The sequence below is a fragment of the Pogona vitticeps genome, chromosome 2 (assembly GCF_051106095.1).
Source record: "Pogona vitticeps strain Pit_001003342236 chromosome 2, PviZW2.1, whole genome shotgun sequence".
Taxonomy (NCBI): Eukaryota; Metazoa; Chordata; class Lepidosauria; order Squamata; family Agamidae; genus Pogona; species Pogona vitticeps.
The window spans coordinates 305,192,574-305,264,662 of NC_135784.1; positions in this window are offsets into that span (position 1 = coordinate 305,192,574).

A 72,089-nucleotide genomic window follows, 5' to 3' on the forward strand; every position below is an offset into this window, starting at 1 on the left:
CCCCCAGGGATCATGAGATAGGGCTAGGATGAAACTCTATAGGGCTCCTTCCCCTTGAGAGTTGACAGTATGGAAACACAGATACCAACAGTACTTAGGGCTGCTCAACGAACATGAATACCAGTAGCAGAACAAAATAAGGCAAAAGAAGGAGGAAATGAAGCTAGGAGTTACCCTCTGTGAGTCTGCTCTGACACAGAGTCATCCCTTTGCAATTGGAACATACAAAATATGATGACTCCTCCCTTTTCTGATGAGTCTTTCTGTCCTTTTCTTCACTTCTAAGGAAAAGGAATTGGAAAATATTAATATGAACAGCATCGGGGGAGATTCAAGTGTTGAACACAGCTCTGAATCATTCTGTTTTCAAAAGTTTTCTGAATAAAAGGAGGGGAGGGTCCTGTTGTACCTGTATTGGTCACTGGGGGCCAGCATGTTTAAATATGGGCCATATATGGTTTTTTTTTAAAATTTGCTTGTATGTTTCTGGGGTGACCATGAGGTGGAGCAGACAGTCCAGAGGAACCTCATGGATCAGCATCTCCCATGAATCTGTTATGTAGCATCTAGCAATTGTGATGTTAAAAATACTAAAAAAAAAAAAATAAAAAAAAAATTCAATACACTGCAATTAAAAGTAAAATGTTGCAGCAGAGGAAATCCCTGCCCCAGGTAAAGGAAATGTTTATTTCTCATTCCACAGAAGGTCACACAACCTATCAGGAAAATTGGATTCCAGTTGAAAATCATCATAGATTTTCGGGGGCTACATTAAGCAAACAGTGTGTTTTCTGAATAAAAGCTAAACAGCCCACTCTGTTATTCTTGCAACTTTCTGGCAACTTTCATTACTATTAATCAGGCTTAGACCTGTCTATTCCCATAGGATGACAGAAGAGAGAGCTTTTAAGTAATAAGGCTGTCCTAAATTGAAACATTGTGCACATGTGTGATAAAAAAGGCCTGCTACTACCCCCTCTGATTTAAATCTGCAGTCACTGCCTAAATTAGAAGTATTCTTTTTTTTCTTCGCAGATATGCAGTTAAATGCTACTGATGTTGACGTAAGAGATTGAAGCTAATGCCAGTAGGGTTTAAACACAGGTAATATGGCACATATGTATGGCTGCTTCCTGGTGTTAGATCTGTAGCAGAGTTTTGAATTTCTGGGTTAAATGCCTCTCTAGCTGCACAGTAGACGTGGAGGGATTTGCAGAGCAGACTTTTCCATCAACTGACACTTACAGTCTCAGTGACTCACTCTAAGACATTAGGAGAAGAAACAATAAAATGTTTCATTACTTATAATGGGACAGATCAAACAGCAACTGTCAAATGTGATGGCTTTCCAAGACAGCCTCCAACAGACTTACAACCTGCCATCAAAGAAAGAGCTGCTGAGCAGAGTCAAGAAATACAAGGTCTGAAAACATGTGCAGCCTTGCAGAAGTATGAGAAAAGTCTGGCCAAGGATCAGAACTGAAAAGGCAGCAGAAGGGAAGTAGCAATATCACACAAGACAAGAACTAGGTCAGAATGCCATTCACACAACATCAATAGTAACAAGTGAAAGATGTGTGGTTGAATTTACAGTGTGCCTCAAAAGGGCTACAACTGTCTAAATATGAGCAGGGCAGTGTCAAAGCCCTCTTCTGGGGCCTTTTTCAATGACTTCAGTGGGCATAACTTTAGGCTACATTGGGCAAGGATGCTTACAGAAAACCCTGAACATGCCATCCTGAGTTGACAAGTTACATCCCGGGTAAGCATCACTTTGTTGTTGTTGTTTAGTCATTAAGTCGTGTCCAACTCTTCGTGACCCCATGGACCAGAGCACGCCAGGCCCTCCTGTCTTCCACCGCCTCCCGGAGTTGGGTCAAAGTCATGTTGGTCCCTTGGATGACACTGTCCAACCATCTCATTCTTTGTCGTCCCCTTCTCCTCCTGCTTTCACACTTTCCCAACATCAGGGCCTTTTCCAGGGAGTCTTCTCTTCTCATGGCCAAAGGATTGGAGGCTCAGCTTCAGGACATGTCCTTCCAGGGTTGATTTCCTTAAGAATGGATAGATTTGTTCTCCTTGCAGTCCAGGGACTCTCAAGAGCCTCCTCCATCACCACAATTTAAAAGCATCAATTCTTTGGCGGTCAGTATCACTTACCCCGTTGTTTTGATTAAAAAGCTCTATAAAGTAGGTATGGATTTCTGTAACCTTTGAGCTGCTTGTACTAGTCATTGTCCACTAGCACTCTTTCTTTCAAGACCCCTCTCATTCTTTATTTTGTTCTTGTCCAATAAACCTCTTACTTATATTTAGAAATTACTTGTGTGCATGGGTTCTCTCCATTTTTCTCCTTTTTAGGACCTAGCTGGAAGAACCAAGAACCTTAAAATTATTTTCTGTTTATTTCCTTTTACAACACTAACATACCCAGTTTAAGGACAAAAAAAGGAACCCTCTCTTTTGTGTGTGTATGTTACGTGGCCAATCTAACCTGTTTTTCATCCAGAAAGGTACAAAAGATTGCAAATCCTTTACAAGATCCAAATTCAAGACCCTGCTGGTAAAAGCGAGGGTTGATTTCACGCCTTGCACTGTGGAATGCGGGAATGTCTGTCACACTGTGGTATCAATATCCAACAGACAGAATGATTGCGTCTCCATCAATCATCCTAAGTGCAAGAGAGAGACAAAGTTGTGGCATTATCGCAAAATAAATGTCTCCCACTTTGGAGAGAGATGCCTTAGAGATTCCAGAGAGCATCCATTTTTGATTATGCCAGAGGCTCTTGACGTACAGCGCAGTGGCGAACGCTCTTCAAAAGCAGCTAGGAAAAAAGCACAGGAGATACAGTCTCACCTGAGACAGATTCTGCTTCTCCAGGAACTGGTGGAAAGGAAAGGAAGCCTACATTATCTTAGGTTATTATTAGCTTTCAGGCAACATCAGAAATGACTATGATTGTTTTTTTTTTCCATTAGCAATAAGATTGCAAATATGCTTCAAAACGGCACTGAAATTTGGCTGGGAAAAAATTCCTAATGCCACATTCCCTAGACCAGGTTTTTCTGAAGCACATGGAGCTTGCAAACAGAGGATGTGGACAGGGTGGCTGTATGAAGGGACCTGTACTTCCCATTCTGATTAATAAAGCTACATCTGTGTAGGATGAATCATGCCCTTGTTTGTGTAGCCCATGGACAATTTCACCATTCAAGGATTATTCCCAATGGTTGTTGTGGGTTTTTCGGGATTCTTGGCCATGTTCTGAAAGTGGTTCTTCCTAACGTTTCGCCAGTCTCTGTGGCTGGCATCTTAAGAGGACAGCAAACTGAGCACAGAGTGCTGTCCTCTGAAGATGCCAGCCACAGAGACTGGCAAAACATTAGGAAGAACCACTTTCAGAACACGGCCAAGAAGCCCGAAAAACCCACAACAACCATTAGATCCCGGCCATGAAAGCTTTCGTGAATACATTATTCCCAATATTCAAGACTTTTAAAAATATTCGCTATCATCCAGGAATGTGTTGGCTTTATCGCTCCATGAACCATGCATCTGGATGCAGAGCCCGAGGTTGGGAGCTTGATTCCCCACTATGCCTCCTGGGAGTAGAGCCAGCTGCACAGTCCCAGGGTACTCCAGGAAGAATGAAAATGGCAAACCACTTCAGTATACTATCGTCCTAGAAAACCCTGGAAAAAGATCATCATAAGTCAGAATCGACTTGAAGGCACATAATTATTATTGTTGACTAGGAAAGCCTGGCAACCCAGTGGAGATCACTGGCTAGCTTCCCCCCCCCATATACACCTAAAATATAGAACAATCAACATTAATTCAAATTCAGAGCAGCAAGAAGACAAAAGACTAGCAAAGGAAAAACAGCCACAAATGTATCTCCACATTCAAACCTTCCAACTTCATTCCAAGTTTTAGACATGCCAATAAAAGTCTATAACCCACCTGATTTGGTTTGACTTCAGAAGCAAAGCAAGGTCTGATCTCATTATTATCTGGATAAGAAAATAACAGGGAATACCTGGAATTTCCAGACAGGGTCAACAAAGAATCCTACTTAAATCATACAGAGCTACTGTTAGTCTGAGTTGATAATAATGTATTATATGGACCAATGATCTTTCTGAGGTAAAGGCATCTTTCTGTCTTCCTATGTCCTTTGGCTGGTTGTTGTCACAGTGCTTCTCAACTTTGGATCCCGAGATGTTCTTGGACTACAACTCCCAGAAATCTTGGCCAGTGCAGCTAGTAGTGAAGGCATCTGAGAGTTACAGTCCAAGAACATCTGGGGATTGAAGGTTGGGAACCACTGCTCTAGTGACAGTAGGTCCCTTCTAGACACCAGCAGAAGGCTCTGACAACTCATTCAAAAGAATATAAATCTGGCTTGTAAAATGAAACCCACTCCTTAGTAACAACTTGGATGGGCTGGAACCCTAACTAATATAGTTTCATACAGATCTAGATTTTTGGGATGGCCTCATGTCTCCTCTACTGGTGGCAGTCAAGCCTCGTGTTTTTGAGTTCTGCATTCCTGAAGAAGGTGGACCAAGCAGACAAACAAATCACTAACTCACCATTAGGTAAAGGTAAAAGTTCCCCTTGACATTTAGTCCAGTCGTGTCCTACTCTAGGGCATGGTGCTCATCCCTGTCTCCAAGCTGTAGAGCTAGTGTTTGTCTGAAGACAATCTTCTGTGGTCATGTGGCCAGTGCGACTAGACACAGAACACCACTACCTTCCCACCGAGGTGGTACCTATTTATCTACTTGCATTTTTACATGCTTTTAAACGGCTAGGTTGGCAGGAGCTGAGACAAGCAAAAGGGGCTCACTCCGTCACGTGGATTCGATCTTACAACTGCAGGTCTTCTGACCTTGCAGCACAGAGGCTTCTGCGGTTTAACCCACAGGACCACCACACCCCTCTTAACTCACCATTAGAGATGGGGATATTTGTATTCATAAACAAATACGAATATTCGCATCTGAGCTGCAAGTCATGCAGGTTAGGCTCTCAGGACTGGCCTGCCCACTCACACATCTTGGCACCGTAAAGGTCCGACTCTTCCCACCAATTGCTCCAGGAGCTCTGCTGTCTCCTTGCTTGCTTGGCCACAGCAATCATGTGGGGGGACTCGTCCTCCTGCCCCCTGCCTGGAGTTGGCCAGCTGAGCAGGGCGATGGCGGAGCTGCTGCTGCAATTGGTGGGAAGACGGGGACCTTCATGGTGAGTGGACTGAGGGCTGGACCCGCATTAGGTACAGCTGGGATGGAGATTTTCGTATCCATTTACAAATATGAATATCCCCCTCTCTAATCACCATCATTGGCTAGTATCCTATTGAGAGTTCCAGCTGCTGATTCAACCCACTGAATTTGCTACTAAATGGTAAGTCAACATATAAATCCCATTGGATACTCTAGTTCTTAACCTTGGGTTACTCAGGAGTTTTGGACTGCAACTCCCAGAAGCCTTCACCACCAGCTGTCCTGACTGAGGTTTCTGGCAGTTGCAGTTCAAAAGCATCTGAGTAACAAAGGTTAAGAACCACTGGTATAGTTGGTATTAACGACAGGATACCGGCTACTGCATTTCATACATTTTCAGGGATAGAAGCTGCACCTTTTCTTAAAATGAACATGGTTTGACAAAATACATTTCATAGTAGGATGTAGTGGTTTAGATCACTAACTGGAATTAATACATACTGATGGATTTCACCTTTAGAATAAATCGAACTACTATGTCAGAAGGGGCAGATAGTTCAGAGAAGTTGCTTCTTGAGGATGGAGGGGGATATTAAACTGGAAATGTGAATGGAGCTTCCACACAAATGGGATTATTTCTTAGCCACAAGTATGTTTATCCCTGACTTTAAAGAAACCTTTCTCACAGGGATTCAAGAGGGCTTCCAGTTAAGTGATGCCTTATCATGATGGATCACAATGCTGCTGATGAGCCTTGTCTGTTCTGAAATAGTGCTTCTGACGGTTGATGGATCATCTTTGTATCTTCTCTTTCATTCTCCTTCTCTTCCAGGATCACCCTAAAATTGTTTCTCTTCTAAGTCTCTTTCCAGCGACACACTCACAAAAACCTTTCTTGTCAAAAGCATTATACATTATTCTTTTTGTATCACATATACTTTTTGTTTGTGTAAAAAACACTTATACTTTCCCCCTTTAAAAAAAAGGTCCCAACATTTTAACAAAAACACTTGTTGTACAGCAGAAATTCAACTCTTGAGGGTTTTCCATTCTCACATGCAGGAGCAAATTAAGGAAATGATTGCTTTCCCTTGGATAGGACTCTATCCGAGTCCTAGGAAGGCCAACCCTGATCAGCTTCCAAAATCAGGTTGGGTGTCTCTTGGTCTGAGCCCTTCCTTCATCTAAGCTGATCTGATTTAGGAAATATAAGAAATCTTTCCCAAGCGAACATCTTTCTTGTGAACAGTTCCTGCTAGATCCAGCTGTACCTCTTCCCATCATGTGATTACATGGAAATCAGAGAATCCCCACCATCTTGGAGGGAAAACATACAAATTTAGAAAGAAGAAATAGCTGCAACAAATTGGGAGCTCAAAATTGTGGGGTAATTCAGGAGTGGTAGCACAAGGGAAGACTCAATCTCTGAAAATTGGCAGCCACAGCAGGAAGAGGTCTTCCCCGAGCATGACTGGAGAGGGGTAATCTTCCTTGAGATGAACGTCCTGCACCTCTGCCTACAGCAATGGTTCTCAAATCTGGGTCCCCAGATGTTCTTGAACTGCAATTCCCAGAAGCCTTCACCACTTGCTGTGCTGGCCAGGTTTTCTGGGAGTTGCAGTTCAAGAATATCTCAGGACCCAGATTTGAGAACCACTGGTCTACACAACCATGCTTTGCAAGACTGTGGAACCATTCCTTTAAAAAAAAAAAAACTTCCCAGAAGGCCCCAGCTGGCACAGTGTTGTGGGATGAGGAATTCTGGGCATTGAAGTCCAGGCTATTGACAGCCTTAAAAAGAAGGGCTACTTGCATCCGTGAAATGGAGTTCCTCACACATAAAATAGGTCAATGACAGAAAGGACCGCAGATTAGAGAGAAAGGTGGTAGCTGGAGGACGGTGGGAATAAAGATTAGAGGGGGACATAAAGAGAAAGAGCTAAACGCCAAGAGAAATGTTAAAAGCAAAATGGAAGATAAACACCGAGAGGGAATTATGCATTGATTCTTCCTGACATGTCATCAAAGCATGCACAGGTTTAGAACTGCACACACACACCACCTCCCAAATTTCACTCTAAACAAAATGTAGTGGAAATTTGGAACTTCAGCTTTGGGGAAACCATCTGAAGTTCCCCTGCCTCCCACCAGAAGGGTTTTTAGGAGCGAGCAACACTTCTGAGAAGGTTTCAGCCCCTGAATAAGAGGTTGTGTGTGTTTTTGTGTGTGTGTGTGTGTGTGTTTAAAGAAAAGAAAGTTGTGCACGGCACCTCTTTAGAGCAGGATTCCAGGAAAAAGCTACATCTTCCAGATCCGGCGCTTGCTATTTCCAAATCCTGTCCTCATTCTCTAATAGTTTCTCCCTGCTCTGATGCTGTGACACAGTCTTAATTTTCTAAGAACTGGAATCAGAAAACTGTCAGAGAGGCTCAGCGTTTAGGATACCAAGGGAAATGGTTGCCCTGGCAACCGCAAGCACATTAAAAAAAGTATTCAGAACAGACCCTGTTTCGCCTCTGTTTTAAGCTTCTGCTGATAGGAGAATCAAATCTAATTCAGGCCTTTTTTATTGTTATTTTATTTAAGGTGAACAGGGGGGCAAGGCTTCGCAGTCCCGCCTGTGGTCTCCTGCCATCTAGAGGATCCAGCCTGCAACTGCAGCCAAAAAAGGATGCTTCCAGCTGGCGTCTAAGAACATCTGGAGTACTCTGCGGAATCCAAATGATCCCATTACATGAGGAAGCCCACAGCCTGGAAGGTTAATAGAAGCAATAGCACTCTGCCCCATTGCCTCTCCTGCCACTCCGGCAATAGGTCTAACACTATATGCATTAAATCTGAACATAGAGGTCCTATCATGGATTAAGAGTCATGGATTGAGTTCTTCTCTTCTAAGACTCATAAAATCGGAAAATTAGAAGCCTAGAAAATACCCTAACAATCATCTGATCCGATGGCCTACCAATGTTGGAAATCCTAAGCCAAAGCATAGTTGATAGACGGTTATCCAAACGCCGTTTAAAGCGGTACAGTGCATAAAAACCCATCGACCTCTGAAGTTCCTAGCCAAAGAGTTATTTTCAATTGCATTTTTAAAGAAAACCTGAATGCTATATGACACTGCAATAGTGAAGTTACAGTCCCCATTACTGTAAAAGTAACTTTAACAGTTGTACCAATAAAGAGTATAGTTAACACTATTTAAATTAATTATACAAAAAGGAATTAATTACAAATAATTCGTTATTCCTAGCTGTTTACTTCTAAGCAATGCTCCTAGCCCTGGACTTTGGTGGATGAACTTATCACTTTCACTTTTCCTTACTTTAGATTACATTTAAAGCCTCCAGTTCTTTCTACCTCAAATATAAAGAAATGTGCCTATTTGAGAAGTTGCTGCTTTTTTTAATCTGGAGAAGTGTGAAATCTGATCTGAAAAATACCTACATACTAATCCCTACCTATGTTTTTGAACAGTATGGATCGGGTGAATTTTCTGTTGGAATCTGCAACAACAGGATTCTTTTAGTATCTCTGTATTTTGAAGCCTTTATATTTATCACAAACTTTCCCTCTACCTATATAACTGAGCGGGGGAGGGGGGGGCTACCGTTTCCTTGCCAAAAGCTTGCTTTGATGTCCTTGATGGTTCAGGTCTGGTTCCTTGCTTGGTGGTTAAAGAAGCCTTAGGATAAAGCCTGCCGCTGCATCCTAATGTGAATTTGATAAGACAAGTGGGATTCTCCTTGAAAACTGAGGCATTTTTCATAATCTTAATTGATCTGGAACAAAGGAACAGCAGGAGTCTGCACTTAATGTTTGGTAAAAACCACCTGGGTCTGCCTTTCTGTATTTACAAAGCAAAACTGAACTGACAAATGAACCACCTCTCTCTTATTCACCACAAAACCGGTGGCCCTGTTGACTTATAAAAGGAGAGGTAGATTCTGTCCTTGACAAGTTGCCTTAAGCCCATAGATGAATATGGTGGAGGGACAGGACATCAAATAAAAGACATAATAGTGAAGGTCAGCAGAAGACCTTCTTCCTTCCACTCTGCTTCTGGATGGCATGAGGGGACTCGCTCCCCAACATCCCCTTGCTGGTGGTTACTTTACAGGATATTGCATGTGGAGCATAAAGATCACGTTGGCTTCTCTATACAGACTGTAAACCTGTATCTATCTTGCCCTGCCTGGCTGAGGCATCTTCAGGAGGATGAAGCTGAAGATGATCTGCCTCAGCAGGAGGAAGATCATTATGTCCTAGCTGGATGTCCTCTCCCAGAAGAGCAGGACATCAAGCACCTGCTGGGCTCTCTGGGAGAGGACTTACTCTCTAGTAAGTCCTGTCCCAGAGAGTATGCAGTCCCTTCAGTAAATGGTGACGGCTTGATGCACCAAGAACTTCTTGACCTTGGAGAACATCCAGAACGCTGAGGGTTTGAACAGAGAAACCAACAAAGACAAAGTCAAAGTCTTGCAGAAGGACAGGTGTACCTCGGTTTTTCAATGTCTTGGTGAATGTACGTAATTTTTGGTTTATGAAGGAAAACCCATTGAAAATAATGGCTCAGTTTACGATTTTTTTTCACAATACGAAGCAAGTTTCCCCCAGGATGCATTGAGCCTGGGAGATTTATAGTGCTGCCCCGTGCATGGGTTCCTATGGGAAACAGCATTTTCGGTTCACGAGTTTTTCGCAATACGAAACATCCCAGAGACATGTTTAATTTGTAAACTGAGGTATGCCTGTATGTAACCAGAGCCAGTGAGGCAAAGGTAGGAAAAATAGGTACCACCCTCCCAGACAAACTCAGGCTGCTGCAAGCACTGTTTTGAATCACATTCTGCTATGGCCCTCCTTGCGTCTTGTTAGCCTGGCTGCCTGATGCAGACAGTCGTAGACTGGCTTGGCTTTGCTCCCTGGGGGCACCATCAGGTGGATTGACTGTTGGAGCATTGCCTGTGACTGGCCTCTGGTTTAAGAGATGGGCCACCAGTAGCAAACTGCTAGCCGAAGAAGACCTGGAAACCAACACGCCTGCTGCAGCTGCTTCCATCTAAGAAGCTCGCCTGGCCTCTACACCATCAGCCATGTGAGTTGGGCACATTAAAACCAGTATGTAAGTTTGGAATCGCCCACAAGAACTTGAGGCACAGCCTTGAAGAAGATGATTGATCATAGGACACATGCTATTTGCTGTGCGTTTTTCGTTTTGCTTTGTATTCTTAAGGGTGCCATCTGCTCCCGCAGTTGGAGCATAGATTCCGGTCTTTGCCTTTGCTCTTCCATGCTCCTTGAAATCCAGCTGTGGCTTCTCGGTGCTTGACCTGAGCTGGCTATTGACTCCTTCCCGTTCCTGTTTACGGACACTTGCTGCTTTAGAAGACAACGTTCCCGATCAATGCAACGACAGAACTCCTCTGATCGTCAGCCTTGATAAAGAAGCCCGGAGAAGCTGAGCATTTCCATAAGCCTCTATACCATAGTGGGAAACGTCCAGACATGTGGGGGGGAACACCCGTGTCTACCCCAGGATCTTGAACGAGGGGGGACATGTACTTCTGTGCTCAATCCCATCATCCCCCAATATTTTTATTACAATGTTAAAATTGAGCCCCGGCTGTTGTGCCTTCTAATGGCAATTAAAGACAATTATGGGTGGTGGTGGTCCTGGGGTCCCTTGAAATATTGCATATCCCCCCCATGCTCCCCAGAAGACATATGAAGACCTGTTGAGGTGTTTTCCCCTGGGTTTTCTGCCCACCTTCTCCAAAGGACAATAGTCATTCACTTGCACTGCAAGTCTTTGATGCTTCCTCTGCCCAGGGTTTTGGTGAATTTCATTTCGGTAATGGAGGAGGTGGAAACATTGTGCAGCTCTGACATCTTAACGGGCTTTGTGCTCAAGTGCAAAGATCGGTGTGGTGGCCAATGAAGCAGGTTGTTTTTAGCCGGCTGTGTCCCTCTGCACACAGCCCCATCTCCACTGGAGCCTTCTCTGTGTTGCTATCAATGCTTGCCAATTCTTTCTTAAAACAATTTATTCCAGTTACTTTCTCTCCGGGTGCCGTCACAGGCTGCAAAGAGAGTGGACGTTTGCTGTAATTTGATTCGCAGCCTGTATTGCATTTGAAATTGCAATCAGGGTCTACACAGGGGCTGTGGATCGATTCAGGAGTTAACTGTTTCGGAGCCTTGTGGTGTAGTGCTTAAACTGCAGTACTGCAGTCAAAACTCTGCTCACAACTCAGGTTCAATCCTAGGGAGCTGGCTCAAGGTTCATTCAGCCTTCCATCCTTCTGAGGTCAGTAAATTGTGAGTATCCAGCTTGCTGGGGGGGGGGCAATGTGTAGCTTGCATAATTAAATTCTAAAGCACCCAGAGAGTGCTTTAAGTACTATGGGGTGGTATATAAGCAGCACAATCTACTGTTTGTACTGAATCTGATGCAATTTGCATTTCCTTCCTTCCTTCTATCCATCATCAGCATTTCCTTCCTTCCTTCCTCTGGTCTGCCAATCCTTTTATGAGGGCATAAATATAGGAAATAATAATAAGGGCTCTTCAGTAAGGGGATAGGGTGAACTGGCACTAGAGTCCTATACATAAGGACTTTTTTGGGGGAAAAAGGAGGATGGCTTGGGAACAATGTGAAGATATGTCCCCTCTGTTATGAACAGGGCTTGGAAATTTTTAGAATGTCTCCCCAGTCAGTCAAAAATTTCACCAATCAGCATGACTGGACTATAGCCTTGCAATTTATGTTAACAAATGTAAACTAGGCACTTGTTCACTTTTATTTCTACATAACAATGAGTACAAACCCAAAATGAATTGTATTATGTACACAGTATTCACTTATGTCTTCTTAGTAGAAAATGGACTATTATAGAAGTGTTGCACTTGTGTCCTTGAACATGCCTGGTAGTTTTAACACTGAAGTACCATTTATCAATGGCTTTAGTAGGGTTAAACTGTGGTAGTGGAGGTCCATTTAGATTCACCATCATAAGGTCATCTAAGATTTCAGTTTCTAAACATGATCTGAATTTCTTTTTTATCAGATTCATTATAACTTCAGATTTGGGTTGCTTTATTACCTGCATGCCTGTGGGGTCATAAAGCTTGTATTTTGAATTCCTTTCTTTTGAATGTCTCCAGCAAAAATAAAACTGAAAGCAAAAGCACCCAGCCTCTTATGGAGCCATGGTTCCCTCTGGATGTGTAATCGTTCAGTTGAAATTTGGAGCAGGGAATCTCCATATTCTCCAACATGGGACTACTCTACGTTCTCCTGCAGAGCTATATCTCTATGCGTCACTCGAACTCTCTTCTCACGAAAAGAGGTCAGTTTTCCTTTTGCAATGGGAGGGGGGAGGAGAGGACTGCAGGATTAGAAAGTGAGACAGGTGGAGGGGAAGGAGGCAGGCAGGGAGGGAGCTGTGACTCATTGAGCAGCATTTTTCACTCATCACAGACGAGTGGACAAGTGCATTTTTCAACCCCTTGTTATGAACATCATGCCTCCAACTGCCCATGTCACAGAGACACCAACTACAGTGTGCCTCCCTTCTTTACAAGAATGCATCACAACTAACTACATAGAAGAAAGTCCAGCAGAGGGAGAGGAAAAAAGCTACTTTGGGTGGGAAAAGGGCTGGACCGATTTGAACTAGCCTTTGTGTTGTGCAGTGAATAAAAAAAAAAAACTTCAAAATCTTCCTTTTATAAATGGGCAAATTCCATGGTGTCTGACTATGTCATCACAGCCTTGGTTGCTAAGGTTGATGATAGAGATGGGCATAAACCACTTCTTTGGCAGCTCGTGCTGGTTCATTTATCAGCTGAACAGGTGTTCTGTGCTCGAAAGCCCCTCCTCCTCCAGCAGGTGTCCACTCAGAGGCTGAGGCGCTGCTCCGCCTCCTCTGGGCACTGTCTCTGAGTGGGTGCCTGCTGGAGGGGGAGGGGCTTTGAAGCACAGAACACCTGTTCGGCCAATAAACTAACTGGTACGAATCACTGAATACAAAGCTTGTGCCCATCTCAAGTTGGTGATCATTATGGCGCATCTTCACCTGTTCATTGCTCTGTGGGTTACTTGTTTGTTATTAAGGACCAGTCAGTCTCTGATCCTCCAAGAAACCAGTCTTTTACCTTCTCCATCTTTTTTCCTTGATCTTTCTTTCCAATAATGTCCTACAGTATATCATATACCCAAGACATGAGACCGTCTGCTTCCCCCCAACAATCAATTCTACTTCTGCTTATTTTCCTACCAAATTAAGTACCTCTTCATTTTTAACCCTATCACTAACTATCAGTTAATGGGCTGCAGAGGGTTCTTCTGTATGTCATTTCAAAATGCGTATCACTGCATATCCCTTTCTCAATAATCCATATCCCCACATCCATACAGGAGGCTTGACCGTATGTAACAGTTTAACACCCCTGGCCTCAAAAATATATTGAGCTTTTTGTTACACAACACTTTATTCAGCTTCATAGAGGTTGTTTTAGCTGTATCAATTCTTTGCTTTAATTCTACCTTGCAGTTTAGGTAGTTGTTAACTATGCATCCCAAATACACAAATTTGTTTACTTGGTCTACATAATGTTAATGTCAATGTTATCCTTACTCCTCACTAAGGAGACCTTGAGACCAAGGTTTTATTGACTGACCATCCCATAGGGTTGCTTTCTTCTACTAAATGACCTAACAGTATTTGAAGGCCATCTAAGCTTCCAGATATCAGGACCATGTCTTTAGCATATCTCACAGTACAGTATCTACTTCAATTTTCACAGTCTTTTAAGAGCATCTTGGTGTGTCATTCAAAACATTAGTCATCACTTTTTGATTGCTTTTACTTGTTTCTTTTTTTAAAAAATCTTCACATACCCTTGATAAAAGAATAGCACAAAGTTTGACCTAATCAGAGTATCTCTAAAAGCAGAGATGCACTTTAAAGGGAGTGTGAGGACAGTGTAGCCTGTGAGACGCACCTGGCCTCCCAAAGGTTATACCAGAGCTCTCCAAGTTGGAAATAAAACCCCTTTTAGCAAAAATAGCCTGGTTGGGCCAACATAAAGACCTAGGAGCACCAGTTTTCTCCCCCTGAAGATGGCAAGGTTCCTCTGAGACTCCCTCAACATCTCAAAACCAAGAAAACCCCACCCAAATCTTAAATTTTAAATTGTCGTTTCAGGCCATTCTTGGTGCTGATGTGGCCTAGAAGGGATAAAGGGTTTGAATTTGGCTTGGAAGCCCTCAGATTTTGTTTAAATGGTAATAAATGGTAATAATAATCTTAGACTTGCAGAGCTAGAAGGGACCCTATGGATCATCAAGTCCCTGTCAAGGAGGCATGGGGGGGGATCGAACCCCCAACCTCTGGGTCCACAGCCAGATGCCTAAACCACTGAGTTATCCAGCAAGGTAACTGGAAGATATTTTTCCTTGCATTGTTCTTTACACTGTTCCTAGCGATGGGGATATTCGTATTCATAGATGAATATAAATATCCCCACATGGCTGGGCCTAATGTTAGCCTCAATCAAGTTTAACACTAATGAGGGTTCTGCTCCCAAGACTGGACCGTCCACTCATGTGTCCTGCTACAGTGCCAGTCCTGCTTGTCCTGTCAATGACACTTGGAGCGCCACTCTCTTCCTGCTCGGCTGGCCATTCCAGGCAGGGGGTGGGAGAATGAGTCTCCCCACACGACTGCCGAGAGACCGGCCAAGCAGGAAGAGAGCAAAGCTCGAGGTGCCATTGGCAGAACAAGTGGGACCAGCGCCCCAGCAGGAGGTGTGAGTGGACGTTCCAGTCCTGGGGGCTGGACCCTCGTTTGGTCCAGCCGCGCGGGGATATTGGTACTCGTATATGAATATCTCCATCTCCAGTTGTTCCTAACAGTTGGGTGCTATTCCTCCCCTTCAGGCCTAACCTTTTTGGGATTTGCATAGCACATTTGCACTGGTGTCCTGTTCCATGCAGTCTGTGGCTCACAGTGGCATGTGGTGGAAATCTTAAGCAATGGGACTTTCCACTAGAATAAGCAGATATTGAATACTCACTTGATATGAACAGTGGGAGATAGGAATCATATATGAAATCAACCATTTACCAGCAAGCTTAAAAGAACCAAGATTACAGCCATTTTGTTACATCTGAGAAGTAACTTCATTATGCTCTTGTTAAAGGTACTAGTTACTTTTAGCAACTGCCTGCTAGCACAAGGATATAGTTACAAACAGAATGCTGGAACAGTTACATTGCTTATGCAGAAATTCAGAATGGCAATACATTGTTCTTGATGGGGAAACCCATCCCCTCCAGCACATGAGAGTACTGCCATAAATCTTAGGAGAAACAGAGGAGCCTAAGGGGTGATGGTAGCAGTCAGTGACGCTAGAGGGTTGACCCAGCTCCATTAAACCCCTGCTTTCTCTTCCAAGCTTACCCTCTGCTGGTGTTTTGAGGTAAAGAGCATGAAATAAAGGGTAACCACGTGGCCCAAACAAAAGAAAACACACATATAAAAGTAGACAATCTCTATAAAGACCATTGAAAAACCATACATGAACTTTTGGACTTCAAGTTTTTCACACTGATCCACACCTGATGAAGTGCTGTTTTGATCAACAGAAGCTTGTGCATTGTACTAGCAGTCTTTAAAGGTATCTGAAAACTGCACAATGACGGATACCTCCCGGAACGAGGTTGGCCTTGAAAAACTGGGAATCAAACACTCAAGGAAACAATTAATATTCCTCGTGACGATGCTGAAAACATTGCAAACAATCAAGTTTGTTGAAGAACACTTCCTTCCCACTGTTCTCTGCACAGGACCTAATGGTGATGATGATGGTGATAAAGGTATTACTTTTTGTAAAGGTATTACTGTAATGAACAGCTCTGCCCTCACCTGTCCGTCACAGCTGAACCGTGAAGAGGGAGCCAATGAGAGGGCAGAAGGTGGAGCCAAGGGGGGAGGGGGCTGGATATAAAGGCTGGTGTATGGAGTATGAAGGGAGATTCTGGTAGTGAGAGACAGTGTGAAACTTAAAAGTGAACTAAGAGTGAGTTAGAGATCTGTAAGAACGATGAATGGAATAGAGAGTTAAAAGAGGTTTAGAGTTATAGTAGTTTTGATTCAAATGCTAGTGATTATCAACCTGTGATTTACCTATTGAATATTAATCTGATGTTAACTTCCCAGATCTAATAAATGAGTTAAGTTTTAAAAGCACACATGTCTCCATGATTAAATGGTATTAAAGCAGTAATACCTGGTGCCAGTGAAGAAGGAAGAAGGGCAAGAACCTTATGAAGACCTGGGGGGAATAGGGGCTTCAGAGGAGATCGCCACTACTATTTTTGTATTTTATCTGAGGAATGTGGGAGCTCCCCTTAGGAATGGATAAAGCAGAGAAAAACACAGAAGCATGAGATGTCAGCCCTGTCTCATCTGTAGTCCCTTGGGACATGCAATCTAGGCCATTCTGTAGTAAAAAATGATGCATCTTTAGAAGAAATTATTATTATTATTTATTTAATTTATATCCCGCCTATCTAGTCGTGGTGGACTAGAAAGAAGTGACGTTTACTCACAATGATCAGCTGCAGTTACAATCAGACCAAAAGGTGTAAAATGGCATCCGCAGGATGGAGCTTTTTCTGTTTTTGCTTCTTGAAAGGTGATCAGAGGAGGAGACAGAGCCAACACCAAACAAATGAGACAAATAAATATCCCCTCCCCCCAAAAAACAGGGACTAGCTCAAAGCCAGAGGTAGTGAAATACTCTCTATCGAATTAGTTAACAAAGTAGCATAACAATAGGGCTCACTGATACCGAATGGTTTAGGCATGCAAGGTTGCAAATGTTCCCAACACCAAATTCCCAGCTGGTGACCCTCTGGGGCTGACAGGTATAGGGAACCACATAACTCATGTAGCAGCTCTTACATTAATTCTGGGCATAGCCATGCAGATGCTTAAAACATGGGGATATCCTGATTCTTTAACCAGAAGGAGGAAAATAAAAGGAAAAAACAGACACACATACACACAATAAGTCCAGGAGCAGCGTTCCATTTGAGTAGCTCTGTTTACACTGCTTGTATATAGCCACCTTATGAGATTTCATAAACAGAGTCAACAATGGAAATCATCAGAGATGGGCACATAGAAAGAGATGGGATCTAACAGTAATTCTTCAATATATTTGTCTAAATATTCCCTAGCTGGCATTATACCTTAGCTTATTGCATTCCAGGATCTCAGCGGAAACAAGTTTTGAATGCCAATGGGTATTAGCAATAGCTTGAGTTGTTTGAGTTGTCTGAAGCAGAAAATCCAAATGATCTTCTCTGCGAAGTCAAAAACTAATCATAATAAAGAAGAGACACAAATTCATTCATTCATTCATTCATTCATTCATTCATTCATTCATTCGTTCGTTCGTTCGTTCGTTCATTTGTTTGTTTGATTGTTTGTTTGTTTGTTCGTTCATTTGTTTGTTTATTTATTTATTTATTTATTCATTTATTTGTTTATTTATTTATACCCCACCCATCTGGTCTTCCGATCATTCTAGGTGGCTTCCAGTACATAGATAAAAACGTACAAATATACACAAAAATTATAATATGAGTTAATAAATTAGAAATTACTCAAGATGGCAAAAAGAAAGGAAAAGTATAAAGAAAAGAAGAGTGATCAAGGGTTAACTGGAGGGAAGGCCTGCACGAACATCCATGTTGGTGTTTTCTCACTCCGCTAAGGAGTCTGGTCGCCGCATTCTGCACCACTTGGAGTTTCCGCATCAGCCTCAAAGGCAGCCCCTCGTAGAGCGTGTTACAGTGATCTAATCTTGAGATTAGAAGCACATGCACCAAGGTAATGAGCGCCCCCACATCAAGATAGGGTCACAGCCGGGCCATCCGCCAAACGTAGAAGAAGGCAGTACGGACCACCGACGCCACTTGCATTTCCATCATGAGAACCGGGTCCAGGCTGCGAACCCCATTCTTTGTGGTCAGGGCCACCACCCCAAATGTGAGAGAGCCACCCAGGCCACCAACCCCAAGGGCGTCCACCCTCAGAACCTTCGTCTTGTCCGGGTTCAGCCTCAGTCTGTTTTCCTGCATCCATTGCAGTATGGTCCCCAGGCAGCGCTGTAGGGACAGGACGGCATCACCTGCAGTTGGCAAAAAGGAGATGTAGAGCCTTCTGAGGTTATACACACACACACACACACACACACACACACACACACACACACACACACACACACACACACACACACACACACACACACACACACACACACACACACACACGTTAACCAGCTGGCAATCCTATCACACATTCAGAAGCTCTGTGACTGCTATTGAGAAGATTTTTTTGCCTTTCGATAGAGAGACCCCAGGCATTACATCAGTGACTCTCCCTTTTTGAATAACATAGTTATAGAGTCAGTGAATCATAGAATAATTGAGCTGGAAGGGACTTAAAAGACCATTGTCTCCAATCCCCTGCTCAGTTCAGGAATCCAAATCAAAGCAGATCTGACCGACGGTTGTCTAGCTTCCTCTTGAATTTCTCCAGCATTGGAAAACTCACCACTTCCCAAAGTCATGGGTCCCATTGTTCTAATAATTAGGAGATTTTTCTTGACATTCAGCCTAAATCTGGCTTCCTGTAACTTGAGCCCATTATTACACATCCTGCACTCTGGGATGATCAAGAACAGATCTTGCCCCTCATCCAAATGACTTATCTTTCAAGTATCTGAAAACTCTTCTTATACCTTCTCTTCTTCTTCTTCTTATTTTCTCAAGGCTAAAACATGGCCAGTTCGTTCAGTCTTTCCTCCCAGGGCTTGGCCTCATAGGCCCATGAGTCTGTATTAGACAATGGCATTGCATGATGAAATTTTTATCTGTCCAAAGTCTAGTAGGAAGAACAGAAAGTGAAATAATAGATATTTATACTTTGAGGAGTCCTGGCCAGTATAAACCCTCTCTCAAAGACATTTTACATTGGGACCCCCAAGAAGATCTTTAGGACCGAATTCTTGTGATAAATGATCTCTGGGAATCCTTCTCTGGTGTGTAGCAGATCTTGGAACTAATTTGGCTATATAGAGAGAAATAATTTTAAACAGGTGGAGGTTTAGAGAACTACTTCATGTTCCTAGTAAAGCTAAAAAAAATGTGGTGTAAAAGAAATGAGTTCTAATTTATGAGGGCTACAAAGCAAAGATGTAGCACCTCTGGCCATGATGCCAGTTGTGGACCACAGAAAGTTCTGGTCCACCCTGGAAGTTACTTCTCCTTTTCTCTCCCATTTGTGAACAGAAGTAAAAGATGATTTAAAGACAGGAAAGTTGATGCATAGAATTGAGTTGAGGTTTGCTGCCTAGAAAACATTGCTTAGGGACTAAGGAAGCTGTTGCACTGGGACATACTCCTGAGCAGACGTGAATAGATTTGAACTTGTTCCTGGGTAGGAAAATGTCCAAATCGGTAAAAGATACTGATTCCTACCAACTGTTGGAATGTGGTCCTGGGTCTCCTTCCCAAATGGATTATTTATTTATTTGTTTATCTATTTATTTATTTATTTGCCATTTTTCTCACCACAGGGGACCCAAGACGGCTCACAACAATTAGAACTATACAATGATCACAGTGATATTGTTATTCAAACACCATTGTTGATTGCTGGTGTTGTTCAGTACTTCTGTGTTTTGAAATAGAATTTCATGTCTTGCTTGTTTCAGGGCATATTCCGCTACTGCCATTTTTTTGTTGTTGTTTTAGTCTGGAGTGTCTCTCATGTTCTTTCATTCTGGTGTGGATGCTGCGTTTTGTGGTTCCAATATATACCTGGCCACAACTGCAAGGTGTCTGGTATACCCCTGCAGTGGTGAGGGGGGTCCCTTTTGTCCTTTGCTGACCGTAACATTTGTTGTATTTTTGTGGCACAAGTTGTCGACCTCACAATGACCAAGTTGTTGTGGTGGGCCTGAATACTGTTTGTACGTTGTGTTGTTTTTTTCAAATGTTTCCCCATGCGGTCTGTGACCCCTTTGATGCATGGCATAAATACTTTATTTGTGGGTGGCTGTTTTTCCTCTTAAGTTTGGCGTTGTTTTCTTAGTTTGATGGCTGTTGTGATCTCATTCTTTGAATAGCCATTTGCCTGTAGGGCCCAATTCAGATGGTTGAGTTCAGTGCTGAGAAACTGAGCTTCACAGTTCCGATTTGCACAGTCTACCAGTGTTTGGATTATGCCTCTTTTTTGTCGTGGGTGGTGGTTGGAATTTTTGTGTAGGTACCGGTCTGTGTCGGTAGGTTTTCTGTAGACCTTGTGTCCCAATAGGAAGTCAGGTTTGGATATGACAGAAGTACTGGACAACACCAGCACTCATTAAGTTAGACTGCACAGGGAAGCCATTGAAATCCAAAAACACCAGCAGAGCTTCAAAAAAAGAGAAAAAAGTCTAAAATTCAACAAAGCCTGGCTTCCAGCACTGAAAAATACAGCCTGCAAAAGGTCAATGAACTCTACCCAGCCACAAGGACCAGTGATCACTGCACACAAAAGACTAGCTAACAACACCAATCAATCACAGTGACAGATCATCTCCCCCCTCATCACAATACATCCATAACAAAAAGTACACTGATCACCATAATCACCCAATCTCCTGAAAAGGACAAAAGCTGATCCCACAACTATAAATACTCAACTATCCAACAAACTGCACCAGAGCACAGAGAGTTCTGACTCCTGTCCTCTGAAGATGCCGGCCACAGAGACTGGTGAAACATTAGGAGGAAAAACCTCAAAAACATGGCCAAACAGCCCCAAAAACATACAACAACCATCAAGAGCCTCGTGGCGCAGTGGTTAAAACGCTGTACTGCAGCTAAAACTGTGCTCACGACCTGGGGTTCAAATCCCAGGTAGCCGGCTCAAGGTTGACTCAGCCTTCCATCCTTCCGAGGTCAGTAAAATGAGTACCCAGCTTGCTGGGGGGGGGCAATGTGTAGCCTGTATAATTAAAATTGTAAACCGCCCAGAGAGTGCTTGTAGCGCTATGGGGCGGTATATAAGTCCAATAAATAAATAAATAAATAAATAAATAAAATCCCGGCCGTGAAAGCCTTCAAGAATACAAGATCTTCTATCATTATTTTCACTAATGGGACTCCCTTCCATTCACCAGGAGCTGTAAAGAACAATTTCCAGTTCCCAAATGCAGAAACATCCCTGCCTTTCACATTTATTATTCAATAAAACTGGCTTCTTAACTATATAGGTCTCCCTTAAAAAAAAAAAAACCCTCATCTCTGTTTTCTCTTCCTTTATCCAGCTAATTAATTTAGCCTTTCTCGCTTAATCCTTTTCTTAATCATTCACAATTGCTCTTGCTTTATTTCACTGGGGTCTTCCCTCTTTTTCCTCTTATTTTTTAAACAATGTTTTAATTCCTCATCTCTGAGATCACAAAATCTTTGACTTGCTAAACTTTTCTAAGGAAATCCCTTCCTCCAGAAAACCACTTAAACCCTCAAATAAATATTTGCATTCAGAACTGCTGGATAGCTCCATGTTTTAGGTATCTGGCAACAGAGCCAGAGGTTGGGAGATTGATTCCTCACTGAGCTTCCTTGGCAGGGGCTGGATGGAACAGTGATCCATCAGGTCCATTCCACCTCTGAAGTTCTAGAGTTATTATTATTTTCAGGCCAAGATAGGGCAACAAACTTGCATAAGAATGAGGTAAGCCATAAGGTAATGTGAAAGTTGTGTATATTTTAACTTTTTTTTGTAGTGTTGTCCAGTTTTACCTTGGGGAAGAGCACCTCATTTCGTTGCACCCACTTGTGAGCGCAATGACAAATAAATTTCTTATGTCTTATGTCTTATGTAAGCTAGGTGAGGAATAGCATCATTTATAACATTACACTCCATTTGGAATATATCTGTGAATCCAGGTGAATCAGTCATCCAGGTGAGGTTATCTGGAAGCTGAGTCATGGCAACTGGACTTCTTTCTTATTAGGTTGAAGCATTTTGCTGCTCATCTGGATGGGTTGTGAAACATTTCAACCAAATAAGAAAGAAGTCCAGTTGCCACAACTCAACTTCCAGACTCCATCTGGAAATTTGTGTATAGTTGCTTGGTTTGGTGGCTCATCGTTAAAATGTTCTGGACTTAGCAGTGGACAAAACTGAAGAGGAAGGGAATGAACAATATGATGTTAGAATCCTTCAAGGTCCAAAATGTAAGATCATTTATTAATTAATTCTGAACATTGATCCATCTAGTTCAGGGCTGGGCAACATGATGTTCAGGGGCTCAGAAACGGCATCCCAGCACTCTTACTCCAGCCACATTCTTTAAAAATTAAAACAAAAAGCAAAAAAAGTCCCCTTGTGCTCTTTAGGAGACACGGAGAAATGTTACCCTTCATGGCATCCTAGGGAGACTCCCTCCAACACTAATTTACTTAAAATATATATTTTTTACCACTAGAGGGTGGAAGGGGGCTGTTTCAAGGTGTTTTTTTTTAAAAAAATGCTTTTTTTTTTTACAAAGGTTGTTTTGGGAGGTGAGGATCACAGGACAAGTGTGGAGGTGGCCCTTCTAGGTAGAGGGATGGGCACGTACAGTCCCTGGACCTCTGGAAGTTGTACACTCTCACCTTCTTGGCAAATGAGAGTGACGGTTCTTCAATCTTCCTCCCTGGACATGTCAGAGATTAAGCCTGGGGACCTTCTGCAATGAAAGCACATATCTGCTGGCTACCATGCTTCTCTTCATGTTGGATTGGGAGAAGAAAGATCACACAAGAGGAGGTGACCAAACAGTGATGCCATTTAGAGAGGGTGGGACATTTATTTTCAGATCCCATATATCGTCTTTTTCGCTCCATAAGACACACATCCCTCCTTTAAAAAAGTGGGGGAAAGTGTGTGGGTCTTATGGAGTGAATACTGGCTTCCCGCCACTGCCATCGCCACCACATCACCCTTCTCCACCCCTTCTCCACCCCTTCTTCCAGATGATGAGCTGGCTGGGGCAAAGTTTTATTTATTTTTTAAGGTGTGTCTTATCGTCAGATGCGTCTTATGGAGCAAAAAATACAGTACTAGAGCAGCCATTCTCAACTTTTTTGGGGGGGGCACAGCCATAAACACAATATGAAATATAGGCTAAATCAAGGTTGTATAAGTTCCACAATGAAGGTGGCTTGTGAAGAATTATTTCCAGACTGTAGCCTTCTTCAAAGACGCTCGGTTTCTCCAGGGCTCCAGATGGCGCCATTGAGAATCGCTGCCCTGGAGTATGTACTTTTTAAGTTTATTTAGAGCAGTGGTTCTTAACGTGGGCGATAATGCCCCCCAGGGGGCGATTTCATTTTTCAGGGGGGCGGTAGAACAAAAAGGGGCGGTGTGGGGGCGCTGGAGCAGAAGGGGGGCGGTAGGGGGGCGCTGGAGCAAGCCAAACCTGTGAAGATGGCTGCAGCCTTTTTACAATGTGCATGAATATATATTTTCCTCCAATCTTAATTTAGTTTCAGAGTTTTTGTCTTGAAATTTTTAGTTCCTGCATTGCAGTTTGCTTTTATGCCCTTTTTATATTTCTTTTTGCATCTTAAAATTCGCTTGAAACTAAATCATTAAATGTTACTTTTGGGGGGCATTTCATTTTCTTGGAATTGAATTTTGTTTTCAGGGGTCATTGCATTTAAGTGTCTTAAACAAACAAACAAACAAACAAACAAATAAATATCACCGTGGGGAGGGGGGCGATGATAACTTCCTCAATGGCTCAAGGGGGTGTTTCTTTCAAAAAGGTTAAGAACCACTGATTTAGAGGATCAATACATCATGCAATCACAAAAATCCTACTCTACTAGACTAAATGCCAGTCTAGTCCAATGTGTTCCTTCTCAAAGTGAGAGATCCATAAATATATTGACAGTCCTTCCCCAATATATGTTCACACACACTTATAAGACAGCCTGTTGAGAGGTTTTTCACCCTGTGTGACTTCTCTGATCAGAAGAAAGTGGCGAAAAGGTGCCTTTGACTAAAATCAGTGCATTGGTCTATCTAGACTTCCACTGCCAGCTTTGACTGGGATCAATTATACCTTGGAACTGTTATTTTTCCCCTAGGTCTAGTCCTACCTAGAGATTCCTTGTATTCAGTGGTGGTCTCCCATCTTAGTACCAACCCAGCTTCACTCTGCTTAGCTTCCAAACCAGACATGATCAGCTGTATTTGGAATGGTAAGGATATCTGTCTTCATGTGCAACCCAAGAAATAACAGTGGCCGTTTTGTTATTCTTCAGATGATGGTGGTTTTATAACAACGTATACCCGATAATAACAAGACGTGTCAGGAGTCCACGCTACCCTGAATAATAATAATATGATTCCTCTCCCCCATCTTTGGGGCTCTGGCCTTTTCTTTTTAAAAGAAATTTGGAACATCATTCATCTCTTTCTGTTTTGAACAACGCAATAACTAGAACTTCCATATTGATGGATAAATAATCCATCTGACTTTGGCTGCCATCGTTCCATTTTGTCAAAACGCTCTTGGAATGTAATTGGTTCTCAAGGTAGCCTTCCTCGTAATATCTGGAGATCTGAGATGAAATGTTGGTGGGGTCAGATTCATTTTCCCTCGACGTCGCTCTGTTCCTGAGAACTCATTGATTTCTATAATTAAATGAGTTGGAAGTAAATCCAAGCCCTTTGCGGCGTGTTACCAATCAGAGCTAATGCCTGAATTTTAATAAGCTGTTTAGTGTGATCCGGTGCCAGAGCTGGTAGGTGTTAACAGTTTCCTTTGCTCTAGAATTCCATGTAGCAATCTGTGGTTATAATTGACTCGGCTAGGACAAAAGAAAAGAGGAGGCGGAAAGGCTTTAGATTAAAATGAAGCAGCAAAAGCGCCGAGAGTGGCTAGTTCAATGAATACAAAAATCTCTCCCCCTTTTTTGTATATATGTGTTGAACTCCATGGCTACAATTTACTTGTTCCTTTCAAAGCCCTTGCTCCCTATCTGGTTTCCAGCCTGCTTTGGGGAATGAGAGAGATCTAAGGATTCATTAAAAATAAATGATGAACTTTGAAATGCAGTCACTCAGATGCTTAATAAATTAGGAAGGACAATAGTGGCAACACGGGTAGCTGCTCCTATGCTTGGCGAAGCTCTGAGGGCAGCAGTCTGTACTGAAGGCATGCAATGAAGAGAGATCTCCCACTAAAACATGATCAAACAGGCAGGCCACAGGAGGGGGCAGGGCTATCCATGGCTCCAGATAGTGACTGACACGTATCCATCCATGTTCAGTTGCAACAGGCAAGGTGAGAAAGATCAACAGTGCCATACAAAGGTTGGTTTCATGCTCTGCCGGTCGGCTTCCTAGGGAAATCCCATTGGCTACGGTGGGATCCAAACTTTGGGGTACATGGATGATTTGATTAATTTAGCAGGGCTCTTGCTATCCTCTAAGGCAATGTAGGAGTATTAAGTATTAATGTCATGACAAGATTCTGTTGGAGTTTTTACAACTTCACATACTGCCTCCACTAGGTGAGGATAAGAGGGACCTTTCTGGGCTGGGGTGATGGTCAAACTATACAGCACTAACTAATGGCTCCTTCCCTGCCTCTGATTCAAATGAAAGCTTAGTGCTTTTTCCCTCACTAGACTCTGTCGAAGTCTGTTGTTGAAAGCAGTCATGTTTGTTGGTTTGCTGTCTGATCTGTTTGACTGTAAGTAAATGAAACATTTTTATTCTTTCTCCTATTAATGTCAATAAGTAGGAGTTATTGAGACTGTAAGTGCTAGTTAATGAGAAAAGGAGTGACCTACTCTGCAGAGCCTCAAAGTATTCTGCTCTGTGAATCCCTGCAATTCTGCTGCACAACTAGAAGAATGTAACTGAAGATTTGAACTCTGCAACAGATTCCACCATAGGAAATGTGGTACAGTGGTGCCCCGCTAGATGCTTACGCCGCATGACGTCGAAATCACTTGACGATGACATTTTTGCGATTGCAAAACGATGGTTCCAATGGTTTTTTTTCGCATTACGTTGATTAGGAGCCTGCTTCGCGAACCGTTTGTTTGCTAAACGATGATTTTTCTGGTTCCGCAAAATGGCTTCCCTCCCTTCACAAAATGGCTGCTTTCTGGACCCCTGCTTTGGAAGACAGCGATTTTAAACAGCTGATCGATGGTTCTCTATGGGCAATCTTTGCTGGACAATGAGGTATTTCCCCATTGGAATGCATTAACCAGTTTTCAATGCATTCCAATGTTTTTTTTTTTTCCGCTTGATGACGATTTCGCTTAACAGTGATTTTCCTGGAATGGATTATCATTGTCACTGTACTCTGATGCATATTGTCCAGAAGAACAGAAAAGAAAGACAGTTGCGTAGTCTAAAATGAAATCCGAAAGAAGAACTGGGTGATTATTGGATAACCCTAAAATATAACTTAAAAGGCAAGCTTTTGAGGTTTCTAAGATTTCTCATCAGGCTGAGCCTTACAGAGTTTGGGATAAGGTAGTGGAGAAAAAGAAAAGCTAGATTTTGAGTCACAGATCTCTGATTAAATCATTTCTTTTGGATGAAGCACAAAAATTTACAGAGTTTTGAACTTCAAATTTATATGTTGTCGTTGTGACATGCTGTCAAGTTGGAACCAATGTATAGTGACCCTAACAGAGTTTTCAAGGTAACTGAAATATTTAAGGAGTTCTGTTTCCCCCCCCCCATTCAGTTCCATGGCTGAATGGGGATTTGAATCCTATTCTCCAAATTCCTAGTCTAGAACTTCATCCACTACACCACACTGTAAATAAATAGCCCAATAAGTGTTCAATGTGTCTTGGGAAATTCTTGGTGATTGGTTAATATCTATATTATTGTTCGGCATTTTTGCTGTGCCAGTTTTCAACCACTGATCCATATCTGATAATACACAAACTGAAACATGAATTAAAAACTTAAAAGGATGATAAAGAGAAGAGATGTAGAGAAGACCTAGAAGAAGTCATTCATTGAACACCACTCACAAGACTGACTGAGGTGTCCACTTATATATGCACTGGTACCAGTGTGACAGCACTCAAAAGTTTGCAAGGCAGAGAAAGTGGAAGCGGAAACCGGGGCGGGGGATATCACTGAGCATGCACACTGTAGGGGCATGTTCACAACATATTGTTCAGGGAGAGAATCTCCACCAAAATAGCAAAATGAGAACACTGTGTTTTTCTCAAGGTTACATAACAAAGAAAACTGACTCAGTGACTCATCATTTATTTTTTTCATTAATTTGGCGTCTTGTCTTACACTATTTGACCTATGTCCCTTTCCCCTGGATGATGATGATGATGATGATGATGATGATGATGATGATGATGATGTACGCTTAAATGTCCTGTTTCATACACCCCAGGTTCGGAATCATTGTTTTACAGGTTAAGAAACTGACCTTAAAAAAAAAAGCCAAGGAGATAATTGCATTAACAAAATTGAAATAAGAAGTCTTGCACTGCTTGTGAGGCAGTTCTTTGCAAGGGAGCCACCTACAGGGCTATATGCAGAACTGCAAGCAAACAGCAAAACTGTTTCCTATGTGGCCACTTGTACCCCACAGACCTGAATTCCCTGCTGTGACTTCACAACAAGTTCATGTGGGTGAATCTGCTGACCTTGTTCTGAGTCCTAAAAAGCAAACAAACAAACAAAAAAACCCCCACCATGGTAGGACTGGCCAGGGAAGATCTTGAGATACAGATTTATTTCTGCTGATACGTAACCTCCTTCTATGACACTTTCTTATGCCTACTGTTTTAGCCCTGATCCTGCTGGAGCAAACCTGTGCGGTTTGCACAAATACCATGTAGGTGTTGTCATTTTGCAACTTTAATCCAAAGACAGGCAGTACATAGGTCCTGCCTAATTCCTGCCCCTAGGAGAAAGGAATTGGGACCTCTTGCCATTGCTGTCAAGTCGCCTCTGATTTCAGGCTAAACAGAAAGGGCTTTGCCTGGCACCAAGAAGCCAAAAGTGTCAGAGCCAGGTGGATCTCTATAGAGAGGGTGCTCCAAAGTTGGGGGGGGGGGCAACAGCTGAGAAGGCTCTTTTTCGGCATGCCATTGCCCCATCACCTCTTTCAGGGATGGCACCTTCAGAAGGGCCCCGTGGCCCTGATCTTAGAGGACAGGCAGGATCGTATGGAAGAAGGTTGGGGCTGATGGTTCCACATCTAGAGGGCTACATGATCCCCTCACTGAATGATACAGTGGTGCCCCGCAAGAGGGGCGCTCCATTTAACAACGAAACTGCTTGACGTCGATGTTTTTTCGATCGCAAAAGCGATCGCAAAACGATGTTCCCTATGGGGGAATTTTGCTTTGCGATGATCAGTTCCCTGCTTTGGGAACCGATTCTCGCAAAGCGATAATTTTTTAACAGCTGATCGGCGGTTTCAAAATGACCACCGGGTAAACAAAATGGCCACCTGCTGTTTTCTGGGACTGATTCCTTGTTGCACAGGCAGTGAAAATGGGCGCGCTATGGAGAATCTTCGCTGGACGGTGAGTTTCCAGCCCATAGGAATGCATTAGCCGGGTTTTAATGCGTTTCTATGGCCTTTTAAAAATTGCTTTACGATGTTTTCCTTCTACAGCGATTTCGCTGGAACGAATTAACATCGTAATGCGAGGCACCACTGTATGGACTCTGGAGAGACTTGTTCCATTTCAATCAAACCAGTATTTCTTCGTATGACTCATAAGCAGAATTTCAGCAAATGACTGCCTTCGCTTCCAGGAGAAAAACAAAATGGCTTAATTCAATCGGGCGAGAAGGCAGCTTATCTGGACTGGAGCATGAAATATGATTTATAAAATAATTTAGGACGAAAATAAAAAATCAATAACGCTGAATATGTTGCGATAAATCAAAATGTGCCTACTTAATGCAGATTTTTAAGTAAGAGTATTGATTGTAGATCCTAATCAGCAGATTGCAGAAAGGTTAATTCAGAAATGCACCAGGACATGGTTCAGAATAAATGAATTCAGATTAAATGTATCACTGAAATTATTTTTTGAGCTAATGGAGTGATAATTGAATTCTCTCTCTAATCTGAAGCTTGGGATACAGTAACACCACAACATAATTACTTGTCTGGTTAAATACATTGTCTTTGTGTGTGCGTGCGTATGTGTGCGTATGTAAGTTGCTTTCAGATTCATGCTGAGAATCCCCTCCTCTTTATCGTAATGTAATTTTACAAAACGTAGCCTTCTTTCTTCATCAGATTAAATCAATTTGAAAAATTGAAGAGGCTTTGGCTTTAGCTTTCAAATTATCTTTTATTTTTTTACAGCTCACAAATGCGGGAAGGGCTGAGAGTTGTAGTAAATGCACACAATTCAAAGAACATCCCCTTCTCAGCACTTTGAGGGTTGTGTGACTGTTGTCAACAATCCTCTTGGTGCTACTTGATGCAGGAAAAGCTTTGCTCAGTGTTCGGTTTACATTTTAACTTGAGTTTATCTTATCTCTAATAATAATAATAATAATAACCGTGTGACATCAAGTCAATTCTGACTCATAGTGACCCTATCCAGTTTTTTCTAGGTCTGAGCATTGCAGGTCTTATGCTGGCGTATAAGACTACTTTTTTGCCCTGAAAAACATGCCTCCAAGTAGGGGGGGTCATCTTATACGCCGGGTGCACTTCAGTTGGGATAGACATAGCTGTATATATAAATATATACAAAATCTATATTTTGAGTGGAAATGTTGGGGTCGTCTTATACGCCCAGTCGTCTTATATGCCAGCAAATATGGTAATAATAACCTTGTGTTGTCAAGTCAATTCTGACTTCTGATTACCTTCTCCAGAGTTTTCCAGGTAGAGAATATTCAGAAGGGTTTTGCTAATCCATTCTTGCCCAAGGCTACCCAGGCTGGCTCTTCTCGCAGGAGGCCCAGTGGGGGAAATCGAACTCCCAACCTCTGGCTCGGCAGCCAGAGATCTAAACATCTGAGCTATCCAGCCAGCGCCTTATCTGTGCATATATCCCTACTGATAAATGAAATCAAATTTTATTACCTTGAATATTAATATTTTTTTCCAAAGTTTCCAAAGCAGTGGCCTTATGAAGAAAATATATTTTTTCTATCCCCTCCTCCCCGCTGGAGTGCACAGAACTGTCTGTTTTAGTAAAAAATAACATGTAAGCACAAGTGCAAGGGAAATTGTTTGAGACGGGTATATACGTAGGAAGGCACCTAGAATGTACAAAGATACATATATCAGGACAACTATAAATGAAAAAACACTGTACAGTACATGTTTTTATGGGGGCATTTATTAGACCCAGATTTGAATTCTGATACAGAAACAGGATGAAACAAACTTAAGGGTGGAAGAACAAGGAACTCAGTGAATTTGAAATTTCCTCCCTCCTTTCTAAGTAATTGCACTAAACGGCTTTGATTATTTTCCAAGGACAGCCCTGTACAGAGCATGTTACAGTAACTGAAAAGGGATATAACTAGGATACGTGTCTCTGTGGCCTCAAGTGCAAAGGTTATTGGGACAGTGATTTTAATTATTGAGAATCATAGAATCATGGAGTTAGAAGGGGCCTGTGAGAACATTGAGTCCAACGCCCTGCTCAGTGCAGGAATCCAGACCCAAGCAGATCTGACAGATGGCTGTCCTATTTTCCTCTGAATGCCTCCAACATTGGGGCATCCACTCACCATCTCTCAAGGTAATTGATTCCATTGTTGTACTGCTCTAACAGTTAAGAGGTTTTTCCTGATATTCAGCCTAAATCTTCCTGTCGTTTGAGCCCATTGTTGTGTGTCCTGCACTCTGGGATGATTGAGAACAGATCCTGCCCCTCCTCTGTAGGACAGCCTTTCAAGTATTTGAAAAGTGCTCTCCTATCTCCCCCCAGTCTTCTTTTCTCAAGGGTAATCATGCCCAGTTTTTTCAGTCTTCTCTCTCAGGGTTCGGTTTCCATTTCCCTGATCACCCTTGTTGCCATCCTTTAAACTTGCTCCAGTTTGTTGGCCTTCAAGTGCACTCCTGGCCACTGCCAAGATTTGGGGATCCAGGCTCAGGGATTAATCTAGAAACATACCCTAGGTATGAAATTGAGTTTTGAGGCAGCATGAATCTCCACCCAGTCGTGAATGGATCCCTGTTCCCTGATCTAGCCTTAGACTGACCTGGATTAAACTTCATTATATCTGACCACATCCAGTCCTTGACCAACACCAGATACCACTTTAGAACTGAAGCAGTATCCCTGGAGTAGGACAGAAAGGAGACAGAGTTTGGTGTTATCTACATAGATGTGGTACCAAACTCTCAAACTCTGGATAGCCTCTTTTGTTATTTTCTTATACAATGTATGTTAAATAGCATGAAGAACAGAGGGATCTCCAGGTGCAATGGCCAAAGTGTGAAGCAGCATTCCTCCAGTGCCATCTTCTGAGTTTGACCCTCCAGGAAGGCCTTGGGCCATGTCAAGCTAGTGTCTCCAAGTTCCATCCTGGAGAGGTGGCTCAGAAGGATACCATGGTTGATGGTATCCAAAGTTGCTAAGAGGCCCAGCAGAATTCACAGGGACGCAGTACCTCATTGAGTTCCTGGCACAGATCGTCCACCAAACTGACCAAAGCCATCTCTTCCATGAACAGACATGAAGCCAGATGGAAATGGAACTAGATCATCTGTGTGTAATTCAGGAACTCCAGGAGATGAGAAGCCACCTCAAAGTTAAGCACATTGCCCAAGAATTAGATGTTTGGAAATGATCTGGTACAGTGAGTTTCAGTAAGAATGGTGTCTTCGCTCCTGGTAAGTATCTTCTCACTGCTGTTTTTAGGGATCTGGGACCCTTGTTTTTCTAGGGAAGAGTTCAGTACTCTACCATTCAACCACCACTTTCTGGGTGGTGGTTGAATCAGCAGATACAGGAAGACTACAAAACACACATGGTGCTTCCCCCTATCCTGTCTACACACTCAGGATGCACAGACTGGAATGCATCTGTTCAGCACGGGACCCACAGAGGCATACGTTGCATCCTTGGAAACAGTTTCAACTACATCCTTCACCTCGGAGCAGATCCAAGTGATTTTATCTGCATAATGTCAAGAAAATTCTCCACACTGGGTTGATGCGTGGTCCACATCCTCCTCTTCTGGGCCACAGTGTAATGGGCCCAGTGCAAATGAAATGGCAGAAGGAAATAATGATTTCTTTACCACTCTCACTACTATTACCACAGAGAAGGCCTTCCGGTGGGCTCGTGCATGTGTTTCGTTGGAATCAGGCTGTTTTCTGCCATTGTTGTAGTAGTTTCTGTGACACTCATTTCATTATTGCCAGATCCCTAGTAAACTGGGGAACCTCTTGGCTTCATTTCATGAGCCAGGACCCTTAGGTTCGATCACTTCTACAGCCTTGGCCACTTCCCCATTCCAGAAGTCAGCCAGGAATTTAACATGCAAGCTTGTTGAGGCGGCACACAATTCCCAGGAGCCACCAGGAATCTGTTTCTATCCTTCAGGTTCCTGAGGTGGATCATCCTCATTGGGCCCATGCAATGACAGAGACTCTGAGTTACAGGGAGCCTAAACACCCCCAGATAATGACATGTCCATGATGATGAAAATATAGAGACTTCTTCCACTTCCAAATAACCATAATCCTACCCAGTAAAAAAAAACAACAACACACACACAAACAGACACAGAGTATGTCCTGAAGTATGAGTAGGGTCAGATACTGTTTGGGACAGGTCCTTGATTGTCATGGAACACTTTAAGTCCTGACATGACCATCTTGGCATGGATGTTGAAGTTCAACACAACAAGCTGAAGGGACTCAAATGCCATCCTCAAGAAAGGAGATGGTCGTGCAGAGGGATTGACCATACCCCTATTATTTCCTAAGCACCAACTTTGGATGCACCCACTCAAACTCAGCAACTGGGGGATGGTGGCTGGTAAGGGGCACGGAATCACAATAGACCGCTGCAACCCCATCTCCTCATCTCTGTCTGTGGCTTTCTGCTGGACAGAGAACCTGAGGGCAGAGCTAAGAAAGATTACCCCTCCCTGCTTCATCCCGCCAGGACTCTATTACATAAGCCAGAATTAGGCCCCGGGTGTGTGTTGCTTTCCTGTTTCCTGGCCCGGTGTCAAGTGGTGGTTCAGTCTCATGACTATTGACTTACAAGAAGGCCCAGTGAGTTCAGTGATGAGCGTGCTGAAAGGATGCCTGCTGAATTAAAAGAATTGCAGCATTCCAGTGGTAGCTGAGTGCCTGGCTGCGGAGTCAGAAATTGGGAGTTGGATTCCCCGTTGTGCCTCCTGGGGGAGGAGCCAGCCTAGGTGGCCTTGGTCAAGCTGTGCAGTCCCAGGATATCCCCAGAAGAAGAGAATGCTAAACCACTGCTCAGTACTCTATACCTAGTAAACCACGGGAAGAGTCAATATACATAGGAGTTGACTTAGTGGCATGTAATTATTGTATTCATTATTAATGGTACAGTGGTGCCTCGCAAGACGATGTTCATTCTGTGAAAATCGCTGTCTTACGAAAACATCTTCTTGCGAAATGAAAAAGCCAATTGAAATGCATTGAAACGGGTTCAGTGCATTCCATTGGGCTGAAAACTCACCGTCCAGCAAAGATCCTCCATAGAGCGGCCGTTTTCGCTGCCTGTAAAGTGGGGAATCCATCCCTAAACACAGCGGGGAGCCATTTTAATTACCTGGTGGCCATTTTGAAACCGCCAATCAGCTGTTTAAAAAAACCCATCGTTTTGCGAAGAATTGGTTCCCGAAGCAGGGAACCGATCACTGCAAAGTGAAAAAACCCTATTTAGATCATCGTTTTGCAATCGCAAAGCGATTGCAAAAACGTCGGCGTGAAGCCGATTCGTTGTTTAACGAGGCAATCGTTAAGCAAGGCACCACTGTATTAGTAAGGCAGACATGTTTTCAGGTTCCTGAAAGTCCTGGACTCTGTGCAGCAAAATACAGGGATATATTGCTCACTTTGAGCAGGAGTGAGCACGTCTTCCTTGCTTTCTATTCTACTTCCTTCTTCTCTGCAGTTTCTCAGATGTATCATCGTGCGGTGTCTACCTACCCAGAGCTGGGAATCATTATGTAGAGCAGTTAATGTCTTAGCATAAGTCCTTGTTCTAATGTTCTTATAATGCGTGAGCATTAAAGTTAATGCATGAGCATTAAAGGGAATGGGGTGACACAGTGGAAATATTTAAGTATTATTTAAACTATTTTTTTACATCTTAAAAGTCTGTTAAAATGGGGAAAAATGACCCACTCCTACCTCTAGCTGTCCTATAAAAGAACAAGCTAACACTACCTCCTTCTTCCCCCAGTTATAACATGTTAGTGTTAGCGTTATGAACAATGAATTATCTTTATCCTCCTTCCAAAACAATGTGTTACCTAAAGCATGTTTGTGTGTAATGAGTTACATCCAAGCTCTGTCTGTCTCACCATTTTTTTCTCAGTGTTCCAGATGGTTTGGGTTTGGTGGGTGGGGAAAAAAGTCTGCTAGAATATATGAAAAAAAATGCATCTGGAATGTTCTATGGTTAGGAAAGTGGTGGCCGATGGTTTGCACAAAAGGAAGTAGTACTCATGGTAGTACAGAGCTTAAAACAGTTATTCTTGAACTCCTGCTCCTAGAATCCCTACATGCTGGTTCTGGAAATTTAGGGAGTTGCTCCAAAAAGTAACATTTTGAAGTTCGAGTTGTGACTACCATCTGTAGCTTGGGGGGGGGGGGGGAGAGAAAAAAAGAGAAGGATAAAACAGGGAAGATCTAAAGCGGAGGAATGATAATAATAATCACGTGCTGTCAAATGGATTCTGACTTATGGAGACCCTTTTCAAGGTTTTCTAGGTAGAGAATACTCAGAAGTGGTTTTCCATTCCCTTTTACTATGTACAGTGGTGCCTCGCTTAACGACGTTAATTTGCTCCAGTGAAATCGCTGTAGAGAGAAAACATCATAAAGCGAAATTAAAAAACCCATTGAAACGCATTAAAGCCCCCATACGGCAGCCATTTTCGGTGTCTGTATAGCCAGGAATCCGTCCCTAAGCACAGTGGGGAGCCAATTTGAGCACTCAGTGGCCATTTTTAAAACCCAACAATCAGCTGTTTTGATTGTCGTAATGCGAAGAATCGGTTCCTGAAGCAGGGAACCGATCTTCGCAAAGCAAAAAAACACAAAACATTTAGACCATCGTTTTGCGATCACAAAAGCGATCACTAAAACATCGTCGTGAATGCGGGGTAATAGTTAAGCGGGGCATGACTGTACACTTCCGGGACTGTGCAGCTTGCCCAAGGTGACACAGGCTGGTTCTTCTCCTTGAATACTGGGGCATTGAAAGCCCAACCTCTGGCTCCACAGCCAGAACACCTAAACCACTGAGCTCTCCAGCTAGCCAAATCTGAGGAACATCTTCTCAGATGTTACCATTTCCAAACTGTGCAAGGACAGAACTCAGTTCTCTGTTTCCACCCAGATAGTCATCATTACTAGTTCAGCATCCCCACTCTAAATTAGTGGTAGGGCTAAGTGATAAAAGGAAGAAATGAAAACATGTTCAAGTAAGATCAAGAGAGACGCATTAATGGAACTATAATGAAATCTGGATCATGCAGTTTACTGGTCAAAAATATTAACAAGTTCCTTAAGTGCAGGTGGAAATCAAAGCAGATCTGGATAAAGGGTTTATCGCTAGCATTTGGGGCCCGAGAATCGTTATGTGCAGCTTGCCTTCTTGTTTTTGGAAACAGATGGATGGAATTGTTCAGCGCTCTCCGAGCGCCCATTACATTTTATGAAGTGCTTTAAAGGTCTTTGTAAAAAAAATGGCAAGGGCATAATCATCTGCTATCTTCCTTTAAAGGCAATCAGAAGATGAATGCAAAAAAGAGAGAAGGTGGCAGAAATCAGTTGGGAGAAAGCAAGTGTGACAAAATGAACACTTGTACTTCTCTGTGGCTTCGTGAGAGAAAAAGGAATTGTCAGATGAGAAAAAGGATGAACTTCCTGCTTGTCATATCAAAAGCTCTTCGCTTTAATCGGAAGATAATGGATACGTCGCTAGCTGAACAATGATTAGAGCTGGAACAAATTCGCTCTCCCAATTCCCCTCTGTGAATTGTGACGTTGGATGTTCTCTTGATTGTCTTTGAATACTGAATGGAATTGAAATACAAGGATAAGCAATACCTTTACAGACCACTGATAAACCATCATAAAATATGCAAACTTTCGTGGATCAAGGCTCCTATGTCAGGCTTGCACCAGTGTGAAGATCTTATAGTCCAAAAGTTCGTGGCAAGATGAATTTCGACAGACACGTCTTTCTTAGATGTAAATCAGGAGGTGCAGGCAGAAGTTATTACTGTTTTAAGGTTACAGCAGAATAAGCTGTGGATTGGGTGTCACACTCCAGTTTCTGAATACTGAGTTATTTCCAGAATATTTACTGAATATTGGAGATATCTGATAGCCAAGGGTTTTATTTTAATCGCAGATGGCTGGTCATACTCCATAGTAGATTTTGCAGTTGACTCCATAATGGATTTTGCATTTGGCCCCTGCCAAAGGTTCAAAAGCAACTGGAGTTTAAATGCAAAAGGAATGGGTTCAATTTAGAATGATAATTTGAATGGTTTTGAAATTGAAATTTCACATTCAAAATGTTTGGAATATTTATGAGCACGCCTTTCAGCGGTTGAAAAGTTAAGTTGGAAAGGCCACCTCAAAACCAAGGGGAACTTCACGAGTCATTCTAAACTCCGAGGAAGGAATTAAAATCTGAGCTGCAGAATAATCCTTTCCTGTCACAGTTAAGGTATCCATCCTCAGTAGCCATATCAATCCCCATGATATACTTCCCACAGATTTGTTAATGCAGGTAAGGAATATCTAGCAGAGATTGGAGCTAGAGGGTCTGTGTTTGGTCAGAGTCTGAAAATACAACGTGGGAATAGGGATCAGGAAGTTAAATTAGGGTCTATTTGTTGAACGTTTCAAGTGACACCTAGAATTCTCCTGGGCTCAAGGAACATCCAGGGCTTGATTTCCTATTTTCGAACATTTTAGAGAATTATTATTATTTAATTAATTAATTTATTTAAAATATTATTAACCCACCTTTCTTCCTAAAAAGGGCCCAGGCAACATTCAAAGCAACAACAGTGAGCAAACAAATAGAAAAAAGACTAAACAAATAATGTGCTAAAAAAAACATAAGCACCACCAAAACATTCAAAGCAGTGAGGTACTTTTCAAACTCCACTCAGGCTGCCAGTCACTCAAAGAAGGCTTGCCTCGAGGGAAAAGTCTTTGCTTGCTTGAAGAAGGACAGTAAAGATGGGGGCAGTCTGGCCCCCAGTGGGAGGGAGTTCCAGAGTCTGAGAGCAGCAACAGAGAAGGCCCTCTCCTGTGTCCCCACTAAACGCACCTGTTAAGGTGGTGGGACTGAGAGAATGGCCTCCCCTGACGATCTTAACACCCAGGCAGGCTCATAAAGGAAGACACCGTCCCTGAAATAGCCTGGGCTGAAGCCATTTAGGGCTTTATGGGTTAGAACTAGAGATGGGCAGAAATCAGAGAAATAGTGATTCGTTTTGATTTATGTTTTATCAAGATCAGTGAATCATGAATTACGAATTTACATTCCCCCCAAGTTTAAAACTCTGTAAAACAGCCTCCCAGGCACATTGTTGTTGTTTAGTCGTTAAGTCGTGTCCGACTGTTCGTGACCCCATGGACCAGAGCACGCCAGGCCTTCCTGTCTTCCACTGCCTCCCGGAATTGGGTCAAAATTCATGCTGGTCGCTTCGATGACCCTGTCCAACCGTCTCGTCCTCTGTCATCCCCTTCTCCTCTTGCCTTCACACTTTCCCAGGTACCTAGGGATGCCAAAATGCTAGAGAAGCTTCTACATACTCTGCTCTAGGACACCTCCAGGTTGGTGAAGATTCAGTATCAGACATTCACGTTATACACCCACAATGTGGGCCACTCCAGGAAAATGCTATTTAGCAGCTGGCTTGGGGAAGTCCAATCTTCACCAAACTGGAAAATATTGTAGAGGACAATCATGGGAAGTTTCTCTGTGGTTTTGGTGTTTCTAGATGCCTGGGGAAAACATTCCTGGCGGGTGCCTTTTTGTGTGTGCATAACTTGGAAATTCAAAACCCAATCTTCACCAAACTTGGAGATAGATAAAACTTTATTCCGGTCAAAAGACCAGCCACCAATAAAACATCTAAAATATATAAATATACAGAAATATACAAAAATATTGGGATTGGATGCAAGGCAATAGTTAGTTCTGAGGTAAACAACAACAGTGTCAATACATCTCCCCTGAGGCAATGCCAAACTTGGAGAGATTGTAGAGGAGAGTCATGGGGAACTGGCTGTGTAATTTTGGTGTCTCTAGGTGCCTGGGGGGCATTTTATAGCCCAACAAATCAACAAATCAAAAAACATTAAACATTCATTGATTCATATTCACCGGGGGCATTGATTTGTACAAATACATATAGATGAATCAGCAATTTTTGGACAAATTTGGTGATTCATTTAAAAAAAAAAAAAAACATGCCCATCTCTACTTAGAAGCAGTACTTTGAATTAAGGCCAGAAATGGATCAGCAGTTAGTAGAGCTGCTTAACAATGGGATCCCTGTAACCAGCACCAGTCAGCAGTCTGCTTGCTATGTTTCGGGCCACTTGAAGTTTCCTGACACTTTCCGTAGGCACCCCACGAAGAGTGTGTTATAACAATCCAGCTGGGATGTAAATAAGGCGTGTGGCAGCATGGCCAGAATAGACCTCTCCATGAAAGGATGCCACTGGTGCGCAAGTTTTAACTCTGAAAGGTTTCTGACCACTGCCAAAATCTGCGCATGCAGACTCAGAAACTAATCCAGGAGCACCCACAAGCTGTGGATTTGTATATTCAGAATGGCACAGTGTATTTGCTAGCAGGGCAGGTTCCTACTGATATTTCTTGTAGTTCTCGCACTGAAATTGCCTGGACTTTGAGGTAAGGATGTGTTTCTTACAGCTTCTCGGTCTTCTCACAATGAGATTTGTTGCAAAGTTTTGAATTTCTAGTAAAATTTTCTTTTTTTGCTACACAGTAAAAGTACAGAGACCCATAGAGGAGAATAGTTACAAATTCTCCAATGTCAACCCCTTTCTCACTAACTCACTCTGAGACATTTGTAAGAAGGAAATGTTTCTTTACTTACAATTGCTTGAAAGTATGGAGTTGTGTATTCTTCTCTCTTTACTGCACACATACTAGCAAACAACTGAACAGATCAACTGCCACAGATGCTGCCAACTGAGGAAAGAGAGGGATAGAACAATCAGTAATGAGGCAGGACTTATTTGAATTTCAAAAGCTGGAAAGAACGATTAATCAGTCCTGGGTAGATAGATGATAACCCCAGCCTGGAACAGTCCCTCCCAGTCACTGAAACTACAGACAGCATGTGAAGTTGTGTGTGTGTTGCTCTCTCTGTGTGTTTTATTTTGTTTTCAAGAAAGAGTGCAAGATTTCTGACATGTTTTATGGTCATATTTTCTGGAAGAAAGAACATTCTGCGGAATTATTCGGGTTAGTTCTCAAAATGGTCTCTTTCTTGCACAAGACTGTCAATGAAGGGCTTTGGGTCACAAAGAATTGGGCTGCTTCTCACACAAAAAGTGGGGAGAAACCCCAAGACCAGAGAATGAGAGTTTTCTCTTTTAAAAAAAAGCATTAAAATGCTTCAATCCTCTACTTCACAGTACCAAGGAGAAGCTGGTTTGTGAAATCCTCAGTGCCTCACCCTCTTTTCCCGGTGGACAGTATTCTGTGTGGCTTACACCCTATGCAACCTTGCGGTGGAGTGCCCTTGAGATTTAAAAAAGGTGTTTAGATGTGATGCCTTTGTCACAGGAAATAGCTGCTGCCCTGTGGCAAATATCTTCATTTCTTCCTGCACACCGATGGCCAAAAACATAAGAAGAAAGAATGAGGTGCTTGGAAGTGCAATCATCCAATGTTCAAACCAATGATAATTCTCCGTTATCTCTTCCTCTAATCTGATGTCTTCCTTTAATGGGAGGGCTCCCTCCGAATCACAAAATAATTAGAACTCCCTGCTGCCCCTTTCAACCCACTGATTGTTATGCTGACTGTTACATTGAGTAAAAGTGGCTAAAATATGTGATTTTAAGTGCCGCTGGTGAGAAGCGGGAGATACTCAAAGAGATTAGGCTATTAATCAGGTATTATGACATGCATTCATCTTGATAGTCTCTTGTTAGAGCACAGGGCAGCAATATCGTTTTAAGCGATAGTTATCAGTTCTGGCAGCTAATTTCACTCTAAAATGTTTTGTATAAAAAGCTCTTTGGAATGAGTGTATTTAATAAGTAGGTCGAACTGACAAGAGGAGGAAACAAACAAACATCCAGAGCTAGTTAACGAGACCTCTGAACTGGTTGCCCGGATAATTTCTGGAGGAATCCTACTGCATTGGAAAGCCTGTTTTTTGTGTGTGAAGGATTTTTGGACTAATGCCAGCATTTAGGTTCAGCACATACAGGTACTAGCATGGTGTAGCCCAAGTGTTCATAACCTTGGGCCACCCAAGCATTCTTGGACTGCAGCTCCCAGAAACCCCACCCAGCACAGCTGGTGGTGAAGGCTTCTGGGAACTGAAGTCCAGGAACACCCTAGGTTACCCAAGGTTGGGAACCACTGATGTAGGCCATGCATATGAACTAGGACACCAGAGAGTTGATCACCACAGAACCATTTTGTATATGATTGCAGGTGACATGGGCATACATGTTGGTATGGTTCTTCCAGTGACTCCATGAACTCTGTGAAGTTGGGAGAGACAGGGGGAGCTGGAAAAACCAACCAACCAACCAGAGAAACTGATGTGAGGTGACCACACATCAGAGATAAACCACGTGGACAGGCTTGGGGGTCCACGTTTTTCTATCCAGAACCTGTGGTAAGCTGAACCAAGCCCAGTAACATTCATTTTCTCCCCTTAAAAATAAAATTTATTTTAAAAAAAGAGTATGAAAGAACTTCAATGAAAAACTAAAATAAAAATAAAATAAAATGCTCTTGGAAACCTTGAGGAGTAGAAAGAGGCCTTTTTAAAATTGTCCCAATTCATTTTTACCTTGCTGTTTGGACAGATTTTAAGATGCCGTCAGAACCACAAACCTACCCCTGAAGGGGTGGGTGCACATGCTGTGGAAGATATAGAAATGGTTGATCTGCGTAGACCTTCGGTCCCCAGATGTCCTTGGACTAAAACTCCCAGAGGTCCTCACCACTAGTTGTGTTGGCCAGGATTTCTGGGAGTTGTAGTTCAGGGCCACCAAGGAGCCCAAAGGTGGTGAACCACCAGTGTAGATCATCTGCCTCTCGCCGGAGTTGCAGTTCAGCTATACAGCACCTCTTCCACATGAACAAAGTCCCAGATTCAAGTGCTGCAAACAGGGGGTAGAAACTCGTGTTGCGGGATTCGCTGTCAAGTCACATCAGAGATTTAACTCAGTCTCAACTTTTTTTTTTTCCATGATGCAAAATCAACTTGTGACTTGGAACCCACCCATCCCCTTCTCTTTTTTTCCCCTGGGGGAAAAATCTTGAGGCTTGGGACTTGAGACTTGATACCAAAGACTTGGACTTGGGACTCAAACGAAAAGACTTGCCAATATCCTTGGTAATAAACCATTCTCTCTTCTGTCAGATAACTCTCTGTGGATACAAGGATAGTGAACAATGGATTCTTCTTCTTCTTCTTCTTCTTCTTCTTCTTCTTCTTCTTCTTCTTCTTCTTCATTGGTGGTCTAATAAAGGTATCACCTGCTCCTGTATTTGTACTGAAAAACTAGGATGTCTCTAGTCAACCTTTTCTTCCCAGAGATCATCCACTTCATCTTGTGTCTGGTGAATTTAAGCCTGCCTTGCCCACCATTTTGCTCTCACTGGCAACCCTCCGGCCTATCTGAGCTATCTGAAAAAACTAGAGAACCCTCTGGATGCTATCGGAAGAAAGAAGAGACTCAGGAACCACTGTAGCAAAAATGTATGCATTGGAGGCAGTGCGGTACTCTAGTTGTGTCCTAATTCTTTCCAGCACATCCGTGAGAACGAGTAACCCAGTATAAAGTCCTTTACATCTAGACTCTAACCAGTCAGTTATAGTTTGTATTCTGTTGAGAAGAATTTTTGTCCTCTTCTCCTTCCTCTCGGATAATTGGCAGCCTACATAATTTTCCATACTGGAGGTGTGAGGTGAATTTCATCTCTCACCACATTTCACAGCTTTTGTTTCTTCCGTATTACTATTCATAAGACTCCTTTAAATGGAGAATTAATAGGAAAATAATACACTACATTCCCTCTGTCAGGAAGATGAGCGGGGGCTGGTGGGTGGGTGGAACACCTCCAGTGCTCGTCTGCAAAAGCTTCGCAATTTAATGTGCTTTTATTTTAGCACCAACGCTCCCCAGAAATGTTCTTGGCAATTAATTCACGCTATTTAAATTTAAAGCATACTAATTAGGCAGCCTTGAAAAATGAGTCTTTCCAGGAATCCAGAGCTTCTTTAAAATTGCACAGACATTACAACTCTTCTGGCATTTTAATGTCTCAAGAGGAAAGCTTTACGCATGCTGGAAGCACTCCTAAATCACTTGCTCTGGAGCAATCCCACAAAATTACAGTGGGCCTCTTTCCCATTCATTATCTATTCAGCCTTTCCGTTTATAATTAAGGAGACAGTGCTTCCATCTGTTGGATTCCTGTGATGTAAGAGAGGGATTCATGCTGTACCGTCTGTCCTGGAATCTAATTCATACCCACTCGTCCACCGCAAAGCCACTCTCTTGATGATAGTCCATCCTGTAATGACAACCCCGGCCCCCACCATGTTAATTGGAGCCACACGATCAAGACATAGTGGCATAGGGTTGTACGTATTGTGACACTGTCACAGAAGCATGGGAAGGAGACTTAGGTTGTGGTCATATCAGAAAAATGTTTTTAAGTTGTTGTTGTTTAGTCTTTAAGTCGTGTCCGACTCTTCGTGACCCCATGGACCAGAGCACGCCAGGCCCTCCTGTCTTCCACTGCCTCCCAGAGTTGGGTCAAATTCATGTTGGTTTCTTCGATGACTCTGTGTAGCCATCTCATCCTCTGTCGTCCCCTTCTCCTCTTGCCTTCACACTTTCCCACCATCAGGGTCCTTTCCAGAGAGTCTTCTCTTCTCATGAGATGGCCAAAGTCTTGGAGCCTCAGCTTCAGGATCTGTCCTTCCAGGGAGCACTCAGGGTTGATTTCCTTCAGAATGGATTGGTTTGTTCTCCTTGCAGTCCAGGGGACTCTCAAGAGTCTCCTCCAGCACCACAATTCAAAAGCATCAATTCTTTGGCGGTCAGCCTTCTTTATGATCCAGCTCTCACTTTTCAAGTTACTCCTCATGTATTTTGACCCTATTGGGGGGTTCGGATGATGCAAGGCCATTATCAATTCTCTGTGCTATCTCCACATCATGTCCAGCCTGCTGGGAGGCTGCTATAATATCTGTTCTGAGTTTCATCACGCAGCATAGCTGACATCCCACTGCGTGTGTACTCCAAACCCGATTCATTTCCTGTGCATCTGGTGTGTGGTCCCATCCCCCTCACCTACCTGTATTTCCTAAAAATTTTTTTTTTCAATTGGGAATGTAGGTGTGTTGGTATGCATCTGCCAAATACGGGGCATCAGTCTCCCTTCTGTTTTTGAACTGCCACTCCTCTGCACTGTGGGTTCTCCTCCATACAGGGTAACAAAGTATGGAAATAGGAAGAAATGGCCCAGAGCTGCCGACATATCAATGTACCCACACTTCTTTAAGGGAAGGGGGGGAAGAGAAAGGCACAAGGAAAGGAAGGGAACATGCCCTGCTTGAGGATTGCAGATGAATGTACCATATTGAATTCAACTTCCCCAAAGAGGAATGGTTTAAAAAAATGTATGAATCACTACTGCAAGATATATGCCACGTGACCCCAACACAAGACTATAGAGGAAGCAGATGATGTGAGAAAAAAAGAGGGACATTTTTCTGGCCTGACCACAGTCTCAGACTTAATCAGAGTACTGGGCCATCTAACCCAGTGGTCTCCAACCTTGGGCCTCCAGATGTTCTTGGACTTCAACCCCCAGAAATTCTGGTGGTGAAGGCTTCTGGGAGTTGTAGTTCAAGAACATCTGGAGGCCCGAGGTTGGGGACCACTGATCTAACCCATTCATATCAACATCTGGCCATGGCACTCTTGGAATGTAGGCAGCATTCGTCCCTAGTCATGGCTGGAGATCAGTCTCTTGGTGGACCCCCACCCAGGTACCAACCAAGCCAGACCTTGCTGAGCTTCTGAAATCAGGTGGAAGGGATATGCTTGCTTAGGGTGGAAGTAAAGTCCGTGTCTGCACCACCTTTGCAATGCATTGGCTGAAATCCAGTTGTAAGCCGCAACGAGAGTAGGCCATTGGATCAACAGAACGTACAGATGAGTTGACTCAAAAGTTCCCCATTGATTCCATTTGTCTACCCTAGTTGGACTTTCCTACTGGATTTCAAGCTCTGGGCAAAATCCTGTGGCATAGCTTTGTGCCAGGCACAATTCAAATCAAGCGCTCCTTGATTTGAGTTGCTTGAGTAGCTTTCTATCCCTCCATTTTAGGTTCCAAGGCTTCCTCAAGCTCCCTTTTGCGATGGCAATGCCTTTGGGAGCCTTAAAAGAATGAGGAGGGAGCTTTTAAAAAGTAAAACAAAAACCCCCCACAAAAAATGAAATCCAACCCCGTACTGAATCACTACTGGTGGGATGGGACCACCTCTGCTGATTTGGCAGGGTGTTTTCTTTAACTTTAACTCCCTAAGGGAGCCTCAGAATCTAAAGTGGGTGGGAGGAATAGGAAGCGTTTAATTAGTGCAAGTTAAATGTTTCCAGTGCCTAATCTAATTCCAGGCACAAAGTTACAGAACAGGATTTTGCCAATTCTCTATAAAGGGGGCAAAGGGGAAATGGGAGCAAGGAGAGCAGCTGCTATTGAAACATATGGGAGCTTCTTGAGCGAGCAAGTATGATTCAGTGCACAGAATGGTGAAAGGAGTGAGTTCTACACAACAACCTGTTCCAGAGTTTTGAATCTTTGCTATAATTTCTTGTGCTATGCAGTAGATGTATAGAGACTCACAAAGGAGAATAGCTTCAAGTTCCCCGAAGTCCATCCCCTTCTCATTAACTGGCACTTACAGTATCAATAACTCACATACAGAACAGGATTAAAGGGGGCAAAGGGGAAATGGTGTCAAGGAGAGCTGCTGCCATTGAAACATATGGGAGCTTCTTGAGTAAGCAAATTTATGGTCTGCAAAGGACAAAAAGGACCCCTCACCACCACAGGAGTATACCAGATATGTTGCAGTTGTGGCCAGTTATATATTGGGACCACAAAATGCAGCATCTGCACCAGAACCAAAGAATGTGAGAGACACTGCAGACTAAAACAACTGGGAAATTGGCAGTAGCTGAACGTGCCCTGAAACAGGCTGGACATGAAATCCTTTTTCGAAACACAACACCAGCAATCATTATGTTAGACTACACAGGGAAGCCATTGAAATCCACAAACACCAGCAGAGCTTCAACAAAAAAGAAGAAACTCTAAAACTCAACAAAGCCTGGCTCCCAGCACTGAAAAATACAGCCTGCAAAAGGTCAACGAACTCTACCCAGCCACAAAGACCGGTGATCACTGCACACAAAAGACCAGCTAAAAACACCCATCAATCACAGTGACAGATCATCTCTCTCTCCCTTATCACAACAATGCACCCATAACAAAAAAACACTCTGATCACCATAATCATCCAATCTCCTGAAAAGGACAAAAAAGCTGATCCCACAGCTTTTTGTCCTTTTCAGGACATACTCAACTATCCCCACACACTACACCAGAACACAGACAAAGTTCTAATTCCTGTCCTCTGAAGATGCCAGCCACAGAGGCTGGTGAAACATGAGGAAGAAATACCTTCAGAACATTTCCAAACAGCCCAAAAAACCTACACCACCATAAGGTTGTTTCTTTGTTGTTGTTATTCACAATGATAACAAACAAAAGAGAACAACTACAAAATGAGATGCCTTCCCAGAAGAACAGGGAAAAGAACATGTATGAATACCATCCTGTTTCCTGTCCCAGATTTCTAAAAATATCCAGCTGTTCCTGAATTCTGCAAACAAAATAATATATGTCCAAAAGAAAGATATTCATCTATTGTTCAAAAGCTGAGACCTAAACCTGTTCAGTTTCAATTGTAATATTACATACTCTGCGTATTTTGGACTCAGAAAGTGGTGGAGCGATTGTCGTCTTCCGCTCGGTTGTGATGCATATTTTCACAGCTGTAAGCTTACTGCAACATTAAATTCAGTGTCATTAACCAAAATCCAACATATACTCATCTCTGACCTTTACGTTTTCATCATCACCACGCATCAGTGAGCATTCCGCATTAGCATGCTGTTTTAAGCTTTTGGCGCCCATCCTTCTAATCTCACCACATTCTGAAATATTAACGTTTCCATAAAAGTCAAATACATACTCCCGACCCTTCCCCCCCCCAATGCTATTTCGGGAGCGTTTACATTCCTAAGTAGATTGACAAGAAACTGAATTCCACACTTAACAGATTGACAGCAGCCTTTTCATCAGCCACAAACTCCTTTTGCTTCCTCGTTGATTGAACAGGATGATTTGATGAAAGAAGGAAACGATGATAATATTTCTGCCAAAACATAGCCCCTTGGCTAACAGCGAGTTGCTGACAATTTGAGCCAGGTTGGCTTCATGCAGAACAAGGAAGGATAGCCGACAGAAAAATTCAGTTGTTTTCCATCTTTGACAACAGTACAGTATTAATAGTCATGCTTGGAAGAAATACACTCTATTTAGGATTAGGATATGACTAGAAATGGTCATGATCCAGAAAACTGGTGGTTCATGATGGTTTGTGGTGCATGGCTAACAAACACGAACCCCTAGGGAAATGAACTGGTTCATGTTTTGTTTTTCTGGTTCACGCCTACGGCAGGACTCCCTGCCCCTTCCACCATTGCTCCTGCCACTACTGTAGGTGCATGCTCAGAAGCAGTGGCAGGCTTCTGACAGAGAAACCAGGTGCTGCCTCTGAGCATGTGGCCCCCTATGAGCTGGGTGGCAGATGTTCATGGAGCTGGCTGCTCCTTCTGATCATGTGCCCACTGCCCAACCAATAGGAGGCAGTGGCTATCTGTCAGGATCTGGCCTGTACTGCCCTGGCAGCTGCAGGGTCAGGGCCAGCCTGACTCAGGAATGGCCTGATGTTTGCAGGCTCAGTCCCTGGCCTGTGCAGCAGCCACTTATGAGGCTCACCTGGAAACCTGGAGGGAAGGCCTATTTAAGGAGTGATTCTCCCTCCCAAAGCTAGTCTTAGCAACGAAGGTCTTTTGCTGTTCTGATTGTTCCTAGTGCTTTGCTGCTCCTGAGCCCATGTGTTCCAGCATCTGCTGGCCTCTGGCATCTCTGTGTCTAGACAGTGTTCCTGCTCCTGTTCTTGTCCCTGCCTTGCTCCCTGTATACTTCTGCTGGCCTCCTGCATCTTGGTGCCTTGTTCTGGCTCTGTGCTCCCAGTCCTGTGCTCCTGCCTCCACTTGGTCACAACTAGAGATGGAAGTATTTATATATGAATAATGCTGCACAGGTGGGCATAACTCCAGAGTTTGTAGTCTGCAAACCACTCTTTGACCTTGCAGTGAGGCTCAGCCTCCAAACTCCTGCCAGGAGTCGCTAGTTGATCACAAGCTCTGGAGTGATAGGAAGGGAGTACGAAGCCTGTGGCAACAGCAGAAGGTGTGTGGAAGGTCTGGCCCCAGGGGGCTGGACCCTTGTTATGTCCCACCTGTGTGGGGGTATTCTTATTCATATATGAATACCCCCTCTGTAGTCACAACCAACTGTGCAGTCAGTGTCTTTGGACTTGATACCCTGTGTGCTCGACTGGGTCCTGGTGCCCTTGCCCCTGGTGAGAGGCTGCCTGGGGTATCTTGGACTGTGATACTGTCTCTAGATAAATAGATTAATCGCTAGCCAACCTACCCAATGTACAGAATGAGGTGGTAGACCGAGGACATCATGTCATGTTTCCTTGCAGCTTAGTCCTTTCTTGTACCGTGAAAACAATATCAGAAGTGGAGGTCGGGTAGTTGAAATCTACCATATTTTTCCATGTATAAGATGCCCCCATGTATAAGATCCCCCCACTTTTGTAACCCAAAATTAAGAAATCTAAGTGGGGCTTAGCAAGTGGAGGGGGAGCACAGGGATCAAAGTGATGTAGGATTGCTTTGATCCTTGCTTTCCCCTTTCTTGCTAAGACTGCTTAGCAAGAATTTGCCAAGCGGTCTTAGCTTAGATACCTGCCTTTTCTCTCCACTTACTTGCCAAGAAAGTGGAGAGGGAAGGCAGTGATCAAAGCGCTTTCATGATTCCTGCTTTCCACCTCCACTTTCTTATGAGGAAAGTGCTTTTTCCCTCCACTTTTTTCACAGGAAGTGGAAGGAGAAAGCAGGGATCAAAGCACTTTCCTCCCTTCCCCCCTACTTACTTCTGTATATAAGACGATCCTCAATTTTTAATTTAAAGATTTTAGACAGTTTCCTCATACATGGAAAATTATGGTATACAGTGGTGCCCCGCATAGCGAGGTTAATCCGTTCCGGATTAACCTTCGCTATGCGAAAACATCACTGTACGGGGCAGGAAAAGCCTATTGGAACACATTAAACTTAGTTTAAGCGTTCCAATAGGTGCCAAAACTTACCCCTCCAGCATTGTTTTCGCTGGTCCGGCGGCCATTTTGGAGCCGCCGATCAGCTGTTCGGCGGCTCCAAAATGGCCACCGGATGACCCGAAATGGCCCCCTGTCAGTGTTTTCGCGCCCTCCCCTTGCTTACCGAGGTCGCAAAAACACTGCGGGGGGGCATTTCGGGTCATCCGCAGCCATTTTAATGGCCACCGGACGCCCCAATCATCGCAAAGCGAGTGCGGCGATTGGGGCAGCTCCGTATAGCGATCCCCAAAAAGGGATCGCTATACGGATTCTTCGTTATACGGTGCGCTCGTTAAGCGAGGCACCACTGTATTCCCCTTGTGGTGATCTTCCTCCGAAACCCTTATCTCCTCAGGTCTTCACAAGGTTCTCGCCCTTCTTCTTTCTTCGCTTCCACCAGGTATTACTGCCTTAATACCATTTAATCATGGAGACATGTGTGCTTTTAAAACTCAAGTCATTTATTAGATCAGGGAAGTTAACATCTGATTAATATTCAATAGGTGAATCATAGGTTGCTAATCACTTCTATTTAAATTGATTCTACTTTAACTTTAAAACTCTATTAACTCTCTGTTCCATTCAACATTCTTACAGACCTCTAACTCACTCTTATATCCAGCCCCCTCCCTCCTTAGCTCCACCTTCCATCCACTCATTGGCTCCTTCTTCACTGTTGCATTGTGACAGACAGGTGAGGGCAGGGCCGTTCGCTACACCCCTCAATCAGGCCTTTGGGATTGGCCCAATGGCCTGATTGTACCTAAGATACATTGGAACACTATCACACAGCTTACTATTAACAATATCCATGAGTGGTAAGGATCCTTCAATGATGGCTCTGCCATGCCATCTGAGTGGTGATGATTGCCATGCCATTGGAGGGTGATTTCAAGGTAGAAGAGTCTGACAACTTCCTGATTGCCCTCATAGGAATATTGCTGCTGAAACTAGTCTGTCTAGGGAAACACTTAACAGGGAGGCCTCTAGTAGAGACACTTAGGTTGGGCTTCTAGAAAGGCTTTAGAGCAGTGGTCCCCAATCTTGGACCTCTAAATGTTCTTGGACTACAATTCCCAGAAGCCTTCACCACCACCTCTGCTGGCCAGGATTTCTGGGAGTTGCAGTCTAAGAACATCTGGAGACCCAAGGTTGGGGACCACTGCTTCAGAGAGTCAATGTTTGTTGACTTGGAAGGATGAGCGTAACAGAATAATAAAACCAGAAGCTGGAGAGGACACCAAGAATCCTCTAGTCCAGACCTGAGTCAATGAAGGAATATAAAGCTAAAGCACCCCTGATAGATGGCGACCCAACCTAAGTTGAGAAACGGATGGAACAGGTGTCATCATCTGCTTGGTTATGATGTCTGTTTCCACAGTGAAGGGTAGTCTTTGCTAAGGTTAGGCAGGGTCTCATCTGTGATAGGCACAGATGACCATGGTGAAAAAAGGCGAGAACCTTTTTTTTGGCACAGCCACAGAGCAAACTACTGATGAAGACTGTCGGTCAAGAGGCTTAGAGGCCACTTGGTGGAATCCATGATTTTCAGTGGTGTTTGGTCAAAAGAAGCAACGTACAGGGATGTAAAATTTTATTTATTCACTTCCTTTTTAGGTGAGAACAAACTATTTCAAATGTTTTTCCCCAGCAGGATGAAATAGGTATGGGTGTGTGTGCTCTTTTTTTTTTTTTCATTTGTTTCGTTCTGTATTTTTTGTGTTTCAGGACTTTTTTTGTGGCAACAATCGGCAGTCGCTGACAGTTGTTCTGAATGGTTGTCTTCACTGTATCAAGGCATCTCTTTCATTCAGGAGGAGAAATTGGCAAGCACTTGCTTTATCCTCTTTGTCTAAGGAAGACTCACACTGAATATCATCTGGGCGTTGGAATATTCACATTACTTCGCCTCGTCTCACTGCAGCAAAACCAGGGAGTGTTTTTCCTCCCTCGCTTTGGCTTTGTCAGCTCTTCAGCCTTTTAACATGACATTAGGAATATTAGCTGAAGTAGCCAGTGAATCTCCCGTTCATAAAAATACGGCCCCTTAATAATTTATCGGGTGATTCATATGACACAGTAAATAGGGAAGGAACTCCAGTAAATGGCTGGGGTTTTTCCAGAATCCCAGCTGGCATTATGAACATTGAGAGTCATGAATAATGATAAAACAAATTGTACTGTAAATAATGCATAACCTCGAGGTTGTATATTTAAAAACAGAACACTTGGAAGTGAACCTTCCCGACAGTCAAAAGGTTTTAAAAGCCTGTCTTGGTGCCAGCTACAACTGAAGATGTTTTAGAGAATCTTGTGTGGCTCTCTCAAACGCTGCACAGCATATATTTTCAAAATGGATAGCTAATAATAAAAACACCATCAAAAGTAGTAAATTGCTAAGAAAATCCATTAGAGAGTCAGCAACTAGCTGTCCTGGGCCAAATACTGTCCAGCTTCCAAACTTGATGTTTGTGTGGTAGGGCCATACCATCTGGACATTTTTGGAACGTCATCTTCCAGAATTCTCCACAAATGCCCCAGGAAGATATTTGGGAGTTCCAGGCACTACAAACACTTAGAGACAACTGCATTTCCCTCACCAGCAACAGAGCTTTTTCTCAGGGTTTGGGTGGCCATCTCAGGCCAAAAAGGAAACCACTGTAATGCTTCCTGTACTCTTCAAGAGCTGTCCTCTATAGCACTGGTTCTTAACCTTGGGTTACTCAGGAGTTTGGGACTGCAACTCCCAGAAGCCTTCACCACCTGCTGTGCTGACTGGGGTTTCTGGGAGTTGCAGTTCAAAAGCATCTGAGTAACAAAGGTTAAGAACCACTGCTCTATAGCATTGGCCCCCAACCTTGGGCCTCCAGATGTTCTTGGACTTCAACTCCCAGAAATCCTGGCCAGAAGAGGTGGTGGAGAAGGCTTCTGGGAGTTGCAGTCCAAGAACATGTGGAGGCCCACGGTTAGGGACCACTACTCTATAGAGACTGGAGGGCAGTGAGATGACAACTCCAAGGAAGCATTATGAGGAGTGACCGAGGGAGATGGGTACTTGTAATCTGGAGAAGAAAAGACTGAAAAGTGAAATGGTGGCTCTCATCAAAGATCTGTGCTATCCCGCACAAGATGGAGAAGGCTTAGTTGAGGGTAGGACCTAATATTCAAGGGCTTTACCTTGGGGCCCTATATGGTTTTTTTTAGCTAAATATGATGTTCAAATAAACATGTGCTATCAAATCAATTCTGACTTATAGTAACCCTTTTCCAGGGCTTTCCAGGTAAAGAATGTTGAGAAGTGCTTTACCCTCCCCTTCCTCTAGGGGGAGCCTTGGGACTTGTGCAGCTGGCCCAAGGCTACCAAGGCTGGCTCTCCTCCCAGGAGGCCCAGTGGGGGGATTGAACTCCCAACCTCTGGCTGAGCAGCTAGATACTTAAACCACTGTGCTATCCAGGCAGCCAAATATGGCACTGTATGTTTTTATTATTTTACAAAGACGGTAAGCTGCCTTGAACGTTGTCTTTTAGTGGAAAGATATAAAGGCATTTGGGGGAAATTCCTTACCAAGGTACCACAGACGAGAAAGCCTTCTCCTTCATTGCCACACAAATGGGATAGGCAAAAACCAGAAAACCAGTGATTCATGATGGTTCATGGTTGTCCACAAGCCACGAACTGCCACAAACTCCCCGAAAAACAAACAGGTTCGTGGATTGTTTTTCCATGCCTGGGTGTCTGTGTGTGTGTGGGATGACCACCAGCTCCTGCCCTCAAACCACGAACCATCACAAACCACTGGTGTTCCAGTTGATGCCCATCTCTAGTGAGCATTTCTGGGGCAATGAAGGACAGGACTTTCTCCTCTTGGTTATCAAATTTCCTCTCTATGGAGTTGCTCACCAGGTTTTTCCTTGAGTGCTTGGTCTCTTAAATAGCTATGTACCTCATTTTTTGCATGGCTAGACGGCTCTGCTCCTCCAACTATCTGCAAACCCAAACCCTCTAAAATCCCTCATCTTTGCCTGTGTTGGATTGGACCTGGTGGACTTTGTAGGCCATGATCACCCAGAGGGAGACACTCCTTTCATAAGGACTGCAGTTGCCTAAAAGTGCACTCTTATCTGCTGCATTGAGGTGCCTCTGAAGAATCAAGATTTCTAATCCTGGTCCATGCTGCCATCTAGCTTTACTCTCTCTATTTGTCCTCTGCCAGAAATGTCTCACGCTAGTCGAAAGAGGTATCAGCCCCAAGCCTGTGTCCTGGACAGTGGGGAAAACAGAGCGAGAAATCGATGACCTCATTAACTGGAGTTTGGCAGCAACTCCACGAAGGTTACACCCTCAGAAGCAAAGATGTAACAAATACTCATAAATGTTCTCACATCCTTGATGAAAAGGAGTGACTTGACACATCTAAGGCATCTTGATGGGGGGAAAAAAGTCAGTGGCCATGATGAAAAACTGGCCAGTGGCTCTTCCTGCACGAGAACAAAGAGATCTCTTTTTTCCTCATTAGCAAATGATCTTTGTGCATAAAAAAAAAACACCTGTGTCCATGGATTCAGTTTCCACACTTTCAGTTATCTGTGGTTAACCACAGCCCCAAAATATTGAATGGAACATTCCAGAAATAAGAAATTGTTCAACTTCAGCCTCATGCTAGATCAGCAGTGGAGCATGAGACTTCTTAATGAGGCTTGGGAAAAGTTTTGTCTACCTACCTACCTGATATATACTTGGAGACAGATATGATATATTCTATCTATTGTTGTTTAGTTGTTAAGTCATGTCCGAGTCTTCGTGACCCCATGGACCAGAGCACACCAGGCCCTCCTGTCTTCTACTGCCTACAATAGTTGGGTCAAATTCATGTTGGCCGCTTCAATGACCCTGTCCACCCATCTCGTCCTCTGTTGTCCCCTTCTCATCTTGCCCTCACTCTTTCCCAAAATTAGCATCTTTTCCAGGGAGTCTTCTCTTCTCATGAGAGGGCCAAAGTATTGGAGCCTCAGCTTCAGGATCTCTCCTTCCAGTGAACACTCAGGGTTGATTTCCTTCAAAATGGATAGGTTGGATCTCCTTGCAGTCCAGGGGACTCTCAGGAGCCTCCTCCAGCACCACAATTCAAAAGCATCAATTCTTCGGCGGTCAGCTTTCTTTATGGTCCAGCTCTCACTTCCATACATCACTACTGGAAAAACCATAGCTTTGACTATGTGGACCTTTGTTGGCAAGGTGATGTCTCTGCTTTTTAAGATGCTGTCTAGGTTTGTCATCGCTTTCCTCCCAGGAAGCAGGGATCTTTTTATTTCGTGGCTGCTATCTTCATCTGCAGTGATCATGGATCCCAAGAAAGTAAAATCTGTCATTGCCTCCATATCTCCTCCTTCTATTTTCCAGGAGTTGATGGGACCAGTGGCCATGATCTTAATTTTTTGATGTTGAGGTTCAGCCCATTTTTTGTGCTCTCCTCTTTCACCCTCATTAAAAAGTTCTTTAATTTCTCCTCACTTTCTGCCATCAGAGTAGTATCATCTGCTAGGGATCACAAAATGCCTCTGCGGCCAGCTTATTCTTTGTTGCTCCTCCTAGAGACTCTGGAACTGCCTCCCACTAGAGGCCAGGCTGGCCTCATCTTGGCTGTCCTTCCGCAGGCAGGCAAAGACCTTTCTCTTCAGGCAGGGATGGGGAGAATTGCTTCTGCTCCGGGATGGCAGTTGAGTCATGGAGTGGCATATGTCTGTGTGGTCTCCAGACAGAACTGCCACTTCAGGTCGCCTCTCAGGGAGACGGTGGTCTGCACCAAGGGACATGCAGGTCTCCAGATTAAGTGGATCCAATCCAGTGCTTGTCCAAACTAACTGCTGCTGTAATCAATAAAGTGGTGGCCTCTTTATACCAATGATAGTGTGTGCGCCAGTTATTCATAGACTCCGCCTGGCTTAGCAGTAGCCCTTCAAGGAAAGATCATTTTCTACTGGCATGGTATTTCCCCCCCCCCCAGTTTATTCCTCTAGGATGTTTTATGAGTCACTTTTCTACAAGTGTCTCCAAAGCAATGCACATAAAAACTGGGGGGGGGGGGGAGAGACACCCATAAAATTAAACTATTAAAATACAAAAAACTCTTAAGATAATAAAGAGGAGAACAAGCCGCAGTACTCTCATTAAGCAGCCATTAAAAAAAAAACCCAACTATTAAAGCAGTAAAAAGGCAAAATTGCGGAGCACTCAGTTAAAAGCCTTGTTAGCTGGAATGATCTTAGCCTGGTGCCATCAATGAGGACGCTCTCTAATTCTTTAGAGATTATTCCAAAGCAAAGTTCCTGCCAGATGGCTAGGATTTTTCAACTTGAGCACCTCCTATGCCTCCTATGCCACCTAGTTGATTGCTCACGTACGTACTCTGACCCCTCCAGATGCCCATCCCACATCCCAACGAATACAACTCCTTGGAAATAAAGACCTAAAGTGAATGTAGTTACTTATGACATGTTTTTGGACTGGGCAACGAGAATATCCTGAAGTTCCACTTCAAATGTCATGCAAGAAGTGGGTATGATGTTAAAAATTTTTTGTAGAGTTATTGGTAACATTTTCTAGCTGCATTTAGAGATGGCAAGGTATGGGGGACAAAATGGAAAAACTGAAATAAAAACAATCCCCCCCCCATTTTTGTCTTTTTTCCCCCAGAAATTTTTTTAAAAAAGATTGCAGAATATTTATTTATTTATTTATTTATTTATTTATTTATTTATTTATTTATTTATTTATTTATTTATTTATTAGCCCATCTAGACCAGTGGTTCTTAACCTTTGTTACTCGGATGCTTTTGAACTGCAACTCCCAGAAACCCCAGTCAGCACAGCAGGTGGTGAAGGCTTCTGGGAGTTGCAGTCCAAAACTCCTGAGTAACCCAAGGTTAAGAACCAGTGATCTAGACTATGTCTTCTCTTGGCAGGTTACAGTAAAAGAATATCAATGGAAAGAATATGTTCTTTCCAATGATAAATAATATATTTATGACATGGTATTGAAACGACAGAAGATGAAAACCTTAATGAAAGACTTTGGAGACTTTATGTATTTAATTTCTTTATGTTTTAAATGACATTTTTCCAGTTTTTACACCACGTTTTGTTCAGTCCCAAGGTTCTATCCCACCGACGATGAGGAGCAAAACCCAATTATTAAGAGACCATCTGCAAGGTTAGTGGCAGTCCGTTTCTTTTTAGGAACACTGAAAATTGTCATGCAATAATCTTTCCCCCCCAAAAAATAATTTCTAAAGCTATGAGTTCAGGCATGTGCTTTTCCAATAATGGCCGTGCTTTTTAAAATTACGGTTTTCAAGGAGCACATTAAGGTGCAGTTGAAAAGGGAAATTAGTAAGGGCAGACCAAGCCCCTCTTCCATTTGGGGAAGGTAGAAAACGGAGCATTCACCTCTTACCACCGTGCATCCTCCATTACTGCTGGTAAGTCTCCTGACTTCTACCTCCACAGCCAGATACCGAAAGCACTGAGCTATCCAGCCATTCTGTTCATTTGGACAAACGTGCAAAAATGCATCTAAAGTAGGACCATAGTTGCCCCCACATAATTGTGGGGGCAACTACGGGCTGCTGTTCTCCTCTTGAGTAGAAGCTTCATACCCCATTCAGTGTTCACTGTCCTGAAGTGACTGTCTCACTCTACCTAATGGTGGGGCTGGAGACTAAGTGGCAACACTAAATGCATGAGATTGAACGTCAAGGTATTGCATTTTGACACACCAACAGAATTGGAATATAGAAGGAATTAAGACAAGTACCAAAGTACTTGTCATCCCTCCCCCACCCATCCCCCAGCCAAGGTCCAACCGTAATTAGATGAAGGTTAATTTCACTCCATTTGAAGTATAACAGTTTTTTTTGTTACTTCTTTGCTCACTGGGGTGTATTATTCTTCGAATCGGGCTCTCATGGTGGAGAAAACAAATATAACTGTATACAAAAAAAAGAGGAGAAGTGAATCAATTCAAAACGATAATAAAGCTTGACAAATGCTTTGCAAAACCATAAATATTCTCATGCATTTGTGATGACTGTTTCTCCCTGTATCTAATCGTATCAGAGAATTTCAGTTGTGCCTTATTAAGGCCATTATTTTTATTAAACGACCCCGTGCGCTAATGAGATTTGGTTGTTTTGTATTAAGGGAAGATGAGAAAAAAAAGAATTCATTAAGGAAGGGAGATTTTTTTTTCCACTGTATTCATAAAGCAACACACTAATAAAATGGGAAAGATGATTTTGGCGGTTGCTAATACAAATTGATTTCTTTTTTGTCTGATTCTACGGACAAAGGCAAAGAGAGAGTGGGAGGGAGAAAGAATGTTAACATGCAGAGATCAAGACGAGAATTACTAAAATTCTGGATGACAGAAAAAGAAATCAAGGGAGGCCCAGCAAAACGTCTTTGCTTAACCTCTACATGCTCTCTTTTTTGAATAGAACTACTTTGTAGTTGCTTTCTTCTGCACCACATACATAGGATCACTTCATTTTATCTACAGATACCATGGTTTTATTCGGCAGAATGTGTGAAAAAAATGTTGGTTTAAAATGAAAAACAAACTTCTAGCTACAGAGTGGTCCAGATAAAGACCCACAGAGCGGAGCAGTGTATTAATTTACAACTCTCCCTCAAATTCACCGCCTCTTAGTTTTAGTCAGATTTTACTTCACTTTACTTCAGTTGACATACAGTCTCAACATAAATAGTCAGGGACTCTCGGTTTAGAAAGAATAGAAATGTTTCTCTTTTACTTACAAAATCTTCATGTCAGAATACATGTCAACAAAATCCTGTCTACTGGTTACATAGTATGATGTCTTACTGAGCTAGCTTCATTAGTTTCTTCACTTACTGACTGGTTACATGAACACTTAGGACACTGCGATGGCTAACCTGACTTTAACACTGCTGAAGTGACAGACCGTAACTGAGGGGGGAAAAAAGGCAGAAATAGAAACTGAGGTGCAGAGGGAAAGGGTTGCTTACTCTAAGTGATTGACATTCAACTGATGTCCCTCCCATCTAAACCTATTACAAGCACAACATGCCGATTGCTATTCCTACAGTTTTTTCTAGAGATAACAAAATATGAATATTCTACACCGATTGGTGCTTGCCATAATCTTGGCATTACCAAGATCATTACTGAGGTAAGAACTACAAATTGTGTAATGCTCAGTACTCCCCAGGGAAAGGAAGAATCCTAGGGCCACTGGCATCAAAGGGCTAATTGACATCACTTTGAGAAACTACAGTACTCATAGAAGCAGCACATTGCCAGCTGGTCTTCTGATTGCTGTAATTCAGTACAACTACATTCCATTGCATGTTAACTGCCTTAAGCAACAAAATGATAACATTCGTTCAATTACCATTGGATGTAAAACAGAGATTAGGCATAGGAAAAACATCCAAGTTCTTTGGACTAGCCATCTCTCTCTCAATTCTTTGGAGCATTGCCTCCCAACTTTGAGTGAGCTGCCGTTCCTAGAAGCCCTCACTACCAGATGTGCTGAGCAAGGTTTCTGGGAATTGCAGGCTAAGAACACCTGGGTTCTCCAAGGCTGGGAATCACTGCTTTCGGAACATCACTGGATTTGCTCCCTGAAGTTTTATAACCTTTCTTCATGACTCTTCTTTCGGGCTGTTTGTTAATGTCATAGGAATTGCAACTGTTGTTTTAGATTTGGACCAGCAATAGCATACTGGCTAAGATTTCTTTGGAATACATTAGGACCCCCTTATCTATCACCTTATCCATAGGATTCCCTTATCAGTGATCTGAAAATATTAAAAACATTAAAAGAAAAATCCTATAAATATAGATTTCTAAAGCTGAAGTTACCAGAATGGGCCATTAGAGGGGGGAAAAGACCATTCTATGCTCAGTATTAAAATATTATTAGCTATAATCTGTGGGTGTTTTTTTTTTTTTTTTTTAGCATCCACGGGTGAGGGTTTTGGAACCAATCCCCCACAGATGCAGGGCCCTACTGTATTATGAGCTGAGAAATTTTCATATTTCAAAGGAGATAATGGTTATTATGAATTTCGGTTGCATTACTAATAGAGCTTGCCAATATTCAGAGGGCATTTAAGTGGGTGGAAATGAGCTGATGGGAAGACATGCAAAAAAGGGGATGTCTTCAGAACTTGATGGGAGAGAAATGAGCTTCAAGAAGCTCTAGGTTTGGTAGAACAAGCCTGCCAAACGTATCTCTTCCATGCCAGTCCCAGATGCTCTTGGATCTGGGGACATGGAAGAGATAGGTTTTTGAGTGAGGCCGGTGCACTGTCAGAAGACTCAATTCTGAACCCATGTACTGCTTCCTGCTTTCATTCTGAAATGTCGTCAGCCTTTGTAACAACAACATTGCCACCTCTGGTAAATTTGCAGCCAACGTCTTGCTCTTTATTTCCAAACTCATTGCTAAGACCTTTGTGGCACAGTGAAGATGTGGGAAGCACATTGATGCATCTCTTGAAATGTTCCACATCTTGCCACCACATCCTAAAACCGGCCTTTCAAACTTGATGGGGGCGGGCAGTACTTCTAGCCCTCCGAAATCTGTACAGGTTCCTCCAGTTCACACGGGGGGGGGGGGGCACAAGTCTCCATATAAATAGAGTTTAACAGTGTATAGCATGGAATTTCCCCAGGACAATGGAGTGAGGAGTTGGATTCTGTCACATTCTCCCTGAATGACATCATATGGAAAAGAGATTTCCCCCACACATACTCCTGTGATTTCCTTTATTCTGCTGCCATCCATTGCATAAAATTGGAATAGCACTTGTTTCTAAGACCAGGGCTGAAATACCAAGAGCCTTGAGAAATGGCATGATAAGGTGCAGAAGGATAAGCTCACTGCTTTAGAAGTAACACATTCCCAAGGAAGAGGCAATAACAGGACTGAGTTGTCATAGTAACTCAGCAAAGAATAATGCTGGTTTCCAGGCAGGGATCCTTGCTAGTCTATTAACAGCCGTAATAATAAGAGGAAGAAGAAAGTCTTTTGATACCTGAAAGGCCTGCATGCTTCATTTGCATAAGCTGTCATGGACTATAGTCTATTATTTCAATGGCCATTGAATTTAAGCCTCTGGAGAAAAAAATGGATTCTCCATGAAAACTTATGCCACATAAACTATGTTCATTTTTAAGGTGCTACAAGGCCATTTATTTCTTGAATGGTATAACTGCTTTTATTAAGGAAGACCTTTGGTCAAGATCTCCTGGCAACCTAGCAGTTCGAAAGCATGCAAATGCAAGTTGATAAATAGGTACCACCTTGGTGGGAAGGTCACAGCATTCTGTGTCTAGTCGCGCTGGCCACATGACTATGGAAGATCGCCTTCGAACAAACGCTGGCTCTACGGCTTGGAAATGGGGATAAACACAGTGCCCTGGAGTCAGACACGACTGGACAAATTGTCAAGGGGAACATTTACCTTACCTAGGTCTAGATGGGTGGGGTATACGTCTAATAAATAAATAAATAAGGTGACTTTATGAGACCTTGACCTCACAAGATGGTGGAGGAGGACTATCATATGGTTCCAGTGGTGGTTCAGGCTGTGCCTTTGCTGAGATGATAAAGAGGCGGGATGGAGGGAGAACATCCCTTATATGGACATGAAGACATCTCGCTTATTCCTTGCTCTCACTCTGACAGGCTGTCACCAGAGGTCAAGAGGGCCTGTCAGAGATTTGTTCACTCCTGTAAAAGTTCTTGCCTTTGGTGCAAGTGTGAAACAGGGGACGTTCCTGCCTGTGGGTTAAGGTTTCCTTAATTGACACAGAATGTCCCCTCGGCGTGAGGGTCATTTCCGTATGTGGAGCGAAGCAGGCAAACACACAAACACATGCTCAGCAACTGCAGAAGGGCAGGCTGAAGGATTAAAAGCAAACCGCCCACCCAAATGCATCTCGTTTTTTAGAAGTCCATCCACTTAGGCAGCAGCCATTGTGGTTTCATGCAGCCACCATAGTTTTGCAGAATTCTGCAGTTTTCACATGCAAAAAAAATCTCAACCTTTGGTAAAAAAAAGAACCAGTGCATTTTTGTGTTCTCATACATAAAAATGAGACAAATGTGCTTAATTTTCATTTTCATCCCCTGTTTTTTAAACCACAGGCCAGTGATTCTAGCAGCGAGGGCCCCGTCCCCCCTGCCCCAAATATATAAATGACAGAAACAGTTTGGTACCATCCTTCTGCCTCAAATAGGATCCCATTAATAGGAAATGCTAAGGACTGAAATCCCTGACTTGTGCATGTGAAGCATTTGCTTTGAGCTATGATTCTATTACAGTGGTGCCTCGCTAGACAGTTACCCCACATGACAGTTTTTTTGCTAGACATTGGCTTTTGCGATCGCTATAGTGATTCGCAAAACAGTGATTCCTTTGGGGAAATTTTGCTGGACAATGTTTGGTCCCTGCTTTGCAAACCAATTTTCGCTAGACAACGATTTTGACAGCTCCCTCTGCAGTCGCAAAACAGGTGTTTTCGTGACCTATGCTTCACAAGACAGCGATTTAGACAGCTGATCGGCAGTTCACAAAGTGGCTTTCCTATGGCCGATCTTCGCTAGACAACGAAGATTCTTCCCCATTGGAACGCATTAAACAGGTTTCAATGCATTCCATTGGGGAAATGCTTTTTGCTAGACGATGATTTCATTAAACAGCAATTTCAGTTGAACAGATTATCATCGTCTAGCGGGGCACCACTGTATATGGCTGGACAGCTCAGAGAACTGTTGGGAGTTTTATTCCCCACTGCACATCCTAGGAGAAAAGCTGGTCTGGGTGGCCTTGGGCAAGCTGCACAGTCCCAGGGTGCCACTGGAAGAAGGAGATGGTAAACCACTTTGGAGTATTCTTTATCTGGAAAACCCTGAAAAAGAGTCATCGTAAGTCAGAATTGACTTGACGGGACATTATTATCATCATTATTAAGTGCTAGAAGATTACGTTTTTCCATATATTCATAAAAGCCAGTCTCCTTGTGTTGCTGAGCTCAGCACATGTTAACACATCTTCTGCTCGGTGCATGTATGCTCATGAAAACCAAATACACCCACAGTTCTGCTTTCAGTGGTCCCTGCAAACTGATCTGGTTAACCTCTCCTAGTTCACTACCTGCAGTAATTGTTCAGTGCAGAAGAGACTGGAAAGGAAGGAAAAGAAGTGAAATACAGTCAACCCTCGACTTACAAACGGCCCTAGTTATAAACATTTCAACTTAAAAACCGCTCTGATAGAAAAATATTGACTCGATTTGCAAACTTAGATTTGAGATAAAAAACAAAAACAAATTGTGCAGAGGGTGGAGAAAGCGCGAAATTTGAACTTTCAGTTAACCATTGGCCAGCGAAGAGGTTGCTTGTCTGCTTCCTCGCTCTTCCCAGCATTTTGAGAGTGGATTTGGAGACAGTCTTCAGACTTCCTAGTACTGCTTGGTATTGCCTGGTACAGAGCTGTACGGACTGTATTTTTAATTTTGTGGCTTTTTAAAAAATTTTGATTTTTGGATTTTTAAAAGGTGTTTCCTCCCTCCTTTGCTGCCCCCCTTTTCCCAAAAAGGTGCTTGCATTGGCTTGTCTTGATTGAAAATGTGTTTTTCAAGGTGATCTGTTGTTTGAAAGGTGCTTGGTTTTTCCCAAAAGGTGCTTGTCTTGGCTGAAAAGGTGCTTTTCAAGGTGTTCTGTTGAAAAGGTGTCTGTTCCCTCCTTCTCTCCCTCTTTTCTTTCCTTTTTTAAAACCTAAGTCATCTTAGGTTAAAAAGAAAAAAAGAAAAAAATTCTGCCCCTAGTGGTAGGAATCAATTAACCGGCTTTGCATTAGTTCCTATGGGAACTAATACCTCTACTTGCGAACAGCACCTTGACATACAAACAAAAAACAGTCAGAACGGATTAATTGGTTTTCAGTGCATTCCTATGGGAAATGCTGATTCGATTTACAAATTTTTTGACTGACAAACTTCCGTTCGGAATGGATTAAGTTTGTAAGTCGAGGGTTGACTGCATTATTTTTGGCCCACAATGTTCAGTGTAATGAGATAATATGGAACACTTTGAGAGCATATGGAATGGATTTACTTTGAACGATGGCTTTCTATAGCTTAGGGACAGAGAAAAACCAGCTACAGCCTTAGATTTCCATACACCCCACACACCTAGAGAAGAAAGATTGTCACTACCTGAGATACAATGGAGTAACAAAAGGGGAGGGGATATCTTCTCCACATTCACAGTGACTCTTCATTTTTTTGGTTGGTGTTAAAATATGGGATGGAAGTCTCAGGCCTGGGAGTTCTTATGTTAAACACTAAGCCCTGTGTGGTGTGTCTGCAACCTGATTCCCTAATCAAACTCATTTCCAGTTCAAAATCCAATGCATTTTGATCAGCCTTGCAATCTTCACTTTCAGTGCATTAGCCAAACATTAAACAACAATCCCTTCAAATGTGTTCTCAATAGATTCGCCATTAGAATTTGTGTAAATATTTTCAGGTCTATGAGCAAGCAAACATAGAGGCAGAGTCCAAGAAACATACTGTATTTTTCCATGTATAAGACACCCTCATGTAGAAGAGGCCCCACCACTTTTCTAACCCAAAATTTCTCTCTTCACAAGAAAGTGGAAGGGGAAAGCAAGGATCAGAGCATGTTGATCCCTTCCCCTTCCTTACTTCCGTGTATAAGACAACCCTAAATTTTTAATCTAAAAATTTTAGACGAAAGTATCATCCTATACATGGAAAACTATGGTAGTCAAATGAGCCAACAGTATGATGTGGCTACAAAAAAAGGCAAATGGTATTTTAGGCTGCATTAGCAGACGTATAGTCTCCAAAATCCATGACAATACTTCCCCTCTGTTTGGCACTGATTAGGTCTCATCTTGAGTACTATGTGCAGTTCTTGGCAATTAACTTCAAGAAGGATGCTGACAGATTAGAAGAAGATCAGAGGAGGGTGGCAAGGATGATCAGGGGGCTGGAAACCAAGCCTTATGAGGAAAGACTGAAAGAACTGGGCATGTTTAGCCTCAGGAAAAGAAGAGTGAGAGGAGATAGGATACCACTTTCCAAATACTTGAAAGGCTGCCATACAGAGGAGGGGCAAGATCTCAGTCATCTCAGAGGTGCAAGAAGTGCAACAATGGGCTCAAGTTAATGGAAGCCATATTTTGGTTGAATATCAAGAAAAACTTCCTAACTGTTAGAGCAGTACTGGAATGGTATCAGTTACCTTAGGAAGTGGTGAGTGCTCCAACACTGGGATCATTCGAGAGAAAATTAGACACCTATCTGCCAGATCTGCTTTGGATTTGGATTCTTGCACTGAGCAAGGGTTTGGACTTGATGGCCTTGTTAGGCCCTTTCCAGTTTCATTATTCTATAATTCTATTATTCTATGGAACCAATGCAAAGTGTCATGTACCTGTATGGCCAGGGACTCAGCAACAGGACTCCAGAAACACAGCTGACAAGAAAGGGAACCAGAAGAAACATTGGCTGAAATTAAAGATGGGCACAAGCCACAAAAATGGCAGTTTGTGGCATCCAAACTTTAAAAACCAACCCTGAATCAGTTCATTAAAAAAAGGTTTGTGCCTTTTTATGGGCAAACTAAGACCTTCTTCCCACTGTCCCACTGCTCCCCACTGCTTCCTTACCTTCTCCTGCCACTGCTACCTTGAGAGACAGTGGTTCAGCTATTCTTCTGGGAACCAGGCTAGCTGTCCCTCAAGGTGGTGGTGGAGGCAACAGTACATGGTAGGGAGACAACGGGGGCAATGGGAAGGGGGAATGAACCAGAAGGTTTGGGAAAACACTTTAAAAAAATGTGTCTTGGGCCAGTTTGGGTTCTCTGGTTTGGATGAATCATTGAACCAACAATTTCCCACTTATTTTTTGGTTTGATTTTGTTGATTTCTGCCCTTCTCTAGCTGAAATCTAGCAGCATGTCACAGCTAGACTAGGTCCACTGAATCAATGGGGAATTAGTGAATCAATAATTACCGTATGTTTCTGTGTATGTGACACCCCTATGTATAAGATGACCTTCTAATTTTGACCCTTGCCGGAGGTGGAAGTGCAGTTAATGGGCAGCTGCTCCTCCACCTCCGTCTCTTGCTGCTGCTGCCTCTGATGCCCAATCACCTCCTCTATTGTGACTGCAGGGGCTCACCTCCAGCTCATGTTGTCACCACCTTGTCCCCTGCCCGAAGGGAGTGCTGGAGGCAGGGATGCAGCGGCAGCAGCAAGAGACTGTGGGAGTGCTCCTTTGCCTCCGCCTGCTGCTGCTATTGCCTCCGCCACCAGAGGGGACAAGGCAGTGACGTGAACTGGAGGTGAGCCCCGACAGTCGCACTGGAGGAGGCAGTGGGCGGTGGCCGTGGAAGCAGCAAGAGGCGCCCAGGCGCATGGGAGTGCTCCTTTGCCTCTGACTCCTTCCGTGTATAAAACGACCCTCAATTTCCCCCCTAATTATTTTAGGGAAAAGTGTCATTTTATACACAGAAAAATACATTATGTAAGTTCCATTGATTACTAATGCTTACTGAAATATTAATAGGATTGAGCAGATCAAAGCAATTATGCAGAAGGTTTAGGACCTTTAGGGCAGAAATAAATGATTCACTGCCTTATGCAGCGTGAGTTATTCCAAAAGGATTTCGTCCAATAATTCAGTAAAACTCATAATCTGTCTTCAGTTTATTATGTTTGCTTAAGGGCGGAAACTACATTAAATTTCCAGCTTTGCTGACTAGGAGGATTGCCATGTTGCTCAGTGCTTCTGCTGTACATCAGCACAGGAGTTATGCATATCGGCAAAATGGTAGCAGGGAGTTGGCGGAGTGACAGATTCAACTTTGTCTGTAGAGGTGAAAAAAGGCAACTGATTCTTTATGCTCTAAAGATGGAACCTGATACACTCCCAATTGATTTGCGGCTTGTCACTCACAGAGAAGGTGGGAGGAATTCTGCTTTCTTCTTACAGTAAGAATCTTTGTGTGAGAAGGTTTTTGTTTAATTGCGGGAAATCTTGTAGAACATCTCATGGGACTTCCTGGAAGTTTTGTGTCTTTTCTTTCTTAATGACAGAAAATCCAAGCTGTGCATCCATATTAAAGTACCTGCAGAAAAAAAGCATTTTCCCGACAAAACACCTGGAAGGTGCAGAAGAAACTCCTACCTGTGTAAGATTGTTTATTGATTTATTTATTTAACATATTTTAACCCCATCTTTCTCCTTAATAAGGACCTAAAGTGGCTTGTATCATCATTAAAAGACAATATTAGAAGCTAAAAACAATGAGTACACAAACACCCAAAAGGATCAAACAAATGGCACATTAAATGATGGTAAATAGCAGCAACACAAAAACATATTCAAAGCAGTAAGATACAACCATCCATTCATAAACTCCACTCAGACAGCTAGTCACTCAAGGAAGGCTTGCCTAAAGAGAAAGGGCTTTGCTTGCTTGTGGAAAGACAGCAAAGATGGGGCCAGGTTGGCTTCCTGTGGGGGGGAGTTCCAGAGTCTGAAGAGCAGCCACAGAGAAGGTCCTCTCCTGTGTCCCCACCAAATGCACCTGTGAAGGTGGGAGGACTGAGAGAAAGGTCATAGAATCATAGAATAGTGGCGTCAGAAGAGGCCTATAAGGCTGGGATACAAATCAAAGGATATATGCCAGGTAGTTGTCGAAGTTTCCCTTGAATGCTTCCAGAGTTGGAGCACTCAGCACCTCTCAAGATAATGGGTTCTATTGTCGTACTGCTCTAACAGTTAAGAAGTTCTTTTTTCTGATATTAAACTGAAATGTGGCTTCCTTTAATAATAATAATATAATTTATTGTCATTGTAAGTATAAACACAGTATACCATACAACGAAATTCACATAACATGAGCCCATTGTTATGTGCCCAGCACTCAGGGATGATCGAGAAGAGATCCTGTCCCTCCTCTGTGTGACAACCTTCAAGTATTTGAAAAGCACTATCCTGGCTCTCCTTAGTCTTCTTTTCTCAAGGCTCAACATGCCTAGTTCTTTCAGTCATAGGGCTTGGTTTCCAGCCCCCTGATCATCCTTCTTGGGATCATTCCCTGATCATCAGGTCGCCCCTGATGAGCTCAACAGTTAGGCAGGTTCCTACAAGCAAATTTCCTGTATAGGATTCACAGGGAAGGGCATTAAACTGCTAATAATTTGGGTGTCTCTAGCACAGAAAAAAAGGGGGAGATTTGAAAAATCCCATTAATGCTGAAGGGAGTCATGTTGGGGAGCTGTGGAAAGTGGAGACTGGAAATCACAGAGAATGAACAATTTTGTTTTCAAGCATTAGAGATGGAATTTTAGTATTTTAGGGCTTCTAATCCCAGAAGCCACCAAGAAGCCCCCAGGAAGATTTTGGGGATTGGGAGAGAGAGAAGAGAAGAGAGAGAAAAAAAAGGCATCCAAAGAGGCTGATTCTACAGTGATTCTCTGCTTCAGTACATGTGCTTTGGGTGGGAAGCAGAAGGTTCTAATCTAACCCCTCTTCAGTCATACTGCTTGCTGGGAATCACCTCACCGTTCCATGGGAGTGTAGTCCTGCTACCCACTAGATCAATGCTTCCCCATTTTGGGTCCCCAGACGTTCCTGGACTAAAACTCCCAGAAGCCTTCACCACTAGCGGTGCTGGCTAGGATTTCTGGGAGTCGTGGTCCAAGAACCTCTGGGGACCCAAGGTTGGGGAGAATTGATCGAACGGGTAGCCAGGCTCCTCTCCCCATGGATTGGTGAAGTGGCTCCCAGCACACCATGCAAATAAGGGGTGGTGTCACAGCCAACACACATCCAATGGAGACAATGGTGGTAGGCAGACTTCTCTTGATGCCTTCCGAATGGGGATTCAGTCCCAGAAATCTGCCTGGGGGACTCTAGATGATGTCTAGGACCAGACTTTCTCGAATTCAAGAAATCCCATCCATACCCATCACCAAGTGCTGAGGGTCACCACATGGATTCTGATGGATGGATAGATGGATGGATGGGTCCAGATAAATGAGAAATTGGGGTGGTTCATAGTTCATGGTTACCCACAAACTACAAACCACCTCCAAGTCTCACAAAAACAAAGTGGTTGACTGTTTGTTTTTCTGGTTTGTGCCTGGGAGGAACGGAAATTAATGCCTCCATCCCTTCTGTTGCCCACTCACCCCTTCCCACTGCCCCCATCAGCCTCCTACCTGGTCCTGCCTCTTCCTCCTCTTTGTCCTTCACTGATGCCATCTTTAGAGACAGCGGTCTGCCTTCCTTTCCCTTCAGCTGACACAGCAGGGAAGCCGAACTGCCCTTTCTCAGATGACAGCCATGGAGGAGGAAGAGGAGGTGGTGGCAGGACCAGGTGGGGAGGCAATGGGAAGGGGGTGGGACTACGTTTTGCTGAAGGAAAATGAAGTGCCAAGTGGGAAAAAAGTTTGGTGCTTTGTTTCGTTTCAGCCGAACGGCTTGCATGAACCACACCACAAAACCCCACTTCACGTTTTTTTTCCTCCCAGTCTGTTCTTTAGTTTTTGCCCATCTCTATTCATGCACACACACACACACACACACACACACAAACATGCATGTGTAGGCAATCCAAGATATTCTGGTCTTTGGAGTGAAGAATAAAGTGAGATGCTCCCAACCATCCCACAGAAACTGGCTACCAGGATAGCCGAATCTTGCTTTCAACACTGGCAGCAAGATAAGAGCTCTTCCCCATGTAGGGGGACAGCAAGGTAAGTTATGGAAGCAAGACAGGCTGCATCAAGTCTTCACGTTTGTCCTTGACCAACTCAAATCTGTCCCCGTTGCCCCCCCGAGCATCTGCCACCCAAGACCATTGCTACAACAGCACAGCGTGATCGCTTCTGCCCCTTGCATCATTTTGCACACCAGCGATGGGGAAGATATGGCCCAGTGGATCCTGTTTGACTGCAACTTCTATTGGTTGATGGGAACCATCATCATCATCATCTTGGACCTACAGAGCTGGAAGGGGCCTTCTGGATCATTGAGTCCAGTTCCTGTCAAGGAGGCACCGTGTGGGGTATCGAACTATCAGCTTCTGGCTCCGCAGCCAGAGGCATAAACGACTGAGCTATCATGAACAACATCCCAAAGACCTCATATCAACCACGCCTCTTTTGTCACAAGGAAAGCATTGAACAGGACTGTGACTACTCGGGGTCATTACTGTGGAGTCAATCCTTACTCCTTTTATTTTGTAATGCAGGAAAGATCTTAACACCCAGAAGACTACCCAAATAATTCAAAAGCCCCTGTTAAGAAAAAATATTGGGGGCAATAAATCAACCACAGTCTAACACAGGGGTGTCCCTGGATTGTGAAAGGTCTCCATGTTTTTGCACCCACCTCAGCATTTCCTCAGCTCTCGTTCAAATATTTATTTAATGCCGGGTCCCATCTGTCAGGACATTTTTATTTCCACTCACTGGCCAGAGTGACAGATGCTACTTTTGCATTTCACACAAAGGAGAGCTTTTTCTGAACCATCGTCCTTGGCTACCAGCAACATAAACCTTGTCATTTTCCGTTCTGAGCATGACAAAAAAAGAGTGATAGCCCTTTTAAATTGAGTTACGAGTAAACTTCTCTGAACCTGTTCCCCAAATAATCCAGAGCAAACCATTGGCAGATCTTCACTCCATGTCCATCAAAGCAACCCGAGTTCTGATTTTTGTCCTAGGACAGATCCTCACCACGACCTCTTTCGCACATGGTGACAAAGCTTAGCAAAGTTTCTTTCATGGACAACACCTCCCAGAATCCCCCCAACTCAGATGACCACAGTTAAAGTGTTCAGGTTACAGTCCTAAATGGAGAAGTCCACCACTGGCCGAACGTCTTGTATAAGGATGCAGTTTTACATTGGGCAATTGTATTTTTCCCTCTGCCTGCCGTGGCAGGATCATGTTTGTGGGGCAGAGGAGAGGAAAAAGCAAAGAAAGCAAAGCCTGCTGCTTATATACCATCCCATAGCACTTAAAGCACTCTCTGGGTAGTTCACAATTGAATTATGCAGGTGACACATGGGTGTGGAAGCTGGACAGTTAAGAAATCTAAAAGGAAAATACCCGTGGTGCCTCGACTTACAAATGTCCTGACTTATGACCAATTTGAGTTATGACCAGCTCCAGCCGCAAAATTTTGCTTCCATTTGTGACTGGAGCTTCAAGTTACGATTGGAAAAAAGTCAGGGAAAAGGTGGGGAATTCAAATTGCTAACCGTTGGTGGTGAAGAGGCTGCTTCTTTGTAGTTCTTTCACCCCAGCGGTTGGAGAGTGAGCATTTGGAGGAGGCTTCAGGCTGCCTGGTAAGGTAAGGTGCTGCTTTCTGCTTTCTAAAAACTGCCTGTTCTGGGTGGGTTTTGCAGCATGGTTTTGGGCTGGGGGGGTTATGTTTCTGTGCTGTGATGGGTCTTGCAGTCTTTGTTTTTAAGGGTATTTTTCACATTTCCAATGAGTCTTGCAAGGTTTGTTTGCTTTTTGTATTTTTTCCTTTGGACGGAATGGATTAATTGCATTTCCAATGGACTTGCAGTGTTTTCTTTTCTTTTGGGGATCCCCCCCCCCGCCAGAACTGATTAATCACGTTTCAATGCATTCCTATGGGAAATGGTGCTTCAGCTCATGACCATTTCGAGTTACAACCATGTTCTGGAATGGATTAAGTTCATAAGTCGAGGCACCACTGTAATAGATTCATTCGATATGTGGTTCTGGCGGAGAACTTTGCAGATACCCCGGACTGTCAGAAAGATGAACAAGTGGGTCTTAGATCAAATCAAGCCTGAACTGTATCTGGAGGCAAAAATATTGGAACTCAGGCTGTCTTCATGAGAAGGCAGGGTTCTCTGGAAAAAATAATAAGGCTGGGAAAAGTTGAAGGCAGCAGGAAAAGAGGAAGACCAAAGGTGAGATGGGCTGACTCCCTAAAAGAAGCCATAGGCTTGAGTTTACAAAAGCTGAGCAGGGCAGTTGAAGACAAGACATTTTGTAGGCCCATTCATAGGGCCTCCATAAGTTGAAAGCACCATGATGGCACACAAGAAGAAGAAGAAGAAGAAGAAGAAGAAGAAGAAGAAGAAGAAGAAGAAGAAGAAGAAGAAGAAGAAGAAGAAGAAGAAGAAGAAGAAGAAGAAGAACAACAACAACAACAACAACAACAACAACAACAACAACAACAACAACAACACATTGTTCTCCCAAACTCCCCCCAGTGAGCGGGTTCCTTGATTTACTAACCTGAGAAGGGTGGAAGTCTGAGTCATCCTTAAGCCGGCTATCTGAACCTGTCAGGATCAAACTCAGGTGGTGAGCAGAGTCTTCACTGCAGCACTGCTGTTTCACCACAGGATGGGGAAGGAAAGTGACTTTGTTTTTCAGCCATTCAACATCTCCTTGCTCAGAAGCAAACTCTATGGAGTTCCATGGTACTTATATCTAAGAAAGCAAGTGGCAAGTGTAGGGTTACAATTTTAACTGCCTTTATAAAAAGGAAAATAGCTTGGTGTCCAAGGTGAGAAGTCTTATACAACTGTTCAGAGACAATTTGTCCTCATGTCCATTATCAAAGACAGAAGCGGGTTCTTTT